A 71,838-nucleotide genomic window follows, 5' to 3' on the forward strand; every position below is an offset into this window, starting at 1 on the left:
AGATTACACTTTACTGTTATGTTCTTGTCCTTTTCTCTGACAAATTGAATGTAATGGGAGTTTGTCCATCTCACTAATGTAGAATCAGTTGTGTCATCATCTCAGTGAATTCCAGCTGCAGGAAATAACTCTGACGCACTGATTGTTTTTCTGTCTGGCTGCGATTTCTTAAATTCTTTATAAACAACACCTAATCAGGTTAAAACCCATGGTAATGCATGATGCTTAGGTTGTAACTAGTGCAATATTCCCAAAAATGTATGCGTTATATTACTGGATTACATTATAATTGTGTTACTTTTGTAACATGTTACTTCCAACACTGTCAATGATCAAGAGGCACAACCATTCAACAAGCACATACAATTCTCACTTTACACTACATATCACTATAACGTCGGCACCACTGTTTTGTTTTTTCATCTCCGCCATGTGACCGTCAATGATCTTTGTTGTTTTCATGTGTGAGTGACTCCTGTTGCTGCTGATGCAGTTAAGATCGTGAACCAGAATAACTAATTTGTTTGTACACCACAAAATTGAAATAAAGTTTATTTAAAATAAAAAAAAAAGAACCGGAGCTGGCCGCCGGAAGTGGTGATCAGCTGATGAAGGCGGAGCTGCGGGAGAGGTGAGCCATCTTCCCCCGGCTACTGATCCGCTGGAGGGAGACTGATCCTCTGAGGCAGCCTGGACAAGCGGAGCCTGCACGAAGCGGAGCCTGGACATCGTCTGGGGGATTCCAGTTGTCAGACACCAGGACAGCCGGTAACCGGAAGGACTCGAGGGGGGGGGTCCGTTCTCGTGATCTGACGGAGGAATACACCAACTTTCAGCGGCACACGGAGCCCGAGATACAAAGGACGGGGATTGTCGCTCTTTGTGAGGATTGATATTGAAAACAGAGGCGAACAGCGGGTTACTGGAGGCCAGTTTGTGGAGGAGAGGTGGGAAATAAAGCTTTCGTTCCGGGGGAGCGGATGTAAACAAACAGCTAATCGAGCTAGCTGGAGTTAGCCCACGGGGCTAGCGCTGCGGCTACAGCGGCACTGCGAGCGGCTCACAACTCCAAGAAACTCGGCTGGACTCGCTGGTCGTCGGCCTGGAAACTCAATCTATTCTGAGCCGGATGACACACGTTTGTGTAACTCGGTATGCAGCTAAAAGCCCGAACCCGAACCCCGTCCTATAGCTAAAGTCGGCTAATTCCCCCTCGCATCCCCCATAACGTAAACACAGCGAGCTGCAGTTTAGATTGAGCCCAGAGGAGGCGGAGCCTTCTGGGGGGGATAGAACCAGCCGGAAGGGATAAAGTCAGCCCGCGTGGGATAAAGTCAGCCCGGGTGGGATAGAGTCGGTCGAGGGGATAGTCAGTCTGGGGTGGGATAACTTCAGCCGGGGGGGAGTAGAGTCAACCCGGGGGATACAGAGCCTACTGTGTGGGACACAGCCATCCAGGGGGGGGACAGAGCCAGCCGGGGGACGGGGGTGCAAAGCCTTCTGGGGGGGGTAAGGGCCTTCTGGAGGGGTGGGTGGGAGGTGGGGAGACAGAGCTTTCTTGGGGGGGACAGAGTCTTCTAGGGAGGGACAGAGTCTTCTAGGGGGAGGGTAAGAGCCTCCTGGGGGAGGACAGTGTCCAGGTCCATGAAAGGGACCGGACTCTTCTCGGTGTGAGTTGCAGTCCGGCTGATTGGCTTAGCCAGGCAGGACGTGAGGATGAGAGCAAACTCTGTCATACTTTCTCTGAGATCTAATCCCATGGCGTCTTCTCCGTGGTGGCCGCGTGAAGTTAGGGGCACACTGAGGATGTGACCAGCTTTACTCTGTGTAGGTTTCCTCCTCTTGCGTAGCTTTATTGGCTGACTTTGCCCCTCTTTCAGCGGCTGCAGCATGGTCAAACAGACAGGAGACCCTCCTGTGCAAAGTGAAGGAACACTAGTAGGTTGGTTTGAACCCAAAAGAAATATCTGACAGACTTTGACTTTGTGTGCAGGCGCTTTAAAGCCGCAGTGTGTATTGTGTTGCTGTGTCGGAGGCCCAGCAGTAAGCCCCTCAGCTGTGTTTTGGTTATTGTGGCCTCCCCTCCCCCCAGTCTTCAGGCTCCCCTCCACTGTTGGACCTTGTTTTTGAAGAAAGGCCTCTGGACTTGGGATCGGCTGGAAAGTGGATGTAATGGAACTGATGTTTGCCGAGTGGGAGGACGGGGAGAGGTTCTCCTTCGAAGACTCGGACCGGTTCGAGGAGGACTCCCTGTGCTCCTTCATCTCTGAGGCCGAGAGCCTCTGTCAAAACTGGAGAGGATGGAGGAAACAGTCCGCTGGACCCAACTCCCCCACTGTCAAGATTAAAGGTGAGAAGACTTTCAAACACACGTTTCCATTCATTCCTGAAGCTTACAAAGATTCATTAGAGCCTGCAGAGCTGAAGTGATTTACAACAGGGTGGCGGACATTGTTAATACTCACTGTTGCTGGGAAATAAACACTTTCCGTGGACAATGTCCAACTGAAATGTACACTGATCAGCCTTAACAGTATATTGTTGGGAGCATTTTGTTCTTTGTCTGTTAAGGTTAATACAACCAGTTAGGACTACATAACAGAAAATGTGAAAAGGCTTCTCTGGGCACACAGGGCGCTCCGCTCTGCCTAAAATACAATCGACTCAATCAATGGGACAGAAAAGGTAAAAATGTTTTGATTTAAACAGTAGCAGTCATAATGTCGCTTTTCTTTTATGGACAATTAAAGTTCCTCTACCAGAAAAACACTTTAAAATCTTCTTCCCATGAAGGAGAGATTCTGCCCAGAGAATAAAGCCAAACCAGACCATCTCCTCTCATTTCAACCTGCAGTTTCCCAAAGTCCAGAAGTTTACAGTCAAACCAGAATCGGGATCCATCAAACTGTTGATGTTTCCTGACTCATGCCATCTTGGGAAACCTGCTGCAAGGGTTTCTGGGATATCAAAGATGGCGTAGCGGCAGCTCCAGCCAGAATATCAACATTTGACCGATTCAGGGAGAAACAAACCCTGACATTCCAGAAATGTAGTGAAGCTGATGGGTTAGCTCCCCGCCCCGCTCCCCTGATTCTGAATGTGAAGTCGCACACTTTAAAGGCAGCGTTTAGGAATCTGTATTATTTTATACTTTAAAAAAAAAATAAAAATAAGTGGGAAGCAATTTAATTATTTTCATGAAAAATTTTGAGTGAAACTTTTTACTAGTTTGCATAAAATACATGCAATAAATAATTTGTTTTCTTAAAAAGGAAACAAATTTGTTGTTAAGTGATCCGTCTTTTCTAATCAGACCCTCCAAGATTTCCCCACGTTGCGATCGCAGCTATTAACACAAATAGTTAATTTTATCGTGGCCTGCAGCGTTAATCAATCCCCGCAACATTCTCCGCAATTTTGACCAATCGTGGTGTGACTTAGACCGTGACGTTGGAAAAGAGTTCTCTATTTCTCCTTTCACAACGGCATGTCAGCGCATTTATCAACCAACATTACGGCTGAAGAAAGAGAAAAACACTTTATAAGAGTGTTACACAAAAGTGGGGAGAGACTGTTTGGTGTTTTATGCTCTTCAGTATTTGATTATAGTTTTGCACCGAGGTGTGGCTTCATGCTCCCGCAGCGGCTGCTCCCACGCTGCAGGGGGCAGTGCTACGCTGTGTCTCTCACGGTCGAACCGGCTCTTAAAAGAGAGAAAGAAGCATTAAAAATGGCAGGAACAAACAAAAGTGCCTCAGGCCGGCACACACTACAGGATCATGGGGCCGATCTTCGTCTCGATCTTTCCCCGATCATCGGGAGCTCAGGCCCGATTGTCGGATGTCTGCAGAAAAAAATCTGGTGTGGGGAGTGTTAAGAGAGAGTTTGTCTGGTCTGATCCGCTCGAGAGGTATCGGAAAGAGAGATCGGCGATAATAAACATGTTCAATATTTACGAGTAGAAATCCTGTAGAGTGTTCTGCTGAAGAGGAGCCGACCAGCAGGGGGCGTAACGTCATGAGTACCGGTATGAAAACCAACCAGGCTGAAAGCAGCACTGCTGCTGCGGCCAAAGTCAGAAAGTTCCTGACTTGTTAATGCTGACTTCATGAGATTCTATGATATTAATTCATTGGACAATATCAGCAGAGCTGCATGGCACTGTGATCACTCCATTTCACTTTATTATTCCTCACTGCTTCTTTAACTTTATATTTTCCATCAGTTTGTTGTGAGGCTGAGTTTCCTCCGTGTGAGTGTGTTTCGTGTTGGAATATTAATTCATCACCGTGACTACAGGAGTAGTTCTGCGCTCCTTAAATTCCTGTTTGTGTAGTTCTATCAGCATGAGCAGTATTATTAAGCTCATTATTCCAGATCAACCCTCGTAGAGCCAAACAGACTTGGAACAAGTCAAGAACAAGAACAAGACAACCTTCAAAGCCTCAGTGACCAGGATTTATTTTCTGTCAAAAAGAGTGTTCTAAATACTCCGTCTCCTCTCTGCTGCACTCCCAGTATACCTAGTGGGCGGGACAATCCCTGCGCCAATCAGGATATTGTAAAAATAGACAGGTCACTTTCCAAGAGATCTGATTGGTCAGTGGACGGCGCCTTCATTCTCCGCTCCAGAGTTAAACATCAGACTACCAGGGTGATGTTTCCCAGGAAGAAGTGAATCTGCTTGGCAGACCAAATATCCAGGGTTAATCCTGACGTTTCCTCCATAAAGAAAAATCGTAACATCGACCCCAGGTTGACTTGTGGCAACATGTTTGTTCACATCTACAGGCCGTGATTTACACTGAAGGCACATTTGACTATGGGAGATTTGGAATATTGAGCATGGAGAACATAGACCTATAAATATAGTTTTACAGAAGTCTATGGTGCAGAGCCTGATGCTCTGCTGAAGCATCAGTTAGTGTGTTGAGCTCCGTAGTTCACGTCTCACACCATCAGGACAGAAGAGGAAGACCTTGTGTGGTCTGTCTTTTGTGATCGTCAAGTGTGCGTCTCTTGATCGGTGAAGATTTTAAAAGATCCTGTAGCGTGTGCCAGGCTTTAGACAAGAGATACAGATGTTGTTGTTCCTTCCTGTGGCCATAAGACCCTATAACACCTGGTAAATGGTGTTTGCTGTGTTTTGGTTAAGTTAATATTTTCTGTGCTTATATTTGTCAAATTAAGTCTTGTGCACACTAATAATTAAAATTAATTATTTAATTTCCATCTTAGCCTATTTGATATTCAACTTTCTTTGTATTTATTCTTTGTGGAGCAACACTTCAAGGAATTTCCCTCTGGGATTAATAAAGTATTTTAATTCAAATATATTCTCTTCTATACTGTCAAAATTGTCTAAAAGATTCTGGAAAAGAAGGGTGAAATCACTAAAATCATGTACAAAAACATCTAAAAAATGAAATATTTAACATCATAAATTGTAGTTAAAACTTAATAAATGCATAAGAAAACTACTGTATATATGAAACAGCCTATTTGATTACATATTTGTTGTCCTGTAGTTTTTGGTTTGTCATGATAAGGTGGAACATTTTCATTGTTTTCGTTCTTCAAAGAAGTTTAGAAATAATTATAAATAAATACATAAATGATATAATAATAATAATAATAATAAATAATATTAGATTATATATCATAATAACAATATATGGTAATATATTAATATATTCTAATAATAATAATAGTATAATAAATAGTAATAATAATTAAAAAATATATTAATTAAAATAGTAATCTAAAGGAATAATTCAGAATGTCAATTACTCATTTTGAAAAACTATTGAGGTACTGTAAATAAAAAGGGAGCATTCTAAACTTCCACTTTCACACAATTTCTCCTCCTCGGAGCCTGGTTCTGTAGGTTTCTCCTCCTCCTCTGGGTCTGATTCTGTAGGTTTCTCCTCCTCTGGGTCTGGTTCTGTAGGTTTCTCCTCTGGGTCTGGTTCTCTAGATTTCTCCTCCTCTGGGTCTGGTTCTGCGGGGTTCTCCTCCTCTGGGTCTGGTTCTGCAGGTTCCTCCTCCTTTGAGCCTGGTTCTGCAGGTTTCTTCCAATGAAAGAATTGCTTCTGCTTGTCATGCAGAATTGTTGGGTTTTCTATGTAAAACTGCCTGGCAATGACTGTGTTGTTTGGCGCTATATAAATAAAGTTGAATTGAATTGAATTTCACCACAACAAACATGGACAAAAACACTGCAACTTTTATTGCAACTTTCTGGACAAGCTCATTTGATAGTTGTTTTTGCTGGGATTAAAACCCCTGGAGAGTGAAAATGGGACTTTTTCTATAAAAAACAATGAAAAACAACACTGCTTAAACCTGGTCTGCATGGGCGTCTTCCCAAAAGGAGGCTTCTAATAATGTATGATCAATTATGCAGCAGAAACCACAAACAGTTTACTAAAGACAAGCAGACTAAAGACATGGACTACTTGAACCAGGTCCCGTGGTCTGATGAGGACATGGACTACTAGAACCAGGTCCCGTGGTCTGATGAGAACGTGGTCTACTGGAACGAGGTTCTCTGGTCTTTATTATTACTAAGTTCTTTGGCATGCGCTTGTGAATCTTTTCTAAAATTGTACTTCTTAGGCCTTTTTTACATGACAACAATTAGGGCTGGGTGACATGGCCTTTTATCAATATCCCGATATTCGTAGGCCATGTCGCGATACATGATATATATCTCGATGTTCTACCATGAAATCCACACTTTTGATGCATGTATTCACATTAGTATGATTCTATGTCTACATTAAACAATCTTGTTCATACAACATTAATTTATCCTAATATTTAACTTGGATGCAATTAGGGTGAAATGACAACAATTTCAATCTTTCCAAAGCAGTTTATTTTTAATTTATTAAACGGCATCATCATGAAATTCTCATTTCTTTTCTCTTTTCTTCTCTCACTTGAATAAACAATGCAGATAGAGATTTCTCTGCAAAATACTTGCGACCAGGCAGATTATATCTTTTCTGAATCCAGACTTTTCAACCACCCTAACTGGGACCGTGTCTTCTGCTATGTGGCGGGTTACCGCCGACGTTATCTCCTTATGGTTTGGACTAATTTTGTCGTATGGTATTGATCTGGAAAGGGAAGACGCCAGACCCGGAGGGGACAGCCTGGGCCGGGCTGCCATGAACGCGTTGACGGTTTGAGTTCTGAGAGCGAACCCCCGGCATGGAGCTGGACGTGGGACCCGCACTGCGCCGTCTGCCCCCGGGCGGGACCCGTGACGAGGGAGAACGATGGGCAGGCGAGGGAGGCCGGGGGTCCTGGACCATGGCCGGAGCTGAACGAGGCCGGTGTTGTGCCAAAAAGTGATCCCTGCCAAAAAGGGATTCCCGTCCACGGGAGCGTACACTGCCTGGCTGTCGCTGGAGACGACTGTTCTGTTCCAGCAGCTTTTCAGGATTTACAGCCATAATAACGTAAAAATATATTATATATATATAGATATATATATATATCTATATATCCTGTATGCAAAAAAAAAAGAGGATTTAACGAGGATTGATTTGCAGCTCATAGCATCGCCTTGATGCCACTTACATGTCAATAATTTAGTGTTTGAGTTGCCGGTTTTTCTTGTTTACACTTGTAATCCAAACTGTAAATGAGATAAGCTACTTTACATGTGAAATGAAGAGATTATAGCTATTATAGGAATAGCTGGGAATCACTTTTTGGCACAACACCGACTGCTTCGGCTTCCGCTACCCACTAGCCCTCTGCTAAGCTAAGGTGTGTGACGTAGCGCTGGCCAGGACAGGATGTCTGTAAGAGCGCTCCATTCGTTGTAGGCGCCACAAAGTCGGCCCTGTACTCTATCTCACGGTTCAAGGCGTTATCAGGAAGTAACCTCTGGCAGATAAGGGCGTGTTTGTGGCTTCTCTGGTTTCTACATGGCCTCTTGGTGTGTGATGAGCAGGGCTATAGTACTCGAGTCTGGACTCGAGACGTTTTTTTTGTCGTCTCGGACTCCTTGGTGTTTGACTCGGCTGCTGGACTAAATATTTTAATCATCTCGACAGAGTCCAACTCTGTTTTTATTCCCAGAAATTAACCTCCTTCAAAAGAAACTTGAAATAAAAATGTTCATATTGTATCATATATCATTTCATAATGAGTTTGTCTTTTATCCCAGCAGTCAGCAGTTTTGGCTTTTATTTTGACAATCAAACCAACAGTAAAACCACGGCAGGACCACACTACACACAAAACCTTCTTTCTGTCATAAGGTTCACTCTTGATCTGATCTGGACTTGGACCTTTGTGACTCGGACTTGACTTGGACTCGACAAGCCCCGACTTGGACTTGTCCTGGACTTGATAAAGGTGGACTTGACTACAGCCCTGGTGATGAGTTTAACCATCTAAAATCCTCACTGAGTAAAAGTAGTAGAAACTGAATTAAATCACTTGCAAATAAACAAAGTCTGCTTTGGATGACTGGGTAATATTAGTGCACTTTGGGTAAATTCCATTTTCTGTGTTTACCCCTCCTGTTTGGAGGAGGCAGTGGGAGCTGATGGGGGGCTGGCGCCTCCAGTGGTGACCAGGGACAGAAAACTTTAGTATTGTGACTGTGATATGAATTGAAATTACCAAACACTTCAGTATATGATATTGTTGACTTTATGCGAATACTTTATGTAGTTCCAAATAACAGTGCTCTTTCTCTTCTTGGATCTTGAACTTTATTTTAAATTTTTAAAAATTTTCCAATATCTGTGTTCCAGAAGCGTAGCGGTTTGATGACTGTTGCTTTCTTTGATTTTCCTAACCTCTGTGCAGTTGTCACCAGGTACAATATACTGTAGTCTTGAAATAATGAAGGTAAATACAATCCATTGTCAACATGAAGTAAAGCAGTAGTGCTCCATCCAAAATGCAGAGCATGAATACCCAGTGCATGGAAACACAGTCCTGTAATCTCAATCTTTTGTCACATGCCTAATTTGCACACGTTGATATTGTGGAGAAGATACATTTTGGATATATTTTACTTTGGTGAGTAAGACTGACTGTGGCTGAAAGGAGAAGCGATTGGATAGAGTACTGCGTTTATCGGTGATAAACGCAGTACTTAGGCACGGTTTACACGCCGTTTCACTGTTTTCGCTGGGTTTTTGCTGCATGTTTACAGCGAGGGAAACTAAAGAACCAGTGAAATGTTTGTCTCATAGTACGTCTTTCAACCACAATGTTTTCAGGTCAGCTTCTCTCACTCACTCACTCACTCACTCACTCACTCACTCACTCACTCACTCCTGGGAATTGTAGCTGAGTCGCACGTCGCTATTCGGGAGTGTCAGTATCGCCCACATCCCTCTTCAAGGTGTCAATGAAAGATTTTTTTTTGGGGGCGGGGGGGTGGGGTGCTGATGAGTTATATGGCACTTACTGGTGCCATGATACTACTATCATACTTGCACTTTAAGACCTAGAGGATAAAGGAGGCTCCACCTTGGATCAACATTGGGTGATATGGCCTAAAATGTATATTGCGGTATACTTTGAAGCATGTGCGCTAACGATGTATATTGCAGTGTTTTCTTTTCTGCTGTAAATGTGTCAAAATGATTGTTTCTGAACATACTCACGTATCAGATACATTGCAGCAGAATGTACATAGGAATATTTATTGTCCAAAATAACAAAAAATTAAAAAAGAAAAGTGAGCACAATGTCCTGGCCAGTGCTCCACAGGTGTGCAGCAGTGTTCTGATGGAGGGGATGTCAGGGCTGGTGTTGGGGGGGGGAGAAGACGAGGCTGTCCGGGGCTGTAAACCAGCCTGTCGGCTTTCCCCAGTCAGCTACAAAGGAGCAGCTGTTGTTCTGGCCCCCCCCTGGTGCTGGCAGCCAATAGGCAGGCAGGTTGCTGTCATTCACCAGCAGCAGCCAATCGCAGAATGGCAGCATGAACTCTGTTACTATCCAGCTCCACTCATGTCTTCTCTCACACCATCCAAGTGTGTCTGCCATGAACGCCACACACTAACGTTGAGCCTACCTCTTCCATGTTTCATCAATAATCGAAGTGCAATTGTAGTATGTTGTGAGGTTTTACACATCTATCTGCAGCTTTTGAAAAAACCCCAAACCCTTAAAAAAACAAAACAACTTGGTAGCGCTTCACAATATATCCAAATCTGTCATTATCGCGATATCTACATGTACAATCAATATATTTCAAAAGAAGCCAGAATCACAAAAGTGAAGACAAAATTCCCCAAACAACAAAATAAATAAGCTGTTTTATGTCTGAAAGGGTTTGACTGGTGGGACCTACATAACAAACAACAATAAACAGTCCCAGTCGCCACTGGGACAAGTTAGGGCCAAAGGAAGAGTTATTGCAATACTTGACATTATACTATGTTTGAGTAATATCCCTAAAATCCTCAAGCCTCATAGCCTTTTACTTGATGACAATTCTATAAATACATCATTAAATTCTGTGAGTGAATTCTGAGATTAGAGTCCCTGCTTGTTTTTCCCCTTCTCTGGCAAGTTCGTTCCAGTAAGTCATATAAATGTGTGCAAGTGATATAATGCACAGTGGTACTCAACAGTATGAAGGTGATCATTAACAGGAATCCAGTTAGAAAGATTAGCCAATGTAAAGCAATAATTTGTGAAGTATGGGTAATCTATGGTCAGTGTGGTGTTATAAAAAACAGAAAAGAAAAGATGGTAACATATGATTGGCACATGGAGGTATTTTACACATTTTTAAGTGCTTGAATATCCTGAGATAATTCTCACCCATAAAAGATCAAGTGTAATGTTGAAAAGGCGGTGTCTTGCTGACCAAACTTAATCCTTACGTTTAGTGACATTTTTCCTTTCGTGAGTGAGAGGCTAGAAATGAATACCGACCTGCGTAACAACACATCAGGAAACAAAAAAACAGCTACCTGCAAATATATTTTACAAAAACATTGATATGGTGCTGATAAATATGGTAGTAGCTTCTGTTTCAAATCTATTCATCGTCATTCAGACATTTAGATTTTTAGGTTCAGTGTCGTTTGCATGATATTTTATTTTATGTAAAGTCCCTCCATCCACACTGGAAAATTAAAAACTTAGGCTCCAGTTGTAGTTGTTGACGTTTGTCTCTAATACGTCGCCAAAACCTTCCTGAACGAAATTCCTCTTCACACTCAGGCCCTGTTTACACGACAACGTTTCACGTGACAACACCTAATCCGTTAAAAAAAAAAGGGGTGGGGGGGGGGGTGTTTACACTGCAGCAGTGGACACAAAGACAACGGTGTAGTTAGTATGCCGGGCCACTGGAGGGCGCTGATGCTTGATTTTGTAATGGCAACTACACAGACGTGTGTGCAGAGAACAATACACTATAAATGTGAGGAAAATGGAGAGAACCCGACATCCGCATGGACTGATGACACATCGGATGCTATCAGGGGAGAGTCTCAACTATTAAACTACTGATCTGGACCATAAATCTAGAATATGGACCGCGAGTCGTACCACTATGCGGCCAGCATGTTTGTTTACAACTGAATGAACAGGAGGGAGGAGGAGATATGTGCATGCGCAGTAACAGACTCTGTAGCCGCCAGGCAAAAACCTTCAGTTTCACTACCTTCAGACTTTTCTCCAGGCTTCAGGACTCTTTCTTTGAGAAAATCTGTAGGTTTTTCTCTCTGAATCGGTCAAATGTTGATATTCTGGCTGGAGCTGCCGACACACTATCTCTGATTTCCCAGAATCCCTTGGGGCAGGTTTCCCAAGATGGCGTCAGTCAGGAAACATCAACAGTTTGATGGACCCAGATTCTGGTTTGTGAAGTGATTCCTTCTTATGGAAAGTATTATTTTAAAGATTTGTTTCTGGTTGAGTCACTGTAAAGGAGTCATATCATCCAGCATTTCAACTTTGGTCCAGAAACCTTCAGTATTCAAAGTTTCTAGCTTCTCCTTGATTTTCCTCCATTTGAATATTGGATCATAGGAGATGCATTCAGAATCTGCTGTGTCTGTGTGAGCTGGACTGGCTTCACCCACACATGCCCATCTTGGGAAGAGGAGGAAGTACTTCCTCTCGTGGTGCCATGTGCCGGAGCAGAGCGGCCTAATTGTGGGAGGAGTCAAAGAAAGGGCCTACCTTGATTGGGATTGGCTAACCCCCGATGACACTATATAGGGTTTGATTTCTGATTGGCTGGTTGGAGCAACACACTTTTTAAAACCTGAAACAAGCCATTGCGTCCATCACACAATAATTACAGAGGGGAGAAGAGTCGGAGGACGTGGGCTGGCTTTTAAATTGACGATTATTAAGATAAAAACACTGTGTACTTGTTGTTCAGGGTTTTCATGTTGAAAAAACAACTGCGACGTTACAATACAGACAGTTGAATGTTATTTTGATATATTTGTTAAAATTTATATATTGAGAAATAAATATTTTAAACTGAAACATTTTGAGATTTTATTATTAAACAAATTAATATTTACCACAAACTCACATAAAAGTACCGGAAATTGGTATGGTTGAGTACCAGTATCGATTCCCAGGTACCGAGTATCAGTTCAGAAGTGAAAGGTTCCCGTCCTTAGTCACACATACTTAAAGTGGTGAGGTAACAAACATGATTGTCAATACTTATATCAAAATCAACATTTTCTCAGCGAAGAATATTTTCTTCTTTAATGAAAACCATGATGTACAGATACATTTTACTGTCAACATTTTGGACATGAAAAATTAGATCTATTATAGGTCTATAGAATTAATTGCACCTGTGTGGATTCTGCACATACAGTTCAACATCAACAATCTCGGAAAGGAAATTCCTCTGCAGGGATTCTGCCATATGAAAGTGAGCTGGTCCAGTGGCTCTGGAGCTCAGTGCCTCGCATGTCTTGATTCCATTCTGGTTCTGCTTCAGCAAGTGGAGGCATCAAGATGAATGAGAGAAGTATGGACCAATCAGAGGTGGTAGTCATTCGATGACGGTCGTTCGGGGTGACGGCCCAGCAGCTTGAGTTGTTGAATACGTCTTTCAGTTTTTCTGCTTCCTTTGAGTTCACATCCTGGTCCAGCTGGTTCCAGACCCAGAACCTGGGTGTGGACCGGTCTTTGTCCGGGGCAGTGTGGACCAGTCTTGTCCGGGGCAGTGTGGACTGGTCTTTGTCTGAGGCAATGTGGACCGGTTTAATGATGTGACTTCTCTTCTTCGATGCCTCAGGCCTTTATGTAATGTGAAAGTCAAAATATCTTTCCATTTGATAGAAAGCGTATTCTACATTTATGGTCCAGATCAGTAGTTTAATAGTTGAGACTCTCCCCTGATAGCATCCGATGTGTCATCAGTCCATACGGATGTCAGGTTCTCTCCTTTTTCTTCACATTTATAGTGTTTTGTTCTCTACACACGTCTGTATGATTTCATTACACAATCAAGCAACGGCGCCCTCCAGTGGCCCGGCATACTAACATCGTTGTCAGTGTGTCTGCTGCTGCAGTGTAAACACACTCATTTTTTTTATCAGATTAGGAGTTGTCACGTGAACCGTTGTGGTGGAAACGGGGCCTCAGATGTGTGGAAACATCAGTTAGATGTGTGGAAACGTCACAGTAAAGCCATGCCGAGACGCACACACGTGTTCTCCTCATATACAAGAGGAAAATTATCCAAAGGGCAGTTTCTCCAGTCTGCCCTAGATTCTGGAACCCCTCCCCAGTGTCTCTCTGCTTTCAGGTTGCGAACCATTACTGCAGTTCACTAGATTTCTGTTGTCCAGTTTACAACATATCCATTGCACCATAAACATGGTCGAGATTAAAACCAGACATCATAGATAAAAAGTGATAAATACTGATAAATAGTAGTAATCACTGTTTTGTACGGAGTCTATTTTGCTGATCCCCTCCTCCCGGCGTTCCCTCTGCCTGTTCCTGCCCCGGGGCCTTAGTGCCAAGGATGGCATGAGATGAACGGAGAGCTTTCCTCCATATATGGGCAACAGCAGCACAAGTTGTGGAAATGAGGCCTGTAACCTGAGACTCATCACTTCTTCTCTCACTGTTCTCCAGAAGACTACTGCCATGCTGCGTCCATACCCTGGTAGCAGAAGACACACTTCCTCTATACTTTTCCAAGTTTTTATCTTGGGCTTTGCGCCCAGCAGCTGATCTCACATGAGCACAAATAATGGGAACGTGTCCCTGGTCTTATTGAAGAAGCGTCACGTAGACATGCTTATCAAAGGTACACTGTTTTGCCAAAAGTATTTTCTCAGCCCCCAAATCATTGAATTCAGGTGTTCCAATCACTTCCATGGCCACAGCTGTATCAGATCCATCACCTGGACATGCAGAATGTTTCTACAAACATTGGTGAAAGAATGGGTCTCTCAAGAGCTCAGTGAATTCCAGTGAGCCACTGTGATCGGAGGCCACCTGAGCATCAAGTCCAGCTGGGAAATTTCCTCACAATCAACTAGGGTTTGGTGGTAATGCAGTAATAAGGTATCTCGCGGTATGTAAAAGAGGCGACAGTGTGTTTCATTACCTCCAATAAAAATGATTAAGAATCTGCTCCTCATATAGACTTTAATGCCTAAATACTGAATGTTTGTCCAGCACTGAAGTACGTGGTTGCGATTCCATTTAATACAATTAAAATGATTTGTAGGCCAATCTGTTTCTATTAAATGCTGTCTGGGAGATAACAGCTCATAAAGTTTTGGGATGTGACGTCGTCACGTGATGCTCAGAAGTGAATCTGAATAAAAGACGAGCCTCTTGCTCTCAAACGAGACCCAGTGTGTCCACTGAGCTGCCTGGACCGAAATACCTTTCCACAACAGCCACCCAAAACCGGCTGCTAATGGCTCCAATCAGCCACAGAACTCACCAAGCAAGAGGCTATATAGGATTTTATTTAAAAAAAATTTACATTTCACTGTATTTTGCAGCAGAATGTTTCATTAAAATTGATTTTATGTTGAGATTGTAGTCATTTTTAGTCCTAATTGTGTGATCTTCATCCTGTACACTGTGGCCACAACAAAGAAACACTTTAAAGTGTAAATTCAAAGGTTATTATAGCAATAGTTTACCAGTCCAGCAACTCAAGATGAAACTAAACTGTATGTGGCTTCTGAAGTTAAATTTTTTTTAGTATTTATTTTGTATACCTCCTTGTATATATTATATTCATGTCTATATATTGTTTACATCTTTATATTGGTCTGTCCATAACATATTATTTGGTGTGTGGTTCGTTCGATATCAACTAGTCCTCACGTCACAATGTCACGCCAAACTTGGGAGAGCCTGAACCCGCTGCTGAATAAAACTCTGAGGATAATTACAGCAATAAAGTAGCATTTTTGACAATATATATGATGTCTGCAGTCATTTCTGAGTGCACTGTGTAAAAAAAAAAAAAAGTAAAATCGAATCGGAACTTGAATATTTCTTTTTTTAATTGTTGATTTTTTGGGGGGCCAAACTGCCCAGCCTTACCTCGGACTCTGACGTAATATTGTGAGAGCCTTTCACACAGTGGCAGCAGGAGCGTGAACTGCAACTCAAGCTGCATTGGGACAATCAGAGCAGATTCTCATCACAGTAAGCTGACATCAACATGTTATTGACCTACAGGCAGACCGCCAGAGTGTCATGAACGGTGTTTCTCCTTCACACCCCGACGTGTGCCACAGCTAATTGATGAATTCATTAATACATTTTTACTGTCGGAAGTACCGTTATATTATTTACCCCTGTGGAGGTTACCTACCGGGAACATGTGGGGAAGGTATAACGGTCATAACGTACACCGGGAGCATGTGCAGTGCTGCTTCACTTTCATCTGACATGTTAGGGTGGGCACTGGCGCACCTGGCTGACGCTGGCGCACCACGCTGGCGCACCTGGCTGACGCTGGCGCACCACGCTGGCGCACCACGCTGGCGCACCACGCTGGCGCACCACGCTGGCGCACCACGCTGGCGCACCTGGCTGAATCTAGCGCACCACGCTGGCGCACCTGGCTGATGCTGGCGCACCACGCTGGCGCACCTGGCTGAATCTGGCACACCTGGCTGACGCTGGTGCATCACGCTGGCGAATCACAGTGGCACACCTGGCTGACGCACCTGGCTTGCGCACTCTTCCTTGTCTTGACTAGATTTCAATAGGTTCGAACATGATGTACTGTAGAACCATATCAAAGCATCTAATTAAGGATGGATCCAATCCAGTATCTGCACAAGTGTTTCCCTGCTGCTGCTCTGCTCGCTGGCTGCAAACTGTGGACTGGATTTCCTGAAGGGAGGCGGGTCTCAATGAGACCAAGAGGAATGAGTCAGGAAATCCATTCCACAGTTTGCAGCCAGCGAGCAGGCTAGGGAAGTAGCACTGTGCTATCTAACTTTTCATGACAACATGTTGCTGTTTGGCAACACAGCAACGTGCAACGTTTGCACAGCAACGTGCAACGTTTGCAAAGCAACACAGCAAGGAGCAATGTTTGCAAAGCAACACAACAATGTGCAATGTTTGCAAAGCAACACAGCAATGTGCAACATTTGCAAAGCAACACAAGAGTAGTTTGTTCTGCTTCCTTTTCTGACCTGATACTAACCTCAAGTTGCCTTTTGAGAGATGACATGTATACGTCACTACATTTTATACTTGCCCGTAGAGAGGAGTTTATTACAGCCTCATATATAATCAACAATAATGATAATAATATTAAAGCAAACAGAGCTCTGGTATCGGAATAGTATCGGTATCGGCAGATATCCACATTCAGGTATCGGGATCGGATCGGAAGTGAAAGAACGTGGATCAGTACTTCCCTACATCTAATCGGAACTAAACTAAAAAGTTAAGGCGGAGGTTTGGCCCTCCTCAGCAGTCCTCCTATAGCAGGTTCATTCCACATCTATAACATGCATCAACAGTTGTGTTTTGCTCCAGAAGTCTACATGTCCAGAGCAGGTGTTCGCCACATGAGCTGTGCTCATCAGTACCGATGGTCATTTTCTGAAATACAAATGTGTCCTTTTTCTTTGTCTGTGACGACCCGCTGCTCCTCTGCTTTCCGTCACTCAGATGGTCAGGTGATCCCACTGGTGGAGCTCTCAGCCAAGCAGGTGGCGTTTCACATCCCCTTTGAGGTGGTGGAGAAGGTCTACCCCCCTGTCCCGGAACAGCTTCAGCTCCGCATCGCCTACTGGAGTTTCCCCGAGAACGAGGAGGACATCAGGTGAGACCCCCCCCCCCCCCACCAGGTTTTCAGTCCCAGTGCTGAAAGTCTGTTTGAGATGCTTCAGATCCTCATTACATGGCAGGCCTCTTTTTAAACGTATCAGTCGTTGAGCAATTCCATCCTCAGACGTTCTCAGATGTTCTCATCACATCTTGTTTTTTTTTTTTTACAAGAAACGCTAAAAGCATGTCTGCCCGTTGACACCAGGACCAACAGACACCTACACAAGTTCTAACAAATTGATCAGTTGTCTTTTCCAACCGTGATATTTTCTTTTTGTGTATGTGGAGGAGGATTACAGTTTGTTTTGTATCCCATTCAGTGGGTGGATCAGTCCCACAATGCTTTGTGACATGATCACATCATCCCACATGCAGTTTTAGCAGGAAGTATTGAAGACGACTTGTTAGCTACTTGTCCATCTTTACAAACCCACGTGAAGCCTCATTTGGTCGCCAGCGGATTTCCAGCACACACTGTCAGCTGTGGAAGTGAGACTTCTTCAGGAGAAACTTGGATTTTAGCAGCTGGTGTGAAAAACGTAGAGGAAATATCAATGCTACCACAAAGCGTGTGACTCTTGTTAAGGACTGTAGTGAAAAGTTGGAGTGTTTCTTAAAGGACCCCTTTCTGTTCTTCTCTGGAGTTACTGTGGATGTTTGGAGTTAAGGGGATACTCCATGAATAATCAATGGCAGGATCTCACTCCTTCCTAGGGACGGGTACCCAATTTGGTACTTTTATTGGTACCTACCAAATTCTGTCGGTCCTACAGAGTACCGATTCATGTAAAATCAAACGGTACCATGTTTGGGTACCTAAACGCCTCCTTGTGACTGAGCAAGTGGAGGAGTAGACGATTTGCACACATTGCAGCGCACGAGCATTGTGACGTCTGTCGCTGCACTTCAGTCACCAGAGCAGCCGACACAGCGAGAGAAAACGCTCCGCTTTTCAAAAAGATTAAGCTCGCTGCAATATTTGTGAGAAGTGCAAGGCCAGCGGCGGGAAAACTTGTAATCTGAGGTTAGAATGTTTGTTCAATAATATAAAACTACAAAATATCATGTTTCCAATTTTGATATAAAGGAGATATTGATAAATGTTCAAATGTGTTTTATAGAATTCTCTTTGGTCCCAGTGGTAGTTAGTTATGACTCTCCTACTGTTTTAGATCTATAGTACTAATCAAGCCTGCACTGAGACCCTGGTGTAGCCTGACGCTTGCGTTCTCCCTGCTGCAGGTTGTATTCCTGTTTGGCTAATGGAAGCCCAGACGAGTTCCAGCGAGGCGAGCAGCTCTACAGGATCCGAGCGGTCAAAGACCCCCTGCAGATCGGTTGGTTCTCCTCTTAAACTTCTACCCCAGTATGGAACAATGAGCGTCTTGTAGCACACACTATGCTTTCTGAGCTGTCGTTCCTGTATGTTTACTGTGAAGAAGTGGTTTACGCTTCAGATTCAGCAAATATCACGTGGATCGATGGGTCTTAAGGTTAGGGTTTAGGCAGTGGTGTCGTCACCTGGGGGGTGGGGGGTGAGGGGGGGCTGATTGCTCTGCTGATACAAGTGTAATGTTGTGTGTTTTTTTTTCTTCGGGTAGTGTTTTTATAAAGGGATTTTTGAAATCTGTCTGTCTGTCTGTCTCTCTGTCTGTCTGTCTTTCTCTCTCTCGCTCTCTGTCTCTCTCTGTTCCCCCCCACACCCCCCCCATCCCACCCCCAGGCTTCCACCTCAGTGCTACAGTGGTCTCCAGTCAGTCCGGTCAGTCTAAAGGAGCCTACAATGTGGCAGTCATGTTTGACCGCTGCCGCATCACATCCTGCAGCTGTACTTGTGGCGCTGGGGCCAAATGGTGCGCCCATGTGGTGGCGCTTTGCCTCTTCAGGATCCATAATGTGAGTCTATTCTATGAGAAGAATTCACTTTAGATCATTGGCGAGACAGGGGCAGCCAGTTAAAGCCACAGTAACAACCCTGAGAAAAAGAAGTGTTACTTTGTTTTTGTTGGAGTGATGAGGCGCATTCTGCTGTCCAACTGAAGGTGTTTCCTGAAAGTCTGTTGTAAGATTGTCCGTGTCAATCAGCCTGTTGAAGGGCAGTTTTTTACCCCCACCCTCCTGATTACATTGCTATGATGAGAGGGTGACACAGACAAAGCTACACAACATCCTGCTCTGCTGCTCTGCTGCTCCGCCTCAGGAGGGTGAAGTTAACGCTGCCTCATGCCTAAAGGCAAGGCACTTCAGAAGGCAGAGATCAGACGCAAACGTGGAGGACAACTCGCTATTCTATCTTCTGGTCATCTTACTGTATGTCTGTGTGTGTGTGTGTGTGCAGGCCTCAGCAGTGTGTTTGCGGGCTCCGGTCTCAGAGTCTCTGTCCAGACTGCAGAGGGACCAGCTCCAGAAGTTTGCTCAGTACCTGATCAGCGAACTTCCTCAGCAGGTAACAGCGCCACCCTGAGCCTTGGAAGAAGAACCACAGAACAAAGGTTCCATTGTTAAATGATGTGTGTCTCCAGATTTTGCCCACAGCTCAGCGCCTGCTAGACGAGCTGCTGTCGTCACAGTCCACTGCCATCAACACTGTGTGTGGAGCGCCAGGTACCGCCGCCGCCTTCTGCTCCTTTGCTCTCATGTAACACACATCTCCCGCTCATGACCTGACCATTACGTTAACTCTACTATCTTTAACCTGGCCGCGGTGCCACAAAGCTTTTCTACGGTTTGAGCAACATTCATTCATCCTCCAGAGGTGAGAAAGTCTCAGAATGACACTCATGTTACCCAGCTCAGCTCTGAGGAACCGTCCAGGTTCCTCCTCGGTTTGTTCCGCAGTGCAAACTGCAACACAAGGTGCTGTCACTGATCTAGTTAATCATTGCAGTGTTTCACAAGCAATCAACACATGCACATCATTCTGTGGATTGTTTGCAAGAGGCTGCAGAGTGTGAATGTTGCCTGGAGGGGGGGAACGTTTATTCTAGCAGACGGAGCAGAGCCTCCTGAAAAGCAAGTGAAGGAAGCGGTGGCTTCCTCTGGCTGCTTCTGTTTCTCTGGCTGCTTCACACTCGGTTGCTGAAGCCTCCTTTCTTCTGTCGCTCATCTCTGATCTTTAGCTTCAAGTCCTCTGGTTGGGAAAAACGTCTCTGGGACGAGAAGTTTAGGCTGTTGTGTCAAAAAAAAAAAGTTAAATAGGAGTCTTAACAATTATGTACTTTATATTGGATTTTGATAATCCACTTTATTTGAAAGTAAGCATAAATACAATCCTTCAGTGGAAAAGTTAAGTGTGGAAACTAATGTAGCAGTAAGGCCTACATCATGTCTGCACTTGTTTGTTCAGATTTCAATGTGAATGGGCGTCAGACGTGTTCTTCTCTACCACCACAGTATACCATGAGATAAAAACATGAAAAATCACTTCATTTCCAGGTTGAGAGTCTCAGAAATACTTTTAGCACTTTAACTGAATGAAAGAAATGTTGAGTGAAAAGCACAATATTTTTAATTCTTGAAAACAGTTTTGCAGTATTGTTTGAATAAAAATGCAATATGCGTGACTTATGAGTGCATTAACTAATTTCACATGTAAGGATGTGAATAATCGCAGACAATATTGTGACTCAAGGCGTTTCAGATGTTTTCTTCATGACTTGCACGTGTTTGAAGGTGTTGGTTCCCAGCATGAGGTCTGGCTCTCCCGTATGGAAGCTCCGTCTGCTTGAATCTGGACAAATACGAGTGTATCCACAAGACCACAAGACTCAGATTTTCTCACAAAAAAGAAATTGATTCACGATTTTTTCCAGTTTATTTTCCCCTCAACTTTTAAAAGAAACCAAAAACTCAAAACGAGTTGGATGAAATAAAATCCAAACTTGTTTTGAGACATCTGTGTCACCCCATTTCACCTCCTGGAATCGAAGTACCAGCTGTTCTTTTGTAAAAGAAAAAAAGAAACGTTTGAAAGGAGACTGAATTGTGAACATTCACGTTAATAGCTGACACCATTTTCAAAAACATGAACAAGGAATTCTGTCAATGCGTCTTAACCTGAAGACGTATTGAGGCTGGATGTCTCTGGTTTAGATGTTGGAATAAGTTGGTTGTGCTGCTGCAGACAAACCCAAACCAGATCCAGACAACTGACAATACTCTTCCTATAGCAGCCCTGTAGCAAGAAGAAAAAGGATCTAATTTCTTATTTTTTAAATCGTCCGCAACAAAAAACTTAAATTAATCTAAAAAGTCAATATACCGCCAAGACCTATTTTAGGAGTCCCTTTACAAGTTCAAACCTCTGAACCACTGCATCGTGAAGTTTTCATCCCGGCTCCCGAAGTGGAAAGATTTTTACGCGGTGGCGATTCCCTCCTGCAGAGACTGATGGAGGCGACAGAGGCCATGACTGCTCATGCTCCAGTAAACCAACATGGCCGACCCGTAGAGGTTTGACTGGCGGTCGTATTCTAGTTTTGTCATCCATGTCAGTAGTTAAATATCATCCGATTCCTCATCGGTTCCCTAGAATGACTGTTCTCTGCATTTTGTTCATGTTTATTGTGTTTTGTTCTCTGCACACACGTCTGTGTGGTTTCATTACAAAATCAAGTAACAGCGCCCTCCGGTGGCCCGGCAGACTAGCAACATGGTGTCAGTGTGTCCGCTGCTGCAGAGGAAACAACACTTTATTTAACAGATCAGGTGTTGTCACATGAAACGTTGTCGTGGAAACGGAGCCAAAAAAATAAATGATTACATTTCAAAGGAAACTGGAATAAGACACTTGTGAGAGTTGGCGTGTCCTCCAGCGGCTCTCGCAAACATACAGGAAGAGGTCTGCAGAAGTACTGGGAGAAGTGGGGTTGTTGTAAAAAGTTAAGTTGTGTATGTCTGTGTGTGTGTGTGTGCGCGCAGACCCGACAGCAGGCCCATCAGCGTCCGACCAGAGCACCTGGTATTTAGACGAATCCACCCTCAGTGACAACATCAAGAAGACCCTGCACAAGTTCTGTGGGCCCTCGCCTGTTGTCTTCAGGTACAAACCAACACTCTTCAGACCTGGAAGCTTCCAGCTGATCTCCACTCACACCAACACTCTTCAGTCCTGGAGGCTTCCAGCTGATCTCCACTCACACCAACACTCTTCAGTCCTGGAAGCTTCCAGTTGATCTCCACTCACACCAAAACTCTTCAGTCCTGGAAGCTTCTAGCTGATCTCCACTCACACCAACACTCTTCAGTCCTGGAAGCTTCCAGTTGATCTCCACTCACACCAACACTCTTCAGTCCTGGAGGCTTCCAGCTGATCTCCACTCACACCAACACTCTTCAGTCCTGGAGGCTTCCAGCTGATCTCCACTCACACCAACACTCTTCAGTCCTGGAAGCTTCTGGCTGATCTCCACTCACACCAACACTCTTCAGTCCTGGAGGCTTCCAGCTGATCTCCACTCACACCAATACTCTTCAGTCCTGGAAGCTTCTAGCTGATCTCCACTCACACCAACACTCTTCAGTCCTGGAGGCTTCCAGCTGATCTCCACTCACACCAACACTCTTCAGTCCTGGAAGCTTCTAGCTGATTTCCACTCACACCAACGCTCTTCAGTCCTGGAGGCTTCTAGCTGATCTCCACTCACACCAACACTCTTCAGTCCTGGAAGCTTCTAGCTGATCTCCACTCACACCAACACTCTTCAGTCCTGGAAGCTTCCAGCTGATCTCCACTCACACCAACGCTCTTCAGTCCTGGAAGCTTCTAGCTGATCTCCACTCACACCAAAACTCTTCAGTCCTGGAAGCTTCTAGCTGATCTCCACTCACACCAACACTCTTCAGTCCTGGAAGCTTCTAGCTGATCTCCACTCACACCAACACTCTTCAGTCCTGGAAGCTTCCAGCTGATCTCCACTCACACCAACACTCTTCAGTCCTGGAAGCTTCCAGCTGATCTCCACTCACACCAACACTCTTCAGTCCTGGAAGCTTCCAGCTGATCTCCACTCACACCAACACTCTTCAGTCCTGGAAGCTTCCAGCTGATCTCTACTCACATGAACCTCAGTGTGTTTGTTCTTGGCAGTGATGTGAACTCCATGTATCTGTCGTCCACGGAGCCGCCGGCCGCCGCAGAGTGGGCGTGTCTGCTGCGACCTCTGAGGGGCCGAGAGCCCGAAGGCATCTGGAACCTCCTGTCCATCGTCAGGGAGATGTTCAAGAGGAGAGACAGTAATGCTGCCCCACTGCTGGAGATCCTCACCGAACAGTGCCTCACCTATGAACAGGTAATCTGAGCGGGAGAAAAACATTTACAGGTCTTCGTAGCCACTTGAAACGTCTCCCTGCACACACACCAAACACACACAAATCCCATGACGGACACACAAATATCAATACGCATGCACAAATCGACATACACAACAGTCCTCATGCTCACACAAATCATTTCTAATCAAGTCTCATTATTAAATGAGACATCGAAGGAACATTTGATAACTGTGAAGAACTCTTCAAGTTAAAGTATCATTAGTAGTTAGTTACTAATCAGTGGCGGCTGGTGATACATTTCTCTTAATCCCCCCCTCAGGAAGCATTTAAACGGCTATTGAACAGAGACACTTATTAAGACTCTTTTACTAACATACTTGTAAACCAGTAGAAGCAGAAGCTTCATTAATCCCTTTGAGAAAATGAAGGTGTTTTCTTGATGGTTTACTGGAAATGACAGTTAGTCTGAGTTTAGGGAAAACAAAAGGTATATCAGGTATATACAAACAACACATCAACTCTCTTGAAGAAATCTCAAAAAAATAACTAAACTAGAGAAAGTGGAACATGGCCTGCAACTTTTCAGCCAAATTTCTTCTTTCAAACCGGTAAATTAGAAGAGAAGTGACCGAGTTAATAATCAGAGACTTACCGCTTGTTGTCTTCATCTCATCATCTCATAGAAACACCAGAACGGACTTTAAGCCAATCACTGAGCAGCTCTGGCCAGGGGCCATTTAAAAAGGCCCCAAGTCTGGACATGACATGAAGCTGATTGGTTTAATTTTCGATCAGTCGCTCTGTTGTTACTAATTATAGTAAGTTATAGTTTACTGTGTATTCAGGCCTTAATTTTGAAATGGGCGCCCTTATTTTTAAAAGATATCTAGGCAGTCCCTTCCTCTTCCCCATGTTAGACTGTTGATTCGTTGGCAGTGGTGAAGCTGATGATAAACTGCTCTGGTCCAGAGAGCATCTCGGCACATACACATCTACTGTCAGCCTCTACAGCAGTGTTCCCCAATCCAGGTCCTGGAGGACCGGTGTCCTGCATGTTTCAGGTTTCTCCCAGTTGAAACACACCTGAATGCAATAAGGCCTCGTTACTTGGCTTTTTCACAAGCTTGACGATGACATCATCATCAGATTGAGGTGTGCTGAAGCTGGGAGGAGCTAAAACATTCAGGACACCGGCCCTCAAGGCCCGGAATTGAGAACCCCTGGCGATTAGTAGCAGTCTCACCAATTACTGATTAACACCATAGTGCATCAGCATCACTTGATGTCTTTATAAATGTTTAGATATGATCATATTTATTGATGACTGAAAACCTGAGAGCTTCAAAAAAGCACCCAGTTTATTTTGTGCTTCTTTTTTTGAGGTTTTTTTCAAACAATTTTCAAACACTTTGAATGATGAATTGATGTGTTGTTTGAAAACACACCTGATATTCCTTTTGTTTTTCCTAAACTTAGACTAACTGTCATTTCAAGTAAACCAGCAAACAAAACATTCATTTTCTTAAAGGGACTAATGAAGCTTCTGCTTGTATTTGTTTACAGGTATGTTGATGAAAGAGTCGTGATAAGTGTTTGTGTTCACTAGCTGTTTAAAAGTACTATAATGTTTCACCACTATGGGGCTCTCTATTCACTAGCTGTTTAAAAGAACTACAATGTTTCACCACTAGGGCGTTCTCTGTTCACTAGCTGTTAAAGTACTATAATGTTTCACCACTAGGGGGCCCTCTGTTCACTAGCTGTTAAAGTACTATAATGTTTCACCACTAGGGGGCTCTCTATTCACTAGCTGTTTAAAAGAACTACAATGTTTCACCACTAGGGGGCTCTCTGTTCACTAGCTGTTAAAGTACTATAATGTTTCACCACTAGGGGGCTCTCTGTTCACTAGCTGTTAAAGTACTCTCAATCTAAAAAAGGCAAGACTGTTGTAATGTGGTTTATAAACACACTCTATTAAAATGTAGTTAACAGTGGCAGAACTGGAGTAATAATGAAGAGCCAACCTAAGAACTTTACCACCAGCCGCCGCTGGTTAGCAAAGTATTTAGTTCCAAGCAGTAAATGCACTTTCAGATATTTCTAGACTTGAGTCGTGCCTGAAAATCCTGCAGGTGAACGATGGTGAACCCGCGGCTGTGTTTGTTCCCGTGTGCAGATAATCAGCTGGTGGTACAGTGTCCGGACGTCGGCCTCTCACAGCAGCGCCAGCGGACACACCGGACGCAGCAACGGCCAGTCGGAAGTGGCGGCTCACGCCTGTGCGAGCATGTGCGACGAGATGGTGGTTCTGTGGCGGCTGGCGGTGCTCGACCCCACGATGAGTCCCTGCAGGTCAGAGCTTTGACTTCCTGCAACATTTGGTCCGTGGGTTTCTTCTGCTGGCACACGGTGCAGTCACTTCCCTCTGGTCCCTCTGGTTTTTAACCTAATTTATCAAACAACAACAACCTGCTAGCCACCTCCAAATCTGATTGTTAAAAAAATCCACAAATATAATTATTCAAGTCTCAAAATCTTCAGAGAATTAGCAGAACTCACTCTTCACCCTCCCGCAGTGGAGCGGGGTCGGCGCTCGTTCAGGGGCAAAAAATACCCACTTCACCTCCAACCTCATGTCGGAGCTGCAATAGGGCCTTGAGAGCTCGTAATAAAGTTTAGCATTTGAATAGTGAGCCTCTTCCAGCTCATGGCGGCGAGCGGCGGACAGCATGAGGCCGAGGGAAGCTCGCTCACACCTGCAGAAATGAGCAACCAGGAGCTTTCACTGAGGTTTGACTTCACAACCGGGGAAAGCAACCAGACCGTTTGGGACGTGCTGTCGTAGCGCTGAAGCGGAGCAGCGCATTAGCACAGCGGGGGACAAACTTCAGAAACAAAAACGGACAGAATTAGTTGAGCACGTTAGTTTTGCAAGATGCTAAACATACGTGCCTCTTTTGGTTTGTGGACGGCGCCGTACGGTCTGGGGGTCGGCCCTCCAGGGGATCCTGGGATTTCTTCTGTTGAGCTTTGCTATGTTGAGGCATTATTCTTTTTCTGAGCTTCACCTAAAGAGAATACCTGGTGAGCTGCTGCAGACCCTGTACATGAATACCATGTTAAAATTTGTCAGCTTCAATGTCGATGCTTGAAATGAGCCTGTTAACAGGAATATTCTATAGATAATCTTCAATGAAAGAGAGAGTAGGAGCCACGGGGATTTTGTTGGTTTCTCCTTTGGTGCTGGGAGTGCACGCGCTTCTGCACTGCGGTGAATGGGGGTGGCACTGTGGGAGTGGCGTTTGGTTTTTAGTGCGCACGCTCACCTGTGCCGGTGTGTTGTCAGTCCTGCATCATGGCTGTGTGGGCTGAGCTTGGAGGAGAAACTCTCTGTTGACCGCTGTCGATGAAGAAATATCTGCACTGTCTTGAGATGTATCTGCTGGTAAATCATGGAACGGCAACAAGTAAGTGGCAACTACATCTGCGATCGGAGCAATAAATCCCGGAAGCTTGTGCAGTTGTTCTGCGTGCACGTCATCAGTGCTACACCCTCCTCGTCTTAGCCCACCGTGGCGTTTGTATTGATATTTAGGTTTTACGGCACAATAGTGGGGATTTATTGATTTCTCTTTCTCTCGTAGTGTGTGTGTCTGTGTCTGTGTCTGTGTGTACAGCCTGGGCGATGATACAGCCCCCCCAAGGAGGCGGGGCTTAGTAGTGAGCTCACTGATCAATATGAGCGACTGACATTAAATCAGCATCATTTGATGTCAGAGACTTTGGGGCGTCTTTTAAACCTCCAGAGTCACATCTGGTTTGTTCTGGTGTTTCTACCAGATGTTGAGACGAAATCTCCTGTAGGGATTTCTTACCTCATAAGGATCATGAGGTAGTATTTATGTAGTGTTTTGACAGTTTGGCTATCAATAATAATTAATAATGATCAAAGATAGTTCAGTTTCAGATACCTCGGGAGCTTCACCTGTTTAACAGGAAATGATAGCCAATTCAGTTCTATCAGTCTCATAAGATATACTAAACAGTTTATTAGGAGTTTGAATTGCTAGTTCTATTAAATAGGGTTTGCCGTCACTGCTAAACATGCTACATTAAATACCTCGCTTATCTATTTATGCCACTGGGTTGCCAGGGCCAGTTCTATGTCCACCCTTTCACCAAACCCATGAACATAACTCGGACTCAAGTCGCTTGTTGCGTTGGTCTGGGCAGTGTCTTCACTCCTCTTTCCAGACCAAATCTCGAGGAGTTTCAATACTAATTGATCATGATGTTCCATTCAAACCACACGATGTGGCATCACATAACTACGGTCGGTGTGTAATTGTCTCAGGCAAATTGTACAACACTTTGGTGGTCCTGGTTAATGTACACGCCCCAAATGTGGACGATGCAAACTTTTTTCATCGGTTGTTTTCATTACTGCCGAATCTAAATGTTTAGAACGTTATTCTTGGGGGTGATCCCAACTGTTGATTAGACCCGGCCTTAGACCGGTCTTCTAATAATCCCAGCACAGCGAGTAGGTCGGCCCGTGTCATTAATGGTTTCCTCCATGATTTTGGTATGTGCGACACCTGCCGTTTTCTGCATCCAAATGTCAAGGAGTTTTCCTTCTCTTCACCAGTACACCATACATACTCAAGAATTTACTATATTTTTGGTCAGTAATCAACTTCTGTCTTTTGTTAATACTAGTGTTGTTCCGATACCAATTTTGATACCTTTTAGTGTGGTATTGGCCCCCCCCTCCCGATACGGGTATCGGTATCGACACAACACGAGTTAATACATTTAAATATCAGTCTATTGTTATATCGGCTCACATACCTGTAACACTTTCTCTGTTACTTCGTGGCTCTTCTCCTGGGTACAGGCAGTGGCGCTTTAACTCAACCTTGCTCTCAGACGCAGAGTTTAAGTTCATTTTTCTTTATTGATACAAACAATAATCCAGGTACTTCTCAGCGCACCTTATGGGATACACTCAAAGTTTCCTGCGTGGGTAGATCATTGCGTATACTGTCCGAATGAAACGCATTTCAATACAGGAACAAAATGAACTTGTTTATAAAATAGGTGAAATACACAAACAATATGCCCAGAATAAATGACCTGAATTATATTAAAAAAAGAGTCGAGCTGTAGACTAGATTGGATTTACTCACCACTGAACAGCTGCTCCTAAGGAATAAAACTATGTTTTATACCTATGGGGATAAATCTGATAAATTACGAGCCAATCAACTTAGGGGTTCTAATTTAAAGTAGGATTTTTTGAAGATACAACTCAGTAATGGTATTACTACAACTGATCCACTAAAAATCAACACAGAGTTCTACCCAGAATTCTATACTTCAGAGTCCCACACAACCACTAATGCAATTGGCTCTTTTCTTGATAACCTCAATATTCCAAAACTCACCTCGGACTCTGCTAAATGACTGGAAGAGCCATTTTCCCATTTAGAAATTATTAAGGCCATACCTTCAATGCAGTCAAATAAGTGTCCAGGCCCTGACGGACTCTCGTCAGAATTTTTGAAGTAATTCTCTCGGGTACTTTCACCACTGTTGTGCTCTGTCCTTTCAGAGTTCTGCGGGTTGGGTCAACTACCTCAGTCCTTCACAGAGGCATGTATTACTCTAATGGCAAAGGAAGGGAAAGACCCAACCAGATGTGCCTCATACAGACCAATATGCCTTCTGAATACCGATGCAAAGATTCCGGCAAAAATGTTAGCTCACCCATAAGAAAACCTTCTTCCCTTCGTCATATCAGACTTTAGACTTTGCTTTATTAATCCCTTGGGATGACTCCGTCAGGGAAATTTAAGTTCCATCAGCTTAATAGAAGAGGAGCAGCACACAGAGGAGAACAAAGATGAGTTACAGAAAAAGGTACAAAGTATAATATCAACTCTTAACTAACCTTAACCTCACTAAATATAGAAGTGGCAAAAAGAATAAGACTCCTAGCAAAATATAGTACAAAAAATAAAAAATAATATAAACTCTTAACCAACCTTAACTTAGCTGGATATAGAAATGGCAAAAAGAGTAAGTAAAACTCCTACCAAAATTTAGTACAGAAAATAATCTAAACTCTTAACTAACCTTAACTTAGCTGGATATAGAAATGACAAAAAGAATCAGACTCCTAACAGAATCTAGGAGTGAAAGTGGCCGAAGGTTAAATTCCTCTGTGGTTCCAGACAGAATTCTTAACCAGGAGGATCATTTGCAGTGAAGAGACATTAGATATTACACAGTTTTGCATTAAGGGATGTGAGATGGAGGATGGTGAGGTGGATGAGGTGGATGGAGGCCCCTGCTACTTCCCTTCTGTCCTCTGCCCCCCCCCCCCCCCCCCCCCCCCCAGTGAGGACTTGTACAGCCTGATGGCCTGAGGGACAAAGGACTTCTTAAGTCTGTTAGTCCCACATTTGGGAAGAAGCAGTGTCTCTCTGGACATGCTCCTCTGGTTGTTGATGACGGTGTGCAGAGGGTGTCTGGTATTGTCCAGAATGTCCAGCAGTGTCTTCAGTGTTCATCTTCGTTGTTGCTGACGCGCTGCTGCAACTCTGTGATTTGCCCCGTAACAGAGTTTAATGTCGTTTGAATGTCCATTAAACCTGCCTGAACTTCTCCAATCGCCTGGTCCAAGTGGGCATTGATCTCAGTAGAGACGTGATCTTTTATTTGAAGAATCGCCTCCAAAGTGGACTTCAGTGAAACCTCAGCCATGCCGCACAGCAAACAAAACGTGTCCACAACTACAGACAAAGTCCTGATTGCGGTAGAGAGCGCAGATATCTAAAGTTGAGATGTTGCTCTATCTGTAATAATGTGAAGCTCGGCCCTAGCAGTGGCTTAACAGTTTAATTTGATGAAGTAGTCAGAAGCCTCCGTCAGACACTCAAGCACCAGCCATTAAAATGAGGGCGACAGCTTCTGAATACTTGATATACCAACATAAACTGTACCTTATGTTGCGTGTAGGAAGTTTCAGTTACAGTTTAGGATGTCAGGGTTACATTTACATTGCCAGTTGTTTTTGAACCTTTAGAATTTTCAACTTTTGTCAGCATTTTATTTTAGAGAATTTGATCAGTTTACCTGTTCTAACATTGTGGCTCTTATCAGTTCTGTGCCGCCCCCCTGATCGTTTTAGGCTTTTTAAAGGTGTTTTTGGCAGCTTTTGACCACATTTCTTGTGGTTTTAGCTCTTTACCCCCAATTTAGTTGTGCCTTTGTTTATAGACCTTTTTAGCTGAGAGTTCAAAATTATTCTGAAAATGATTTTGTGTAAATATAATGAAAACAGAATAAAATGTTTATTTCTGTATCATTTTTCTGAAAAGTTCAGGGAGCCACTGTAGAGAAGCCAAAGAGCTGCAGCCAATACAAAAGGACTCAAACAGAAGTGGAGGGTTAGAAGGAGAAATTGCTCAGCTGGAGAAGCAGCTTCTACAATCCAAGTCAGTTGCTCGTGTCATGTGGACAAATCAAAGATGTGATGTACTGGGTGAGAAGAAAGCTCATGAACCGAATCCAAAAAGAAGCTGGTAACGTCACATATAACCCAAAAGACATTAATGAAACCCTTAAATAACTTTTTGTAAATGTATCTATGTAAGAACTACCCGAGGAATAAACCACAACAGATGCATTCTTATCTAATGGTGAGTCACCCAAACTAGACCAGGAGGAGCAAAATAATCGTGATCTTCTATTTACTTCTAAGCAAATTGAAAATGCTTCAACTTCTCTATCGTCCAACAAGCCACTATGGTTTCCCTCCAGAATTCTACAAAGAATTTAAGGATTTGTATGGGTGTAAGTCAGATTATAAATTGATTCTAAAGTTCTTGACAATAGACTCAGTAAATACTGAACAAATTGATCAGCCCAGACCAGCTGGTTTTTTATCCCAATTAGATCATCTGCCAGCAATTTCTGTAGCTTACTCAACTCGCATGAAGTACTCTAGTATAGCCAGTACTCTGGACCTTTGGCAGGCTGAAGTACTCTAGTATAGCCAGTACTCTGGACCTTTGGCAGGCTAAAGTACTCTAGTATAGCCAGTACTCTGGACCTTTGGCAGGCTAAAGTACTCTAGTATAGCCAGTACTCTGGACCTTTGGCAGGCTGAAGTACTCTAGTATAGCCAGTACTCTGGCCCTTTGACAGGCTGAAGTACTTTAGTGTAGCCAGTATTCTGGCCCTTTGACAGGCTGAAGTACTCTAGTATAGCCAGTACTCTGGCCCTTTGACAGGCTGAAGTACTTTAGTGTAGCCAGTATTCTGGCCCTTTGACAGGCTGAAGTACTCTAGTATAGCCAGTACTCTGGACCTTTGGCAGGCTGAAGTACTCTAGTATAGCCAGTACTCTGGCCCTTTGACAGGCTGAAGTACTCTAGTGTAGCCAGTATTCTGGCCCTTTGACAGGCTGAAGTACTCTAGTATAGCCAGTACTCTGGACCTTTGGCAGGCTGAAGTACTCTAGTATAGCCAGTACTCTGGCCCTTTGACAGGCTGAAGTACTCTAGTATAGCCAGTACTCTGGACCTTTGGCAGGCTGAAGTACTCTAGTATAGCCAGTACTCTGGACCTTTGGCAGGCTGAAGTACTCTAGTATAGCCAGTACTCTGGACCTTTGACAGGCGGAAGTACTCTAGTGTAGCCAGTATTCTGGCCCTTTGACAGGCTGAAGTACTCTAGTATAGCCAGTATTCTGGACCCGGCTGGACTGGCCTTATTTCTTCTTGGCTAAGTTCAGAGTTGGTTCTTCCTTTGTTAATTGGGTTAACACACTTTCTAGAAAACCCCAGACCAAACTAGTCACTGGTGGATCACGTCCACTGCCTATTCATAGAGTAGGTCTAGACAGGGTTTCCCACGGGTTTCTATGGAGAAACTTACCTGGGATTATAAACTGAGAGGTCTTCGACTGCCTAGTTTTAAAAAGTGTTAATTGGCTGCCCAATGTGACTTTTATCTTTTCTTTTGAGCAGCTAAATGTTCCCTCCGGGGCCTGAAGGCTTCCCCACACTGTGCGATTTAAGTCAAACTTTAGTAGTCAACAGCGTCTCGTACTGCACGAGACAAATGTAAAAAATTATGTCTGCAGACTGGAGGAATACACGGGGTGTTGTGCAGTCACGTATTGCGTGATCACCTCGACTGAACGCGGAACAATAACATGTATGAAACGCATAAACAGAGCCTCAGCATCACGGCAATAATGTGTTCGGAAAGAAATCCCTTAAGCAGATGATGAGGAGAATCTGGATGCGGTCGTGGCTCAGAGAGAGAGAGAGAGAGAGAGAGAGGCAGGCCAACCTGGAAGGTAGAGTTGCAAAAGGAGCTTGAAGTAAGTCTTGTTAACATCTTGTAGCATTTTACGTTAGCATCTATACGTGAACACACTCCATGTCGACGACAGTTTCTTTTGTGCAGGTCGCAGCAGCTACGATCGCCCTAAATATCTGACACCAACTCGACCGTCCCATGAATCTCACACACGGCGCAGCGTTACGGCCACCGATTAAGCCACGACCACAGATTTCACTAACGCTCCCGCGATTTAATCTTTCATCTCTGACGGTCAAAGATTTCTGTGTTTATGAGCCATAAATTGGAATGTCTGCTCTTAAAGAGACGGTGCCTGGTGATTTCCTTTATAAATTAACCTCGAGGACTCAAACCACAAGAACTAATCATCCAGTTTTATTAAAATGTGGGAGGTCCGCAGATGTCTTAGACTAGATACTAGTCTCTCATCCAAAACAGATCTGAGGCAACAACGTCACACACCTGTCTCTGGATAACAGGTTCTGGAAGTGTGGCTCCAGAACAGAATTCTCTATCTTAGGACTGTCATGATAACAGATCCCTGATGTGTTTCAGGACCTGAGGAGGAAGTACGGCCTGTCCGGCTAAACCTTTCTAATTATCTTCAGCTAAGATCCTTTCTAAGAACCCCTCTGGGACCTGGAATGACTCTAGCTGTGCTCAGTGGGACAGAAAAACGGCTTCATGAGGGAAATAAACCTGCTTCATCTCTAAAGTAATAATAAAAATGGCTTGGGTTTATATAGCACTTTGTTCAACACAGCTGCCTACGGCCCCTCCGACCACCACCAACATTCATACGAGGCAATGTGGGTGAAGTGCCTTGTCCAAGGTCACAACGACAATGACTTGGATATATTTGGATTTTAACCGCCAACTAACAATTATTGGACAACCGACTCTACCACTGAGCCACGAGTGTTTGTTCTGCTGATGGAAGGAACAGAATCACAGTTGCATAAATCTAGGGAGAAATGTGAGTCTGAGCTGAATCTCACAATTGATGTAGAGGTTTTTCTTAAAGTTGTGTCAAATTATTTTGTCGGTCACTACTAATGCAAGGTAAAGAATGATCCATTATGACTTCCTCCAGCAACTCTCGATCCCACACAGAGACTGTCCAGATAGAAAGCTGAGCCAGCAGACATGTTTTAGATGTGCTGCAGAGGACGGTTCCTTCTTGCACTGCAGCTGGTCATGTACGAAGCTTCACACCTTCTGGCAGGACTTTAGTGACATTATGACAGAGCTTGCAGGATTTGCCATCCCATTGGACCCACAAATTTACCTACTGGGGAATTTAACAACAGTAAAAGTACTTTTCAAGAACTCACCAAAGAAAGGTTTTGAAGCAGCCTTGTGCACTGCCACAGATTGTATAGCAGTGACATGGAAGTCTGACTCATATCCCATAGCGAGATGGTTAATGGAGATGAATTGATGCATCGCACTCAAAAAATTATGTACACCCTGAGAAACAAAGACAACACCTTTCTGAAGATTCGGCAGCCCCACTTAACTTACATTGATGCTCTGTCCACACCTTTGTCAGACTTGTTATAAAAACAGTACCATATTGATACACCATGAATCACCTGTGGCTGGGCGCTAAGTCTGCGTATGGATACGGGCACATGGATTTAATCAGGGGAGGTCTTTGATCAAACATGAAGTTTCAGGCAGATCGCAGCATGTAGAGCAGAGTCTGACATCACTTCCTGTTTCATGGCGAACCATCAGATATTCATTGGAGCGCCGTGGCCACGCACTTTGAGATTATAGTTAGATTTTGATGTGTTTTCATCAGGAAGGCCTGTTGTAGATACCGAACAGATTTCAGGTCTCTAGGACTTCCCCCAAGGAGGATTGTGTTTCATGCGTAACTCAAAATACTGGACTTCCTGTTGGGTTAGAGTCTGGGTGTCATGACTTCCTGTCGGGATAGAGTCTGGGTGTAATGACTTCCTGTTGGGTTAGAGTCTGGGTGTAACGACTTCCTGTTGGGTTAGAGTCTGGGTGTCAGTGACTTCCTGTTGGGGTAGAGTTTGGGTGTCAGTGACAATTTCGGGCGGCCTGACATGCTTCATATCTCTACTAAATTTCTTGGATGTTGCAAATGTGAAAACAATGCACGGGGCGCTATGGAGCCATTTTCCCAGACACATTCGCAGTGAAAGTAGAATTTTATGCCACTTCTGACATGTTTGCAAATTTTCATGAATGTCTGCGCTCGTTTTGGATGTGAAAGTAGTAAAATAGAAATGATAATAATAATTCCTTGCATTCCAATCGGGTCTCGCCAGCTCTGCTTGGCCTCGGACCAGAATAACTGCTCGATTTTACAGTTTGACCAGACAAATAAATGCTGGAGAAAAAAAAATCAAGTAATGTTCTGAATCACTTTTGTTTTAAATACCAGCTTGGTATCTCTGCCTGTTTTATTCACTGTAACAATGTGAATAAGTCTTAACAGTTTAACTTTCAGTTAGTTTTTCTGATTGGCTTGATGCAGGTTTCAAATAAAATGGTTGTAAATGTTTAAATTGTCTTCCAGGCGTTTGGAGCTGGCGAGTCAGCTGAAGCAGTGGCACCTGAAAGTCATAGAGATCGTGAAGCGAGGGCAACACCGCAAGTCCCTGGATAAGCTCTTCCAGGGCTTCAAGCCGGCTGTGGAGTCCTGCTATTTCAACTGGGAAGTGGCCTACCCGCTGGAGGGCATCACCTACTGCAGCGCAGACAAGAAGAGCGCCACCTTCTGCTGGTCCAGGGCGGTGCAGCACCAGAGAGGAGCCAAAGCTGCCATGGGAGCGGGGGGCGAAGCCTCTGAGTCTGGAGGAGGGGCTAGAGTTGAGGGCGGCGGCACAGGAGACTACAAAGGAAGAGGTCACCCGTCACAACAGGAAGTGGCGGTGCGACCGAAGGAGACTGTCCTGAGCAAGAGGAAGGGTCTGTCAGTGAGTGGAGGAGGAGGAGGGATGCTGGTGCGCCTGGGAGGGGGTGTTTCACTGTCCCTGGAGGACGGGGGAGGCAAGTGCATGTACAAGGGGCCGGGTCCGTCCTCGGGAGGGAAGCTCAAGCTGCCACAGGGAGGTGGGAAGGGAGCGTCTGTAGGAGGCGCCGGGGGCTGTGGGGCGATAGGGAACAGTAAGCATGCCAGCGCTAAGAGGAGAACCAGCAGCGAGGACAGCTCCCTGGAGCCCGACCTGGCCGAGCTGAGCCTGGACGACGGCTGCAGTCTGGCTCTGGGGGCAGAGGCCAGCAACACTTTTGAGTTTCTACCCCCACCACCAGAGATGCTGCCCTCTCCAAGCCCACTCCTCCGAGATTCGCGCAAATTTAATGGTAGCGGTGGAAACAAGGTTTTTGAATTGAAGCGCGTCAGCCACACTTCACCTGTCCTCGCGACTGCAGAGGCGGCTCCGCCTTGTTTCCCCTCCAAAGAGACCGTGGTGTTGGTCCTGGATGGGCCCAGCACTGCAGAAAAGGTGGGAGAGGGGGAGGTGGAGGTGGAGGTGGAGGTGGAGGTGGAGGTGGAGCCTTCCAACAACAGAGAGGACGATGGAGACTCAGCTGGCAGTAACCAGCCTCCCACCTCCACCAGATCAAACACGGGGCAAACGTCCTCTAAGCTGAGGACCCGCCGAGAGGCGGCGTCTGCTGGCGGCGCAGCTGCTCCCCCTGCAGGAGGAGCAGAGGCAGCTGCAGAAGGAGAGCCTGCCGGGGAGGATGACTACCAGGCGTACTACCTGAGCGCCGCTTCAGAGGAGGGAGCCGACAGACAGCTCACTGACAACCACCAGGAGGACGAGCCCGACATCTTTGCAGGGATCAAACCGCTGGAACAGGAGGGACGGATGGAGGTAGGCATACACCACACAGAACCTTCAGGCATCGGTTCATTCACTTAGTTTCAACTTTTTCTAGATAGCATCAAATACAACACTGCCATTTCAAGGTGCTCTTTGCAGAGAAAAAAATCAACCATTCCAGATGAGCAAGTAGAGACTGTGGAAAAGAAAAAAATTACTTTCCCAGGAAGAAACCTGCAAAACCAGACTCAGAGCTGGAGGCTTTCTACTATTCCAGTGTGGGTTAGAGGATGGAAGGAGCGTAAAAGATAGGACAGCCAGATAGATTGCGGTAGGGATTCAGACCCTGGTTAGGGTAGGATGTAGGGATTCAGACCCTGGTTCAGGTAGGATGTAGGGATTCAGACCCTGGTTCAGGTCGGATGTAGGGATTCAGACCCTGGTTCAGGTAGGATGTAGGGATTCAGACCCTGGTTCAGGTAGGATGTAGGGATTCAGACCCTGGTTCATGTAGGGTGTAGGGATTCAGACCCTGGTTCATGTATGGTGTAGGGATTCAGACCCTTGTTCAGGTAGGGTGTAGAGATTCAGACTCTGGTTCAGGTAGGGTGTAGGGATTCACACCCTGGTTCAGGTAGGGTGTAGGTATTCAGACCCTGGTTTAGGTAGGGTGTAGGGCTTCAGACCCTGGTTCATGTAGGGTGTAGGGATTCAGACCCTGGTTGAAGTAGGGTGTAGGGATTCAGACCCTGGTTCAGGTAGGGTGTAGGGATTCACACCCTGGTTCAGGTAGGGTGTAGGGCTTCAGACCCTGGTTCAGGTATGGATTCAGATCCTGGTTCAGGTAGGGTGTAGAGATTCAGATCGTGGTTCAGGTAGGGTGGAGGGCTTCAGACCCTGGTTCAGGTATGGATTCAGATCCTGGTTCAGGTAGGGTGTAGGGCTTCAGACACAGGTTCAGGTATGGATTCAGATCCTGGTTCAGGTAGGGTGTAGAGATTCAGATCGTGGTTCAGGTATGGTGTAGAGATTCAGATCGTGGTTCAGGTAGGGTGGAGGGATTCAGACCCTGGTTCAGGTAGGGTGGAGGGCTTCAGACCCTGGTTCAGGTAAGGCATTAGGCTTAAGGTTACTCTGTTCTCAAAGGTATAGCCCTACAGTGGGTTTTTAGATTTCATCTTGAATATTAGCATGAAGTGTGCAGCAGAGGTGTGAGGTCATGTGACTGTGTACAGGTGCTGTTTGCGTGTGCAGAAGCCCTCCATGCTCACGGCTATAGTAACGAGGCGTGCCGGCTCGCCGTGGAACTGGCCAGAGACCTGCTGGCCAACCCCCCAGACCTGAAAGTGGAGCAGCCGCAGACGAAGGTAGACCTGCTGCCGCCTGCACCTTCAAATATGGAACACTTGGAAAGACGAGCTTCTGCATTCTTCTGTTTGATCCTTCTGTTTGGTCGCTCCAGGGGAAGAAGAGCAAGGTGTCCACCAGCCGTCAGACACAGGTCGCCACCAACACGCTGTCCAAGGCCGCCTTTCTCCTCACCGTCCTCACTGAGCGACTGGAGCTCCACAACTTGGCCTTCAGCACTGGCATGTTCTCCCTGGAGCTCCAGAGGCCTCCGGCCTCCACCAAAGCCCTGGAGGTCTCTGACACTCACAATCGATCCTCCACCTCCACGAACCTGAAAGCATAAAACTGCATTATGAGAAAAAACATAAAGCTTTTAAAAAGACTAACCCACTACTTGTGAAGTGAGATGATAATTACTGTCAAACTGTTTTTGAATTGCATTGAATTCCCTTGAACTGACAGTCAGCTGTAGATGTTGATAGAACTACGAGGCTACTTGAATATACATCGCTGGACGCTGGAGCCAGTTCCAGTTTGTATATATATATATATCACATTAAAATGTGTATTATAAAATGTAAATGGTTAGACATTCTGATCTTCCAGGCCTTTGGCTCAAGAAAGGTTGTCAAACTGGACCTCTGAACATTTTAATTGAATACCCCTGGTGTACAAGCTGGGTTAAACTTGTTTTGTAGCTCTTAAATAATTTGGTGAAAGAAAAAAAAACAATGTCTCGATTGCTGAGACGTTCCACACCTCTGACCTATCTTCCATTTCCTACTAATTTTGGTCTGACTCACTTTAAACTCTGATAGTAGTAGCTGCTCACTGACACCGCCGTCTCACCTGAGAAAACATTCCCTCTTTCTTCTTGGACACATGATCACATAGAGCATTAGAGGTTTTCCCTGATGGGAACAGTCTGCTGTCAGTGTAGACATGTGGATGGATGGAGGAGGGATGAAGGATTGATGATTGAGGGATACTTTCTCAATCCCAGGAAGCTGAGTCAGTGCGTGTGCTCCCCAGGTGAAGCTGGCCTACCAGGAGTCGGAGGTGGTGGCTCTCTTGAAGAAGATCCCTCTGGGTCTGGTGGAGATGTCGGCCATCAGAGAGCGAGCCGAGCAGCTCAGAGATGGAAATTTCTGCGATTACCGACCGGTGCTGCCGCTCATGCTGGCCAGCTTCATCTTTGACGTGCTGTGCATCCCAGGTAAGCATCAAATATTGTTTGGACTGTTGGCCGTCACCATGGGAGCGGTCCAATCCACATTTCACTTCTGGTGTGTTCTGGTCCGAGGACCACGCAGTCCAACGCTGGTGCCACCAGTATGAGCTCAGATCACATGGTGTTTCATCAACTTGGATCATTAACATTGCTTTTACTTTTCCCAATATTGTTTGTGCAGTTGTGTCTCCAACGGGCTCCCGTCCGCCCAGCCGTAACCGTAACAACGAGATGCCTGGAGACGAGGAGCTGGGATTTGAGGCTGCTGTTGCGGCTTTGGGTAAAACATGTCTTCTGGCTCTGTTTCCGTGTGGCTTAATGTTCTCTGCGTCTCATTGCCGGTGTTCTGTCTTCAGGTATGAAGACCACGGTGAGCGAGGCCGAGCATCCTCTGTTGTGTGAGGGGACCCGACGGGTGAAGGGCGACCTGGCTCTGGCTCTCATGATCACATACAAGGACGACCAGAGCAAACTGAAGAAGGTGAGTCTGCCTCCTGCTCTCGCTGCCCTTTTCAGGCTTCGTATTTACATTGGGCATTGGAAGAACCAAAGAAACATGCAAGCAGCGCTCAACGGGTCCTCGCACACCCACGCAGCGCTCAACGGGTCCTCGCACACCCACGCAGCGCTCAACGGGTCCTCGCACACCCACGCAGCACTCAACGGGTCCTCGCACACCCACGCAGCACTCAACGGGTCCTCGCACACCCACGCATGTCAGAACGTGGTGCATGTTGAGGTTTGGTGTACGATGGAAATGGGGATTAACAAAAGTGCATCAAAATGTTAAAAAGGTCCATTTCAGTTTCAATAATGGGCTCTGGGAACAAGGACTGACTGTAAATGGACTTGGACTTCACTTATATAGCGCCTTTTCGCTGACAGCAGCCCCCAAGCGCTTCACATGATTCATCACATTCACCCATTCACACACGCGTGGCTTGACCGCGATGGAGTAAGCCGTGTTTAGCTTGAGCGCCCGTCGAACCTCTACTAAAAGCAATATTTAATGAGTATTCCTGTGTATACAGCAACTACAACTTTGTTAATATAACTCCAAAGAAGGCTTCCTCAGTGGGGACGGACAAATGGCGACAGATTTGCGTCTATAAGTAATCTGGCCCAGCCAGCATGAGGCCCGGCAACTCCTCGGACCAGAGTGTTCCCAAGAGTCCAGGTGAGAAGACCCCACCCCCAGCGGATACCAGAGAGATGGAAATCGCGAGCTTAAAGTCAGAAATCCTTCTTTCACTTAAAGCGGATATTTCAGCGGTGATAAAGTCCTCACTGAAGATTTAGATTTTCTTAAGAGCGAGCTGAAAGCAGTGAAAATGGAGATAATTAACAACACCGCTGCGCTGAAATCTGAGATCGACCACATGACGGTGAACATCGGAGAGGTTGAGGGGGTACTTTCAACATGGTCGGACGAAGTCGCCACTCTCCAGAATACAGTGAGTGATATGAAGATAGAGATGGCAAAACTTCGAGATAAATGTGAGGACATGGAAGGGAGAATGAGGAGGTGCAATATAAGAATCATCGGCATCCCGGAAATACCCGACTCCAGCGCCACAGCGATGGTGTCGAAGCTGCTAATGGAGGTGCTGCAGCTGGACAAAGAGCCGCTCACACCGGACCCCGGGCCCTCGGAGATCGGATGGAAAACCGCCCGCCATCGTCGCTAAACTTCACTACTACCAAAACGGCGCCGAGATCCTGCGCCGCGCTCGCACCCGCACCCGCGGGCCATTGTGTTTTAAAGGAGAACTGATCACCATCTTCCCCGACTACACTCCGGCGGTGGCCAAGGCTCGGGCCGGGTTCACAGAGGTGAGAAAGCTCCTCCGCGACCGCCAGGGAGTCTGGTACGGGATAATGTTTCCAGCGTGCCTCAGAATCACTTACAAAGGAGAAGCCGTGGAGTTTACGGATCCGAGCAAGGCTATGACATATGTGAAGGCGAGCATAATTCCAGGTATGGAGGCTGGACAGTGCCCCTGAGGTTTAAAATGTTTGAGTGCCTGTTCTGACTTGTTCTGTGATGCCGAGTGAGTCTCAACTCCTGAAACGTTATTTCAAACATGTATAGCTTCTCATTTTCTTTTCTTTTTCTCCTACAAGAAAACTTAAATTCATATTTACATTGGTATATTAATGTTTCTATGTAATTACAAGCTGGGGAACATCCTGATTTGCACGTCCATAAATATTTATAGCTTATCTTATGATTGTTAAAGGTTGTAACACCAATGTTTGTTTAGTTGCTCAGTATTCTCTTTCATAATTATGACTGTGATACACTGTACAATATAGTACTACAGCCTTTATGGCGGGTGAAGCATTGAGCTTTCTAGTTCCCCAAGACAAGCACAATATGAGTGGATTTTTGTTCAAGGGATGTTGTAATCACCTTGTCCGTGTAGGTGAGGGTGGGTGGGAGTTAACCGGACCATTGTACAAACCGAAATTATACCATTGCACCTTTTTCTTTAAATATATTTGTAACTGTACTTTACAGTCCTTGGGTTTCATGTGTGACACATATTTCCTTGCACACACACTATGGCCAACATGAGTAACTTAAGAGGATACAGCCGCCCTGTTAACTTTGTAAGTTGGAACGTCAAATCCATGAATCATCCAGTAAAGAGGAAAAAAGTCCTTTCACACCTAAAACAGCTGGACACAGACATAGCCTCTCTGCAGGAGACGCATATAAGCTCAGGAGACAGTACTCGGCTTCTTAGAGGATGTGCCGGTCGAGTGTGCCAATCCAATTTCCACTCAAAGATTTGAGGTGTTGCTATTTTGATTAATAAAACTACTCAATTCACAGTTTCAGATGTACAGAAAGATAGCTGTGGGCGATACATCATTGTTGTGGGACAACTCTACACACTTTCAGTTATTTTAGTATGCATCTATGCCCCAAACTGGGATGATCCCAAATTCTTTGCAAAACTTTTCTCGAGCTTACCAGATATGACAACACACTACCTCATACTTGGTGGTGACACCAACTGTACACTTTCTTCCAATATGGATCAGAGTGTTTCTAGGAGGGCATCCCTGTCAAAATCGGCTCACTCTATTCAGCACTTCCTAAAAAACTATGGCGTGGCAGATCTCTGGCGATGTCGCAATCCCACTACCAGAGCATATTCCTACTTTTCTTCTGTCCATAGGACATATTCACGTATCGACTACTTCTTCGTAGACAAAAGGATCCTTCATACTATAAAAGACTGCCAATATAGCTATCTCTGATCACGGCCCAGTAATTATGAAAATGCAGATTCCGAATACACAAATCACTTGTCGTCTGTGGCGACTTAACCCTTCTTTCCGACCAAGAGTTCACCACTTTTTTATCAGCTGAAATTTAAATGTTTCTCGACATTAATCAAACACCAGGAATGTCCCCCTCTATTGTATGGGAATCACTAAAGGCATATCTCAGGGGCCAAATAATCTCATCCTGCTCAAATAAAAAAGAGTAAACACTGAACGTCTTAAAGAAATTAACAGATGAAATATTAGAATTGGACACGCTGCACAGTCACTCCCCCTCGGCAGACACTATCAAAAAACGTCTGTCACTTCAAACGGAGTTTAATATCTTACCTACGCGACAGGCTGAATATCTTCTCCCAAAAACCAAACACACGAACACGGGCAAAAGGCTGGACGATCGCTTGCACATCAGCTACGCCAAAGAACTGCTCACCAAACGATCCCTGCAATTAATGACGAAAATGGTCTAAAACATACCGACAATGAAAAAATTAATTCATGTTTTAAAATTTTTTATCAGTCATTATATACTTCAGATTCGTCTGCCAGCCCCTTTGCTTTGAATGACTTCTTTACATCCCTGAATATGCCCCGTGTAGACCCAATACTGTCTACTGAATTAGAAAAAGATTTTTCAGCCATGGACATAGCCTCAACAATTAGTGCTGTGCATCTGAGACAGAGCACTTGTGGATGGATGCACATCAAGGGCATCCATTGGGCGGGTTCAGAGCATAAAGTCTCACTTTATGCAGATGACATGTTATTGTTTACCACGAACCCTCTATCAAGCTTTCCTAAATTATTAGCTCTACTCTCAAAATTTGGAAAAATATCGGGCTACAAAATAAACCTCAGTAAAAGTGAACTTATGCCCATTACTAAAGTGGAGGAACAGCATTTTGTGTCAGTCCCCTTTAAAATAAGCCCCCACAAGTTCAGATATTTAGGCATATGGGTTACTTCAGACTACAAAGATCTGTTTAAGGCCAATTACCAACCTCTGCTATTAAATATGAAGCAAGACCTCGAACGGTGGGACCCTCTACCCCTCTCCCTCAGGGGCAGGATCAACACAATTAAGATGAATGTATTCCCTAGGTTTATTTATTTATTTCAGTTTCTCCCCATCTTCCTGACAAAGTCTTTCTTCCACAACTTAAACAGCCAGATACCATCTTTCATATGGCATAAAAAAACCACCAAGAAACAACATGAATATATTGCGGCGGCCAACTGGAGGTATGGCACTTCCAAACTTTATATACTACTACTGGGCTGCCAATATAAGAGCTTTGTTATATTGGGTGAAGAATGATGGCATTGATGTCAATGGCCCTGAATGGGCGGTGCTAGAGAAAACTTCCATTGGTTCTACTTCATCAGTAGCTTTATTATGTTCCAAGTTACCACTAAATCAGCCTATCTCATCCTTTACCTCAAATCCAGTTGTCATTCATTCGCTCAGAATCTGGTATCAGTTTGGGCGGCCTTTTGACCTCGTTGACCTTTCATGTTCAGCACCAATATTAAGAAACCCTATTGTTTGCCCCATCAATGATGGATGAGGCATTTGATATCTGGTCAAGAAGAGGAATAAGAGCAATCACTAAGCTCTACATTGAGAACAGGTTTGCCTCATTTAAACAACTATCACAGAAATTTTATCTCCCCAAGTCCCATTTCTTCAGGTACCTACAAACCAGAGATTTTGAGGCCTCTAACTTTGCTCAGTTTCCATCACGTCCACCTGAAACTACTAGAAACAATTTTCAAATGTAATCTCAACACAAAACCGATAATAAGTAGAATGTACATATTACTAAATACATCTAATGTGTATAATCTGGACTCTCCAACGCAGATGGGGAAAAAGATTTGGATGAAAAAATGATGTACAGTTTTTGGCAATCTATTTTTGAGACGTTCTCTATAATATGTGGATTAACAGTAGACCCTTCTCCAATGATCTCACTGTTTGGTGTGGCCCCGGGGGCCACTCCTCACCCTGGGCGCTTTAGAAATATGATGGCCTTTTGCACCCTGCTAGCCAGGAGACTTATTCTACTTAAATGGAAGGATGCCCGGCCTCCAACATATGGCCAATGGATAAGAGAAGTCATGCGTCATATTCATTTAGAAAAAAATAGATATACCATTAGGGGGTCCACCAGAAAATTCTATATTACCTGGCAGCCATTTATCTCTTTAGTAGAAAACATGGCAGCTGCCAATATCGAAATTATTGAGAAATTGATGTAAAGGTTCTGTGTTTATATTGTTTTGGTATACTTGAAAATAAAAAGACGTTCAAAAAATAAATAAATCGTGAAGTGGTGTGCCTATGACTCCGACTTTACGCCAAATATCCATGACAATAGATAAAAAAAATGGATTTCAAAAGGTTTAACTGAATACTATTCTTTTGTCCACAAGGGGGCAGTCCAGAGTTTTGAAACTGTAAAAGCTAAACATGGCTTGGGCCCAGAAGATTTCTATAGGTACCTGCAGGTCAGACACTACTTCAACCAAAATCTTAAAGAAGCTTTGGGGGAATGGGAATCTGGATTTTTGCAGGTATTTATATCTCTATTAAAGAATGGGAGGTGCAACAAAATACTATCTAATCTGTAGAAGGGCATCCATCGATCTAAACATGACAACACGGAGTATATCAAGAGAAAATGGGACATTGATCTCAGGCGAGAGTTGGGGGAATATATGTCGACTACAATGGACCTCAACTGGTCTAACTCATGGCCGGAGTTCTGTTGGAAAATTATAATAAGGTTTTTTGTTACACCATCTCAGAAAAAAACATTCCAACCAAGGTTCTACTGACGGTTGTTGGAGACTTTGTGGGAATAATGAAGCTAAACACTTTCATGTATTCTGGGATTGCCAGGTCATCAGAAACTATTGAGAACAGGTTCATGACCATTTAAATGATGTATTTGGTGGAAACATCCCTCTTCGGTGTGAAACCATTTATTTGGGCGACATATTGCAGGAAAATTGGAACAAACAATGACAAAAACCTACTTGCCGCACTACTGGCAACAAGTAAAAAAACTATCCGGAGGAAATGGTTGAAAGTAGAACCACCACCATTGAGCAATGGATCCACACAATACACGAGGCGTACGTAATGGAAAAGCTGTCTTTCTCCCGCAGGGGAAAAAAGGAAAAATTTGATCAGATTTGGACTAAATGGACTGAGTATGTTAATCCTGTACGGTCAGACTTTAATTGATACCACCTGTAAGTGTAATCAAGTCTCTTTCACTGCATTCTATAATGAAGCTAGAACAAATGTTAAGCTCCCTTCATTCTCTTCTTCTTAAATTAGTGACTTATGTTGAAATACTCAAAAGGCAAGAGAGAAAAGGATTTGACGACAGTACTGTTTATATTTTATACATGTAGTATCTTTGTTGTAAAAAAGAGAAGCAATGAAAGTTATGATGTCCTGCTTTTCAAATAAAAAGAAAATTGGAAAAAAAAGAAATGTGGCTGCTAGATTCTAGGGTTTACCAGCCGCATTATCCTTGAACACACACACACACACACACACACTGTTCTCCTTTGTCCTTCATACTCTCCTCAGTGGTTCTTTAACTCCCGCCATGTAATGCCGCATTTTAATTTACTTTCTAAAAATTTGCTCCCACCTGCCTTTATTCCTGCACCACAGGGAAGATTCCCAACTTAGAGTTGTTGGTTGCCAAGCAACAGGGTGTCTGGCGTCATAGACACCCGGAACGCAGGGCAACAATGATCATCAGCGACGAGTCCGACTGACACTCTGGTCCAATCAAAAACTTGTGTGTGTGCGCGCGCGCGTGTACCAATGACGCTCTCCGTTTCATTTCAGCGTGCGGCTTGTTAGGTTGAAGTGAAGTCAAAGGGTTAGGGTAACGTCTCTGCACTTTATCAGCTCTGATATACAGTTCAGACTTTGTCATTCTGTGTGTAATATAAGGACATTCCAGGTGCTCCACCCTCTGTTGACGGAGGTGTAACGGCTCCACCCTCTCTGTGTTCAGATTCTAGATAAGCTGCTGGACCGGGAGAGTCAGACTCACAAGCCTCAGACTCTCAGCTCCTTCTACTCCAGTAAACCTGCAGCGGGGAGTCAGCGCAGTCCGTCCAAGCACACCTCCAACACCTCCACCACCAACAGCAGCAGCAGCCACAGCGGGCTGGGTGGGGCCGCAGGCGGTGTCTCCAAGCACGCACCTTCCTCTTCCTCCGCCGCCCCCCCGGCGGCCTCGTCATCAGCCGGCGGCGGTGACGAGGCGGCTCCCCGGGCCGAAGTGAGCGCGGTGCCAAGCAGTGCGACGGGTGACGGAGCTGCAGAGCACGGTGAGACCCCCACCCTCAGCTCTGGAGTGTCGTCCTGAGATTTCTCCACCTGAACTCAATGTCTCTTAGTATCTGGAAAACAGAAAACTAAATGTCTAGCTACTGCTGCCTGGCCAAACCTGTGTTTACCAGAAAATCTCTTTAGATCGAAGTTACAGTTGCTGTGCAGTGATTTAATTCATGTGGTCGTAGCAGCCGGTCAGAGTGGGTTTGAGGTTTGTCACTGCCGGGTTCCTCCTGTTGACTCTGTGGGATGCAGTTTCAGACGGGCCTCCGCCGTCTGGCGAGCAGCAGACTGAAGCCCCTCCCTTCAAGTCGGAGGCCACGGTGCCCAGCCGGCTGGCCCTGGGGGGGCGCTGTGGCTACAGCCAGCGCTGCTGGGGTTCGCCCGTCCGCCAGAAGAAGAAGCACACCGGTACGCATCCACCTTCTACACCTTCATCTGGTTCAGGGAGAGCTTTCCTCACAGAAAGAGCTAGACGGCAATGTGATGTACGATTTGAGCAAACACCGTCTCCATTCGTAGAACGATCCGGAGTGAGAGAAGCTCAAAGCATGGCTCAAAATGATGTCTTCAGTCAGCTTCTGTAAAAGTTACTTACAATTACTAATACTGGAAAAGGAATTCTTATATTACTGATAATTATTTTAACGATACACAGAGACCGGTATTATTGTAGTGTAGCTAAACTGGCAGAAGTTGCTCTGTAATCTGGATTAGAGGAGGAAGTTGCTCTTTAATCAGGGTGGTAACAGTGGAGATAAGCCTCCATGATGAAAAGGAACACTACAGTGTTTTTAATGTATCCCTGTGGACACTGGCTAAAATGAGTTTAGTGAAATCGTAGCCACCGACGACCGCCTCATCAAAGCTAAAGTTAGCATTGTTGCCCCTTCATTGCTACTAGCAGCCTCTTGGTCTCAGAAGCTGTTTCTAATCCCGCGTCTGAACAGGCATGGCCAGTATCGACAGCAGCGCTCCAGAGACCACCTCAGACAGCTCCCCCACCCTCAGCCGGCGGCCGCTGCGTGGCGGGTGGGCGGCGGCATCCTGGGGGCGGGGCCAGGACAGCGACAGCATCAGCAGTTCATCATCCGATTCGCTGGGCTCGTCATCCTCCAGCGGCTCTCGCAGGGCGGGAGGCGGAGCCAGGGCCAAGAGCACCGACACCAGCAGGTGAACACACACTCCGGTCATGTCATGGAAATAAACGTGAAAAAACAATAACACACACTCCTTTCTGAGCACCGACTGCAGCCCAGGCCTCATTTGTTCATTCAGAAACTCTTATAACATACAAAGATCACACTGAAAAGTTGAATAGAATCTGTTTCTAGTTGTCCACCTGTCTGTGAACCCCCCAGTGACCTAGCCCAGTAGTAGAAGAAAATAAAATAAGAATTCCATTAAGGTCACTCCCAGCTCTGCTCGGACCCTGATAAAACCATGATTAAAAAAAGTGGCAGCAGGGTTTTGGCCGCTTAGTCACGCCGGCGCTCCATGCTCCTCTGCATCGCAGCTCTGTAACGCCGCCACTCCATGCTGCTCTGCGCCGCCGCTCCATCATGCTGTTGCTTTAAAAGTGCATGCCTAATAAGTGGATGGATGCGGTGCCCCCAGCGCCCCGGGGGATTTTAAGGGTCTTACTAAGAGCAGGTCAGCCACCAGGGTTGATTGTGAAGTCAAATTTAGAAAGTCCTCCTTTACACAGAAGATGAAAAGTTGCACAGACTGGAATACTTTGCCTCCAGCTGTCAGAGGAATCAACATTTCACTTCCTCATCCAGTCGTTTTCACAACAAACCTTTGATCTCACAAACCACACCCAGACAGTAACTACAGGAAGAGTGGCGGCCTGAACTCGTGGTTCCTCAGTCAACTGTTATCCTGAAGGGTTCTGAAGACTTGATGGCCGTGTCAGACCTTTCTTTCTGTGTTCAGGTACAAAGGTCGACGCCCAGAGTGCCACGCCCCCCACGTACCCAACCAACCGTCGGAGGCAGCAGCTCATTTTTACTTTGAGCTGGCCAAGACGGTGCTGATCAAAGCCGGAGGAAACTCCTCCACCTCCATTTTCACCCAACCCTCAGCCAGTGGAGGTCACCAGGGACCCCACAGGAACCTGCACCTCTGTGCCTTTGAGATCGGCTTGTATGCGCTCGGCCTCCACAACTTTGTCTCGCCCAACTGGCTGTCCAGGACTTACTCTTCCCATGTGTCCTGGATTACTGGTAAGTGTTTGTGTGGTCCAGGAATCAGGAGTGAAACCCAGTATTTGCTTGGTTTTGTGACACAACGTACCTCTTTCTCTCTCTGATTTCTCAGGTCAAGCCATGGAAATCGGCAGCGCCGCCCTGAACATCCTGGTGGAGTGCTGGGACGGCCACCTCACCCCTCCGGAGGTGGCCTCCCTGGCCGACCGAGCATCGCGGGCCAGAGACCTCAACATGGTCCGGGCGGCGGCGGAGTTGGCCCTGAGCTGTCTGCCTCATGCTCACGCGCTCAATCCCAACGAGATCCAGAGAGCGCTGGTTCAGTGCAAAGAACAGGTACTGTGCTCGACGTCCTCCACAATCATCCATCAAACAGGCTGATGTGCATTCAGAGCTACTGCTGTTGTAATGGTGCCACTTCCTGCAGGACTGGGTTTATTATCCTCTGAAAGCTTGGTTAGCCACCTGCTCCCCTCCATTCCCCTTCACCCTGAGGAACTCCGTCGTTCACTTTAGTCTGAGCTGTACAGGAACAGAGGACTATGACTGAACCCAGTTTTTACTGCAGTTTAATCCCAAGAAGGGGGAGTCAGCAGCTCTTCAGACAGGAAGTCAGAGGAGGGATACCCTTTGTCCTCTGTCACTTGGACTTGAGGCCTTCACTTTGTGCAGGAGAGTACACAGGCTGGTTATCTAAAACCTCTTCAAGAAGCAGATTTGATTTGTTTTGTCATTTCTATGACACATTGATTAGAACTCACAGACACGACAGACAAGAAATGAAGCAGTTGATTGTTTTGGTGTAACTCAGTGTGCAAACCAGCGCACGCACGCACGCACGCACACACACACACACACACACACCAGTTCAGGATTTGTGATAAAGTGTAGTTTTTTTACTCCCCTGGAACATGACAGGTTCCAAAGGAACAAATACATATTACATATACACACATACTTGTGATCTCATCCGTTTTGTTAGTTTGAAAGTGAGCTAATAAAAGTGTCCATGATAATGAGCTCTGTCACACCGGGACACTGCTGCTTTGGTTCCTTCCAGTCCAGTGAATCCTCCTTCCAGCGGTGACAGGACAATTTCCAAAATGTTTGTTTAGTCATGAATCAAGTAATTAACAATGACTTTGATGCTCTGAAGCTGAAAGTTGAAGTGGGTTCTCAGCAGACCTGAATGTGGTGTTCCACTGTTCCATGTCCACCTCTAGGACAACGTCATGTTGGAGAAGGCCTGTATGGCGGTGGAGGAGGCCGCGAAAGGTGGAGGCGTGTACCCCGAGGTTCTGTTCGAAGTGGCTCACCAGTGGTACTGGCTGTATGAGCAGTCGGTGGGCGGGGGCTCGGCCCAGCAGCGGGAGACCTCCGGGCGCTGCGGAGCCAACGGGGGCTCGGGCAGGAGACCCCCAGAGTCCAGTTGCGGTGTTCTAGACGTCGGGTCCGGCATGGAGTCTGCGGGCGTGGCGGCGGTCACGGCGGCGGTCACAGCGGCGGCCGTGGTGCCTGTCATCTCCGTGGGCTCCACCATCTACCAGTCCCACGCCCTGCCCGGCCAGGCCATGGCTCACCCCCACAGCCAGGGGCTCCACCCCTACACCACCATCCAGGCTCACCTGCCCACCGTCTGCACCCCGCAGTACCTGGGACACCCCCTGCAGCACGTCCCCCGGCCCGCCGTCTTCCCCGTGTCGGGGGCTGCGTATCCACAGGTCAGTGGGGGGGCCGACTCCGTAGAGCTGGTTCTCTGGAACCATTCTGTGTTTTCAAATAGATTGTAAGCAGTTGATTTCCAAAAAGTCTCTGGTTGGACACGTTGCTCTGTTAATGTCAGTGGTAAAGACGTACATATCCCAACATCGTATACTTGAGTTTCTCACAGTTTGAGTGCTGATTGTGATACTCTGATACGCCCCGATTGAACATTCCATAGTTGTTGATGTGACGCTGCAGCTCCCTCTGTCTGTTCTCTCAGGGAATGCACCCAGCGTTCATCGGTGCACAGTTTCCCTTCTCAGTGACCGCCGGCCCTCAGCCTCCAATGGCAGCCACGGCCGTCACCTTCCCCGGTGTCCCCGTCCCATCCATGACTCAGATCGCCGTCCACCCTTACCACGCCGAGACTGGCCTGCCCCTCAGCACCACCGTAGCAGGTCAGGACGCCGCCCTGCCCAAGGGCACCGGGGCAGCCGTGTGGGCTCAGTTCGTGACCGCTGACCGCTGTCCGTCTTGCTCATTAGTAGGCAGCGTCCATTCGGGTCCCACCATCCAGGCCATCCAGGGAGCGCCTTTGCCCACCCTCTCCTCGCCGCCCGCCCCGCTGGTCAGCACTGCTTTCCCTGCCGAGGACGAGCAGCACAACCAACCAATCAGCCAGCAGGGCTTGCACTACCTGCACTCCGCCTACAGAGTCGGTGAGCAGCCTGTGACCTGCTAGTTGTAACCTTTGACCTCTGGCCTGTGAGCTGTGACCAGAGTAATCAGTGTGTTAACCGTGTGTGTGTCTCATTGTGTGAAGGCATGCTGGCGCTGGAGATGCTGGGCAGGAGAGCTCACAACGACCACCCCAACAACTTCTCCAGGAGCCCCCCCTACACCGAGGACGTCAAGTGGCTGCTGGGACTGGCTGCGAGGCTAGGTGAGCTAGGTGAGCCATCAGCGAGGTTAGCCTTGAGCTAGGTGAGCCATGAGCTAAGTTAGCCTTGAGCTCGTGAGCCGTCAGCTTGGTAAGCTAGGTGAGCTAGGTGAGCCATGAGCTAGTTGAGCCATAAGCTAGGTTAGCCCTGAGCAAGGTGAGCTAGGTGAGCCTTGAACAAGGTGAGCTAGGTGAGCCATGACCTAGATTAGCCATGAACAAGGTGAGTGCAATGTGATCTGGGTGACAGTGCTCAGATCCGGAAACGGATAAGCGGGAGAAAATGGCTGGAAGGATGAATGGATGGATGAATAGAGATGATGACGACATGAATTCAGCAGCCTGGTGGCAATGTGGGGGAGCAGCGCCGCCTGGTGGCAATGTGGGGGAGCAGCCTGGCAGCTTACTGCGTGGTTAAAACAAAGCAAGACGGTAGAACAAAAAGTAAAGAAGTATGAAGCTGAGTCCAGCGTCATCTGGCCATTATAATATACAGGTAGAGGCCCAGACTGACAGACAGAGAGTTGCAGTGGGAGGAGTCAGGAGCCGCCATACGAGCGGCTCTACAGCCACACAGATGATGAACAGAAAGCTTGAAGAACAAGAGTAGCGGCAGTACAAGGAAGTAAACCTCGAATACTATGAAGAGATCCCAATGAGCCAGCTCTGAGGAGAGCAGCAACACACTGAGTGGAGAGCAGCAACACACCGAGAGGAGAGCAGCATCACACTGAGAGGAGAGCAGCATCACCCCGAGAGGAGAGCAGCATCACACCTAGAGGAGAGCAGCAACACACCAAGAAGAGAGCAGCAACACACCGAGAGGAGAGCAGCAACACACCGAGAGGAGAGCAGCATCACACTGAGAGGAGAGCAGCATCACACTGAGAGGAGAGTAGCAACACACCAAGAGGAGAGCAGCATCACACCGAGAGGAGAGCAGCATCACACTGAGAGGAGAGTAGCATCACACTGAGAGGAGAGTAGCAACACACCAAGAGGAGAGCAGCAACACACCGAGAGGAGAGCAGCAACACACCGAGAGGAGAGCAGCATCACACCGAGAGGAGAGTAGCAACACACCAAGAGGAGAGCAGCATCACACCGAGAGGAGAGCAGCATCACACTGAGAGGAGAGTAGCAACACACCAAGAGGAGAGCAGCATCACACCGAGAGGAGAGCAGCATCACACGGAGAGGAGAGCAGCAACACACCGAGAGGAGAGCAGCATCACACCCCTTGCATGAGGTCTTGCAGGCAGATTTCTGAGAGTCGGACATGCATGAATTTAATATTGTGACAAATGAAGATGTGTGTTGGGTGAAATCCCAACAGCTAAACCAGCAAACACGTCCTCAACACTTAAAACGTCTTAAACTGTTGAAATAAGCTCAAATCACTACAAGCAGCTTGAGACGGTAAAACCGCTGAAGTGGCTCAAACCACAAGAAAAATGTTTCAAAGAATAAAAAGGAAAAATCAGCTAAAGTAAGTGTTTGATAAGACCAAATAAATTAACGAAATTAATCCATTGAAAATATCAAATGAATCAATAAAAACACAGGAAAACAATTTTTTGACTTTTAAAAACTTTATTTTGAATGTTCAACATGTTTTGTGGCTCCTGAAAAATTGCTTGGATTTAAAAAAAAAAAAAAAGAATCTGTCTCTCTACTGTCTCACCCCTCATTTACCACGGTCTCACCCCTCATTCACCCCTGTCTCTCTTGTCTCACCCCTCATTCACCCCTGAGTCTCTGTTGTATAGGCCCTCAATCACCCCGTCTCACTCCTCATTGACCCCTCATTCACCCTTGTGTCTCTCGTCTAGCCCCTCATTCACCCCATCTCACTCCTCATTCACCCCTCATTCACCCTGTCTCACACCTCATTCACTCCTGTCTCACTCTTCTTGCCCCCTGCCGTGCAGGAGTGAACTACGTGTACCAGTTCTGCGTGGGAGCAGCTAAAGGCGTCCTGAGTCCCTTCGTGCTGCAGGAGATCATCATGGAGGCTCTGCAGAGGTTAAACCCCGCCCACATCCACGCCCACCTCCGAACGCCGGCCTTCCACCAGCTGGTGCAGCGCTGCCAACAGGCCTACCTGCAGGTATCAGTCCAGACCAGGACACCCTGAGACCAGGACACTCTGAGACCAGAGGCCTGAACCAAAAACCTTGATTAGCATACCAGAATCTCTGTTACCTGGATTAACATACATACATGATATCTCTGTTACCTGGATTGACATACCAGGATAGCTCTGTTTCCTGGATTAACATACCAGGATATCTCTGTTACCTAGATTGACATACCAGGATATCTCTGTTACCTGAATTAACATGGCTGAATATCTCTGTTACCTGGATTAACATACCAGGATATCTCTGTTACTTGGATTAACATACCAGGATATCTCTGTTACTTGGATTAACATACCAGGATATCCCTGTTACTTGGATTAACATAGCAGGATATCTCTGTTACCTGGATTAACACATGATATCTCTGTTACCTGGATTAACATAGCAGGATATATGTTACCTGGATTAACATAGCAGGATATCTCCGTTACCTGGATTAACATACATGATATCTCTGTTACCTGGATTATCTAACCAGGATATCTGTTACCTGGATTAACATATCAGGATATTTCTGTTACTTGGATTAACATACAGGATATCTCCGTTACTTGGACTAACATACCAGGATATCTCCGTTACCTGGATTAATTTACCCAGACCTTCTGGATCCTGATCAGCATTAACAGGAAGCAGGTTATCAACTCACTGGTTCCCTCCAGGATCAGAGCGTTCACATGAAAGGGGCGGAGCTTGCAGCGTGTGACCAATCACAGAGGGAGAAACCCTGACTCTACCATAGAGGAGCAGTTATTCTCTGAGATTATGAAGAATTCAAACACATCCAGCAGCTAAAAGCAACACTACTGCTGCAGCCAAAGCCAGAACCTTCCTGACTTGTTAATGCTGACTTGGTGAGATTAGAGCAGATTAATTCATGGGACATTAGAAACGAACTCACTTTCACTTTATTCCAGCAGAAAGGTTTCAGGCAGAGCTTCCTTAATCTTCAATAGAAAACCAGATTTAATCAGGAAGAGAAAACCAGAATTAATCTTCAACAAAAAAAGTTAATCCTCAACAGAAAACCAGAGTTAATCCTCAACAGAAAATCAGAGTTAATCCTCAACAGAAAACCAGAGTTAATCCTCAACAGAAAACCAGAGTTAATCCTTAACAGAGTTAACCCTTAACAGAAAGCCAGAGTTAATCCAGAAGAGAAAGCCAGAGTTAATCCTCAACAGAAAGCCAGAGTTAAAACCCAACAGAAAACCAGAGTTGATCCTCAACAGAAAACCAGAGTTAATCCAGAAGAGAAAAATCAGTTAATCCTCGACAGAAAACCAGAGTTAATCCTCAACAGAAAACGGGAGTTAATCCAGAAGAGAAAACGGGAGTTAATCCTCGACAGAAAACCAGAGTTAATCCTCGACAGAAAACCAGAATTAATCCTTTGCAGAGTTAACCCTTAACAGAAAACCAGAGTTAATCCAGAAGAGAAAACGGGAGTTAATCCTCACAGAAAATCAGAGTTAATCCTCACAGAAAATCAGAGTTAATCCTCACAGAAAATCAGAGTTAATCTAGAAGAGAAAATCAGAGTTAATCCAGAAGAGAAAACGGGAGTTAATCCAGAAGAGAAAACGGGAGTTAATCCAGAAGAGAAAACGGGAGTTAATCCTCACAGAGAACCACAGTTAATCCTCACAGAGAACCACAGTTGATCCTCACAGAAAACCAGAGTTGATCCTCACAGAAAACCAGAGTTGATCCTCACAGAAAACCAGAGTTGATCCTCACAGAAAACCAGAGTTGATCCTCACAGAAAACCAAAGTTGATCCTCACAGAAAACCAGAGTTGATCCTCACAGAAAACCAGAGTTGATCCTCACAGAAAACCAGAGTTGATCCTCACAGAAAACCAGAGTTGATCCTCACAGAAAACCAGAGTTGATCCTCACAGAAAACCAGAGTTGATCCTCACAGAAAACCAGAGTTGATCCTCACAGAAAACCAGAGTTGATCCTCACAGAAAACCAGAGTTGATCCTCAACAGAAAACCAGAGTTGATCCAGAAGAGAATACAGAGTTAATCAAGAAGAGAATACAGAGTTAATCCTCAACAGAAAACCAGAGTTAATCCTCAACAGAAAACCAGAATTAATCCAGAAGAGAAAGCCAGAGTTGATCCTCACAGAAAACCAGAGTTGATCCTCACAGAAAACCAGAGTTGATCCTCACAGAAAACCAGAGTTGATCCTCACAGAAAACCAGAGTTGATCCTCACAGAAAACCAGAGTTGATCCTCACAGAAAACCAGAGTTGATCCTCAACAGAAAACCAGAGTTAATCCTAAACAGAAAACTACAGTTAATCCAGAAGAGAAAGCCAGAGTTAATCCAGAAGAGAAAGCCAGAGTTAATCCTCAACAGAAAACCAGAGTTAATCCTCAACAGAAAACTACAGTTAATCCTCAACAGAAAACCAGAGTTAATCCTCAACAGAAAACTACAGTTAATCCTCAACAGAAAACCAGAGTTAATCCTCAACAGAAAGCCAGAGTTAATCCTCAACAGAAAACCAGAGTTAATCCAGAAGAGAAATACCAGAGTAAATCTTCAACAGAAAAACAGACTTAATCTAGAAGAGAAAACCAGAGTTAATCTGGAAGAGAAAACCAGAGTTAATCCAGAAGGGGGATAAAGCAGATTTATTGCTCAACAGAAAACCAGAGTTAATCTCCAACAACGAAGAAAGAGTTAATCCAGAAGAGAGAACCAGAGTTAATCCTCAACAGAAAACCAGACTTAATCCAGAAGTCAGGCCAGAAGAGAAAACCAGAGTTATTCCAGAAGTTTGTCCAGATGAGAAAACCAGAGTTAATCCTCAACAGAAAACCAGAGTTACTCCAGAAGTCACCTGGATAATAGAAACCACAGTTGTAGTTTATGCCTCAGGTGCAAGAAAATCAAACAAGGTCACTCTTGAATCTTGTGTTTTCTTGAAGTAATGTGTGATTGTGTGTGTGCAGTACATCCATCACCGGCTCATCCACCTCACGCCGGCCGACTACGACGACTTCGTCAACATCATCCGCAGCGCTCGCGGCGCCTTCTGCCTCACGCCGGTGGGCATGATGCAGTTCAACGACGTTCTGCAGAACCTGAAGAGAGGCAAGCAGACCAAGGAGCTGTGGCAGCGTATCTCCCTGGAGATGGCCACCTTCTCCCCCTGAGGACCTCCACCTTCTTTCTGAGGACCTCCACCTTCTCCCTGGAGATGGCCACCTTCTCCCCCTGAGGACCTCCACCTTCCCCCTGAGGACCTCCACCTTCTCCCTGGAGATGGTCACCTTCTCCCTCTGAGGACCTCCCCCTTCTCCCTGAGGACCTCCCCCTTCTCCCTGAGGACCTCCACCTTCCCCCTGAGGACTTCCACCTTCTCCCCCTAAGGGCCTCCACCTTCCCCCTGAGGACCTCCATCATCTCCCTGAGGACCTCCATCATCTCCCTGACGACCTCCACCTTCTCCCCATGAGGACCTCCACCTTCTCCCTGGAGATGGCCACCTTCACCCCCTGAGGACCTCCACCTTCTCCCCCTGAGGACCTCCACTATCTCCCTGGAGATGGCCACCTTCACCCCCTGAGGACCTCCACCTTCTCCCCCTGATAACCTCCACCATCTCCCTGGAAATGGCCACCTTCCCCCCCTGAGGACCTCCACCTTCTCCCTCGAAATGGCCACCTTCACCCCATAAGAACCTCCACCGTCTCCCCCTGAGGACCTTCATCTTCTCTCTGAAGACCTCTACCTTCTTCCAGAGGACCTCCACCTTTTCCCTGGAGATGGCCACCTTCACCCCCTGAGGACCTCCACCTTCTCCCTGAGGACCTCCACCTTCTCCCCCTGAGGACCTCCACCTTCTCCCTTGAGATGGCCACCTTCTCCCTGAGGACCTCCACCTTCTGCCCCTGAGGACCTTCATCTTCTCTCTGAAGACCTCTACCTTCTTCCAGAGGACCTCCACCTTTTCCCTGGAGATGGCCACCTTCACCCCCTGAGGACCTCCACCTTCTCCCTGAGGACCTCCACCTTCTCCCCCTGAGGACCTCCACCTTCTCCCTGGAGATGGTCACCTTCTCCCCCTGAGGACCTCCACCTTCTTGCAGCCTCATTCTGCCACATTCCTGAGGGTGGAAACGTCACGGCAACACGACTTCTCAGCGTTTTCTTTCATGTTTTCCAGACTTTGTATTGACTCCAATCAGAGGACGAAGCTGAAGCTGTTGTTGTTCTTGTTGTTGTTCTTGTTGTTGTTCTTGTTGTGGTGTGGGATCCACATGTCCCCCCCCCGAGGGGTGGCATGCACTTTGCTCCACATCCAAAGCAGAAGTCAGTGTGGGGGGGGGGGGGGGGGGGGGGGGTTCAGTAGAGGTCATAATGTCACACCGGGGGGGTGGGGTGGGGGGGCAGTGGCAGTGGCAGCTACCTGTGAACCAGTGAGAACCTGCAGCAGCCTGAAGTTCTTCTAAACTTCTCACAATTTATAGGGTTAAATGTAAAGTTTCACAATTGTGTATCAGGTTTGTTCACACACACACACACACACACACACACACACACACACACACACACACACACACACACACACACACACACACACACACACACACACACACACACACACCTTCCTTGTAGAATTCACTCCACATTGATTTGACAGGGAAAAGAGTATTTTTCCTATAATTTAATTGAGAGTGATGCTTCCATATATTTTACATTTATGACAGTAATAAAAAGTGAAAGATTTGAAGCTTTTTTTGTTTATTCATTACAATTCTAGTTTATAAGTCTTGAAAATACTGGATAGTTAGTTTACCTGAATTAAAATGTTCAAAAAGCTTTTCCACGCTGACATGTTGTGTTCTTCATTGTTCTGCTGGTTTTCCTTCCAGATCTCTTCCTGCTCCACCAGGTCACATTTCAAGGTGGAGCTGACGGGAACAAACCTGTAAAAACAAGTCAGATAAAGAGCTAAACCATCCTCTGCTTTTTCTCCTTTCGCTCATTCAGCAGAGCTGAAGTAAATCACTTGCTGCAGAGCTCAATCTTAGTTTTAGAAGCACAATTTTGTATAATTTTTGTCTGAAAACTCAAACGACATTGCAAGTAAATGTGATTTTCAGAGCAGAACTTTTGAATGTGGTTTGTCCGTTAACAACCTGAACTAATATCAGAATGTTCAGTGGACGATTCAAGAGTGTGAAACGGAGAAAACGTAACGTCTGACAAAAGTCAGTCATCAGAAATACGTGATTTTATCATCATGTAAGAAAAATAAAAACAAGGTGATTTAATTTAGTTTGAAAACCAAACAAAGCAATTATTTAACTTCCAATAGATGAACTGCGTTACTCAAAACCTAGGATTAACATACCAGGATATCTCTGTTACCTGGACTAACATACCAGGATATCTCTGTTACCTGTTTTGAGTTTCCTCCGTGTGAGTGTGTTTCCTGTTGGAATATTAATTCATCACCGTGACGACAGGAGTAGTTCTGGTTCCATACATTCCCGTTTGTGGAGTTCTGTCAGCGTGAGCATTATTATTAAGCTCAATATTCCAGCTCAACCCTCGTGGAGCCAAACAGACTTGGAACAAGTCAAGAACAAGAACATCCTTCAAAGCTCCGTGAGCAGGATTTATTGGATTCTGTCAAAAAGATTGTTCTAAATAATTTCTCCTCTCCTCTCCGCTGCAGCTCAGCGCTGAACCCGCCCACCAATCACCATCATTTAAGAATGGGCGGGGCATTTCCCAAGAGATCTTATTGGTCAGGAGGCGGAGCTTTACACTCACTGTGATGTTATCCAGAACGTATCCTGCTCCGGAGCAGTTTAGACATTCAGAGTCAGTTACCATGGTGATTTATCCTGGGAAGAAGTGAACCAGCGTCATAGTATGGAAAACCAGAGTTTATCCTGAAGTTACCTCCATGAGAGAAAACCAGGGTTAATCCTGAAGTTACCTAGATAAGAGAACACCAGAGTTAATCCTGAAGCTATCTGGATAAGAGAAAACCAGAGTTAATCCTGAAGTTATCTGGATAAGAGAAAACCAGAGTTTATCCTAAAGTTACCTCCATGAGAGAAAACCAGAATTAATCCTGAAGTTACCTAGATAGATAAAACCAGAGTTAATCCTGAAGTTATCTGGATAAGAGAAAACCAGAGTTAATCCTGCAGTGTCCTCCATAAGAGAAAACCAGAGTTTATCCAGAAGTCACCTGGAAGTTCTCAGTAAGAGAAAATCCAGCATCATGGGACAGACCCCAGGTGTTTACTTCCTGTTCCAGGCCGGGTACTGAAATAAACTTTCCAGGGTGGGTGGTAGCTGTGACAGGTTCCAGCGTTGGTTGAAGTCCAGAGCCCAGTTAACTAGCCAAACACTAATCAGCCAAACGGTCCTCACCTGAGGGGTTTTGCCCAAAACCAGGATGAGGGATTAAGCCTGGGAATCTTGGTTATCCTGGATAAACTTATCCTCCAGTGGGTTCATGAAAGCAGGCCAAGTTTATCCAGGACCAGTAACCATGGTGACTGATCCTCTGCAGCTGGCCTGCTCCAGACCAGGATCACATCCAGGATAAGTTCCTCCTGTGGTGGATCTGCTGTCAGGACGGTGAGAAATGTTACATCATCCAGATATTAGGACTGGAGTATTTCATCTGCTGGTTGACTTTTAGTTTTAGTAGTATTTATTAGCACAGTAGAAAGCCAGATGGCATATTTGAAATGATTTCCTTATTAACACAACACCAACACTGAAAGGTTTCAAAACATACAAAACAATCTGACCTCACTCACATAGGTACAATACAAGAGAGATATTTAAAAGAAATCCTACATGATGATGAAAGAGGAGAAAAAAGGAAAAATTAATAGATGTCTCTTAAAAATACGCAGAGTAAATTAAGACTACTGTTTTATCTGAAGGGTTCCACATTATTCTGACTTTACTTTTTAACTTCAACAATCTTTCTATTCATTCATTCTTGTGCCTGCCTCTGGCAGGGGCAAAGATTACTATTCCCAAGATCCCGTTTATTATTGTGCCTGCCTCTTTAAGAGGCGAGGCGCAAAGATTACTATTCCCAGGATCCTGTTTATTATTGTGCCTGCCTCTTTAAGAGGCGAGGCGCAAAGATTACTATTCCAAGGATCCCGTTTATTATTGTGCCTGCCTCTTTAAGAGGCGAGGTGTAAATATTCCTATTCACAGGATCCCGTTTATTAATGTGCCTGCCTCTTTAAGAGGTAAGGCGCAAATATTACTATCCTAGGCAGGCATTGAATTTTATTATTCCTCTGGCACTGTAAGTTCGGCGCGTAACTAGTCCCACACCGTCTGGAGCAGGTACACAAAAAGCACATCAAAACGTGCAGAAAGTTTAGGACAGGTGTACTTATATTTGGGTAAGCGTCACGGCTAACGGTTTTGGAAAAAAACGTAAAAAATAGCGAATAACTTTACAGTCATAGTGGATAGGAGCCGAGGGAAAAAAATAAATCCTCATTTTTCAACGCCAGGTCATGTCGTCATACTTACTACGTCAGCTCGAGACTTGATTTAAATTTTAAAACATCTTGTCCTCTATTCAGAAGTCAAAACATATTTTTTAGATATCCGCCCAATTTTAATCTGTGAGTCATTAAGTTTGATAAAGTTTTCAGCGGTTTTTGGAGTTTAACATGGGTGTGTATTGGAAAAGTTAGAGTGGGGAGATTTTCGTTAGAATGGGAGAGGCTGTCGATTTTCCCCTCAAAAAATGTCTCTCTCTCGTTGCCATGGCCACATTTCTTCCTCTTTCTCATCATATTATACATCAAAACGTAACTACAGGCCTTGTGCTTCTAACAGGGGGCCCCGTTTGTCTGGGAAATAAATGGTTCTCTCTAAAAAAGACTTAATTGGCAGCTAGTGCACATTTTCCTCCCGTCCACGCTAATGTATTTTGGTGAGACATTTTCTCGCTCAAACCCAAAATCTGAGACATTTGTCTCAACTCCTCACGGGGAGACGGAATGTTTTTAAAACACGAGAAGCTCACTATTACTCCTTCAACTTCTTCTGACGCTGACGGAGAAGAAATTTTTCAACCAAGTGTCATGGTTCTCAAACAATAATCAGTTGTTCAGGAGGTGCGCATAACATTTGGTGACTGTATGTGAGCCAGCCTCTGCTACTCAGTGACACGTTCTGAGCCACTGTCAGGAGCTCCGTCTCCATGGCAACAGACACTGCTGCACTTAATCTGCCTGGTAACAAACTGCACTTTTGATAAAGTGGACATGTGATGTGTTGGTTTACCAGCCAGTGCTCACACACACACACACACACACACACACACACACACACACACACACACACACACACACACACACACACACACACACACACACACACACACACACACACACAGTATCCTCGGTACCATGCTTTTTAATGCTATTTAATGCTAATGCTAGGCTAGTTAGCTTAGCTGGTTAGCATGTGAGATGAGACCATGGGGACATCTGAAAAGTCCCTCCTATCTCCTCATCTATGGACTTCACCTTAACCCCTAGATGACGTCACGGGGTTAAGGAAAGGTGTTAGGAGGCTTCCTAAAGGAGTTAGTAAAGGTGTTAGGAGGCTTTCTAATGGAGTTGGTAAAGGTGTTAGAAGGCTTCCTAAAGGAGTTAGTGAAAGGTGTTAGGAGGCTTCCTAAAGGAGTTAAGGAAAGGTGTTAGGAGGCTTCTTAAAGGAGTTAGTGAAAGGTGATCACGGTGGTGTGGCAGTTGGACAGTAATTTTACTTAGTGATGTCATAATAATGTGACGGCGGCGCAAGTTAGTGACGTTCTGCCATGGTGGGGAAAGAACTACAAGTTTGTGAAAATGGACTACAAAAAGTAAATTTGGGTTTTAGATGATTTAAAGTTGTTCTAGGCAGATTATTGCTTTGGTAACTTACATGATCTGCTCCTTATTCTGACATCCTGAGTTTCCCTGAACACTCCGATGAGCGGGTCCCTTTAAATGTTGTCGCCGCAAGGAATTGTGGGGCAGCATGAGCTGGTCTCCTTTGATAAAGGAAGCATCAGTGGTTCCTAGGCTAAAGGAGGCTCTAAAGGAAGCATCAGTGGTTCCTAAGCTAAAGGAGGTTCTGAAGGAAGCATCAGTGGTTCCTAAGCTAAAGGAGGTTCTAAAGGAAGCATCTGTGGTTCCTAAGCTAAAGGAGGTTCTAAAGGAAGCATCAGTGGTTCCTAAGCTAAAGGAGGTTCTAAAGGAAGCATCTGTGGTTCCTAAGCTAAAGGAGGTTCTGAAGGAAGCATCAGTGGTTCCTAAGCTAAAGGAGGTTCTAAAGGAAGCATCAGTGGTTCCTAAGCTAAAGGAGGTTCTAAAGGAAGCATCTGTGGTTCCTATGCTAAAATAGGTTCTAAAGGAAGCAACAAGCCTCCTTTCCTTACCTTATTGAGAATTCCGACAGTCTTTATCATGGCCGCTACTTAAACACCTCCGGGGTGAAGGAAAAGTGGATAGAGAAGGAGATAGGAGGGACAATTCGGACGTACTCCAGATTCCAGGTCAGGGGCCCCTGGGGAGTAACCTGTGTAACTTTCAGGTGGGGGGGGGGGATTACGACATTTTTAGAATATCCCCACTCTGGGACCGTGACAAAACCTGTTTTCGTGCTTCTAAAACGCCTGGTGTGTTTTCTCTCCCAACTCATAGTATTTTGGTTTAGCTTTCAAAATATCTCTTTTGGTTTTGTAAGTGTTTAATGTGTTGTATTCGAGTTTTTCTCAACTAAAGATTTGTAAATTTCATTTGAACCATTTCTTTGAAACTTTTCGATATCTTCTATATATTTCCTTTTTAGGCCCTTTGTATAAGAAATTATTTGTCCCCTTAAATAGGCTTTCAAAGTATCCCTTAAGATAAAACAATTGGGAGAGGAAGCACAATTTGTTTCACAGAAAAACTTAATCTGATCTCATATAAATGTAGAAAATTCAGCTCTTTGGAGAAGGGTGGGGTTTAAGCCCCACCTATAGGGTCTTCTGGGCATATCAGGGAACATGATGGACGTTGTTAATGGTGAATGGTCAGACAAAATCCTGGACAGATATTCAGATTCCAATACCGTATGAAATAATTGAGCAGATAATATAAATAAACCACTTCTGGTGTCACAGTTATGAGGACATGAATAGAAGGAGGAATCCTGAGTGGAACTGCCTCCAAATGTCCATCAAGTTCAAGTCTTTCATAAAGGTTTGACTTGTCTCAGCTGCTTTGGATCTGGTGATTGTTTTGGAAGATTTATCCAGAACAGGATCTAAAGAAAAGTTGAAGTCGCCCCCTAATAATACACTGTGTTGTCCACCTGCAATTTTTAGAAAAAGAACTTGCATGAACTTTTCATCATCATAGTCAGGTGCGTATACATTTAGGAGTGACCATTTTTCTGAGAATATTCTACAATTAACAAAGACATATCGTCCCCAAGGGTCAATAGTAGAATCCATAACTTCCAAAGGTATGTTTTTGTTCACTAGAATGGCCACGCCTCTGGCTTTTGAATTGAAAGAAGAAGACATCGCCTGTCCTTCCCATTCCCTTTTTAACTTCTTATGTTCTTGCGCGGTGAGGTGAGTTTCTTGTAGGAAAGCTATGTCAACCTTTAACTTTTTAGAATATATTAAAATTCTTTTTCTTTCACGGTTTTTCTGGATTGATAAGACACTGAATTCCATTCGCTGCACACATTTCTCAATCACAGGAGTCATGGTTTGCACACAGTTTCCAAAACTCTTGCACTCTTTTTGCAAAACACTGAACACCTTGTTTGCTCACTCTTTTCAATCATAGCACACATTTTTCAAAAAGTGAACACTCGGAAGCAGAATTCGGACACTGTTCCAACACAGTGGTCACCATTCAGACACAACAGGTCAAAGCTGAAAACACTTTAGCCAATGAACAGCAACTATAAAACCTACTGGAAAGCTGCATTAGCTGTTAGTTTTTTCCCATTGCTGAAACACAATTTTGCATACTAGTGTGGTTTTATCAAAACACTTAACACAATTCACAAAGCCACACACCCAAACTGCTAAATACCTCCTATAGCCTTCAAAATGAAGCACTGCAACCAAAACTGCATATAGCCTTGTCAAAATCAAACGTTTGCACCAAGTGGCCCACACCTCATGCATATTACCAGATGTTTGTCGAACCAACTACACACTGTTGGGCAGAATGTAAAGCCCTCTCATCTTGAGTATGCTTGCCATAATACTAAAATAGTTCAACTTGTAGAAAATTCCTCGGATTGTTCGCATGCACAGAAATATTTGCAGATACACTCATGCTGTTGAAACATTTTATTTTCCCCCAAACAGGACAGTGCAACATATTCACAGCAGATATATTTACATTGGAATGAACAAATATATGCTCACAAAAGACAAACAGTAAACTGAAAAAGAAAATTGCAGAAAAAAGCCAAGGCAACAAAAATAATTAGGCAGCATCTTGCCGCACAGCTAGTTCTGGCCACATCACAGGCTATGTCTTCCCTCGCCAGACGTCAAGGGAAGAAGCACCTTGAGTGCCTTTTCCATCCCTCAATCGCACCACATCAACTTCATCACGTGTCTCCTCCATAGCCTGCACTAAAGGAATGTCCACACGGGGCTGCTGGTCATATACCTTCCACCGCCATGCCGAAAAGAACTCTTCTATAGGATCAGAAATGGTGAGTATGGTGGAGGTATTGCACAAGAACGGGTGGGTGGTCAGCAAACCAAGTTTGGACTGGGTCTGCACCATGAACGCTCATGTTGTCCCATACTACAAGGTACCAGTTTCTTTGATGGTCTGCATCGTTCATACGCTCTGGTGGGAGGAGAATGTTGTGGAGTCTGTCCAGAAAGGTGAGAATGTGGGCTGTGTTGTATGGTCCAAGGTTGGCCTGACGGTGGAGGACAGCACGCGAAAACATGCTGCGTGTAGTGTACTGCAGTCAATACTGTACTTACATCCACATATGCACATCTGAGCTCTTTGTTTCTTTGAGAGTTCCTCTCTAAAGGAACCTTATAAAGTGGTTTCAGTCTGATTCAGCTTGGCTGGACAATGTGAGCCCATGTGGACAGACTGACTCGTCGAATGTTGTTGGATGTGATGTTGTCTTGGATGATGTGGCTTTGAATTTCATGTAATCTGATTTCATTATTTTGTAAAACCAAATTTAAAATGGCGGTTTCCTGTACCCCGGTGAACAGTTGGCCCCTTCCTCCACCATGGTTGCGTCTCTCAGTCCTTTAAAAAAACCAATCTATAGGGCTTGGACAATGCAGCTAAAGACAGTAGAGTACACTGTACAGGAAAGTTGTACAGTTAGTGTATAACATCAACCATCCATGAAGTAAAGAGGTGTCACACAACTGATCCACTAATACATGGGGTGTGAACGAACCTTTGGTTCCATACCTGTGCTCCAGTCTAAATGTCTGGACGACAGAGGCGACGGTGAAACGGCTCAGGTTGAGCTTCACTCTCCGTCCAGCTTCTGGCATCGTCAGCCCCTGGTTGATGACAGGATCAACTCAGGTTGCTCTGGTTTCATTTGAGTTGTTGTCTTCTTTGGCCATGAACTCCTCTACCAGCTCTACCCCTACCTCTCACTCTTCCTCCCCCTCTCATTCTCACCCTCCCTCTTCCTCTTCCTCTTCCTCTCTCTGCAAAGTCTTCCATTGTTGTTGTGAAAGAAAGAGGTGCTCACCTGTGGTCTTTTTATCAAGTTTATTTCCTGATTGAAGTATGAACGAGGAAGCCTTCAGGTGTTTGGCCAGGTGGGACACATATGGACCTTTTTCACGACAACCGGAAGTAGCGCCTCGTGGAGCTCGATCACTTCCTGTTTGTGCCGGTCTCATTGAAAATGGACCTAATCTTTTCACCCATGCTCCTGAACTTGCCAGCTTTTTCATTTGCTGATGCGAAGGCCATCGCAGCGGGTAATACACAAACAAATACACTTGAAGAAGAGTATAAGTTCATCCATGAAGAATATCTCCACAGCTATCAAGGTAAGGAAAGACGTAGTTCAGTGAGCTAACCGCTAGCTACAACATATGATGAAGATAAACGTGGTGAGAAGCCTCATCTAGTCTGCTTAATTATTAGAGGTATTTATTAGAGGCATGATCTAGACTTTTAAATGATATTTTATATTCTGATATGTGTTTGCTATTATAATATGGGAGAGTTATGATGATGATGCCAGATGTTAACCTTAACCCTGCTTTGCTTCTGCAAGCTTCTAGTATCAGATAGTATCAGCTGTCATAGATGAGAGCTGAAGAACTTTCATGTACGATGGACACTCCTTTATGACGGAGAGCTTACTATTCCTCTTCTGCTGCTCTGGATTCTGGTACTTGATTAAAGCTAATTATGTTTTAACAAGAATTAATTTCTATATATGTGCTAAAAACACTTCTCTGTTTTAGACCTCACTGGGTGTTGACAAGCTGAGTTGTTGGTTTATTCTTGTAGTTGTGCAGCTGGTAAAGGCTTTTTCAACCATGTAGTTGAACTCCTGGATCAGACTGCTCACTCCTCCCAGCTCCAGCTGCCAACGCTTCCTCCTGCACTGACCTGCACAAGTGATCTGCACAGATGGAACAGACCAAGAACACAGGTAAAAAAAAGTGGAACCATTGTTTTCCTTTTGTAATATCATTTAGTATGTGACAATCTCCTTAGTAGTTTTAGCAATTTAAGTAAAAATCTTAGCTCTCACAAATCTATCCCTCCATGTCCGACCAAATTGCTCACCTGTCCCTTTATTTATTTGTCATATTTGTTTATTTCTTGTATAGGATCCATCCTGAACCTGCCAGTGAGGTGGTGGTGGAAACAGATGTGTGCAGTCCAGCTGTGCAGAGCTTACACAGGTATCATTTATTGGTTATTAATGTTTTTATGCTTGTAATGTTTCCTTTGTCTTAACTTACTGTGATTATGTCACTCATGTGTTTGTAGGACCACTTCCTGATCCCCACATCCTGACATCAGGAGGAAAACTATGCCAACTGGAGTCCCAACCACTCAGAGCTCTCCTTTTAGATTTCCTCTCAACTCTGGAGTTGGTCCCAAACAAATGATGTGTCCCAGGTTGCTGAGCTCAAGGTTCAGGATGAGCACACAGGTCTGAGGCGTTCACACACATACTACTGGCAGGGACAGGGTCAGCTGGTAATCACCAGGATGGAATGGTGCCACTTTGTCACTGACACATTTAGAACCATAACTGGTGAGTGAGTGTGGCCTGATGAATCGTTCATTTACCAGATGAAATCAAAACTGGACATGTTTTACTTCAACACCATTAATGTGTTTATTTCAATGCAGTAATGATCATATTAAAATGTATAAATGACCTTTTGTCACTTTGTGTTTTGAACATTAAATCTCAAGTTGTGTGAATCACTGTAAATAGTGTAAATAGTGTAAATAGTGTCTAACACGTCAGCAATAAGCTGCTCCTTCCTGCCCACAGCCACCCTGAAGGAGAACATTAAAACTCAAGGCATTCTGGGGCAGCGCTGGGTTCAGGCATCATCTTCAACTGTCTGTGCTCGGGTCCAGTATATGAGGCGGGATGCAGATGGAGCAATGGACTCCCAGAAGATCCGGAACACTCTCAGATGGGAATTTCATCTAGTGCACCTGTGAAACCAAAAAATAAAATGATGATCACACAATAAAATACATTACTATATAAATAAGGTCTAACTATAAAATAACTCACAATGTTATAAACGTTTTAGTATTCATTTTTTTCTAATCATTTCATTACTTTATTTTTTAAATGTAAAATTAAATTGAAACCGTTTTGTTTTCATTTTCACTGACTAGCACGATTGGTTTAATTATTGACCTCCTGTGACATTATTTCCTTGTGGATCAACACATTGTGTGAGTCCAGGTACAAGTATACAGTATACGTATCCGTCATTGATTTGATCTCTAGATGGTCTAGATCTACACACTGGTGCTGCAACGCGTCCTGCAATTGTATTATTCGTTATATTTGATCTTATATGACAAACTTATGCAATTTATCATCTTAGATATTTACCTGTGGGTGGATGAGCCACATGATGGTGGTCTGCAGTAGCAGCTTCAGCCTGCAGAGCTGTGAGAGGACAAGCTGCCGTTTCTGAGCCAGAGACAGAATCCCTCCGAGGTGGTGCAATAAAGTCATTCCAGGGAAAGAGACATGGAACAGTTCCACTTCTAAGGTGACTGATAGTGGATCCGCTGACAACATCCTCCTGGTGAAGTACTGGCTGCATACAAAAGTGCTCCCTGGCTTTATGCAGAATTTCAGACCCTCATCCCTCCTAATAGCTTAGATTCACTGCCTCCTTTAGCCCGGGTCCGTGGGAAAAGCGTTGTAAGAGAGGTATGGTTGTTTTCTTGCCCCACAAGAGCAACATGGAACACAACAAAAACAACCACGTCGAGACTGAGCCATTATCGTCACTGTCCAACGCTAAAGCGATAGCCACCGGAAGTAAATGAGCACCACATCCGGTTTAAAATGCGGAAGTGTGAAAAAGGTCCATTGGCCAACAGCTCATGTAGTGTCATTTTGAATGGCAGTCTTTTGAAATTGCAAACATGTGACTTTATGTCAGATTGTTGTATCTTATGCAGAGAGCCGTGTTCAGTTCATTTAAAAAGTGCCATTTTAAACTGCAAAATGTGTGTAAAGCAGAAAATGTGTTTGGCCTTTTGGAGACTTGAGAGGAGGTTTTGCTCTGTGTGTGTCACTTCAAATAGTTCTGCAATGGATGCTATTTTAGTGTGTTAGTAATTAGAAAAAACTGTAAGAATGGATGCCAGAGGAGTAAGAGGTCATGATGGAGAAGAGGAAGTGGATGTGGATGTGGATGTGGACGTGGACGTGGACGTGGACGTGGACGTGGACGTGGATGTGGACAACCTAGACCATGGCCAGAACCAGAAGCTGGATTTTCCCATGCACCTTGTCCAGAACCTGACCCGGCCTGTGCACCTGGTCCTGGACCACGACCCAGACAAAGATCTCGACGAAGACCCACGCAAAGGAATACAATTCCAGATGAGGTTTGTGCCGCTGTCATTGACAATGTGCTGAGTCATGGAATGCCAATGAAAGAAGCAGGACAAAGAGTGACACCCAACCTGAGCAGGTACACAGTGGGATCTGATTTTCTGCCGCCATATTCTCCCTTTCTGAGTCCTATAGAGGAATTCTTCTCTACATGGAGGTCGAAGGTATATGAGCGGCAGCCATATATTCAGAAAAAATCTCTCGCAGTCATGGTCTTGGCCTGTGATGATGTTTCTGTTGATGCATATCAGGATGGATCAGACACACTAGTCTTTCTTTCCACGTTGCCTGGCCAAAGAAAACATAGCTTGTGATGGTGATGAGGTCCTGTGGCCTGACCAGGCTGAAAGAATTGATGCAGACGTGGTGTAAATATTTGCATACTGTACTGTGTACAATACAGTGATGTATTTATTCGTCTAACATTATTTTTAATTTTAATGTACAGTCAGGCACTGCAATGGCCCCCTGAATCATTTATAGGATGCATTTGTGTTTAAGTGGTCATTTTTTTTAGGACTGTGTATATTTTTATACTTCATGTGAAAACACAGTGAGAGAAGAGTGTTTTTTATTTAGCAGTGCAGTGTCCTACTTTTGCTTTGTGTGCTGATTTTGAAAACAAAGTTCAAATTTTTACAATAAAGTGCACTTTTGACACAACCGTGCAGTGTTTTGCAAATTGTGTCCTAATAAAGGAAATAAGGTGCATTGTTTTGGGCAATGTGTGCGATTTTTCAGGACTAGTGTCTTATCAATAGAGAAAAACTGTGACTGACCCATTCAAACCATTGACATTAAAACTAACAAACTTCAATATCCTATCCATCTAATTCAGCTTGTTTTATAACTTTTATAATTGATACAGTAAACAAAACCAAGGCGTGGCACATCAGTGGAGCATCCGAACAAAACAAAACAAGAGAGAAAAAAAAAAGAGAATAGGGTGAGCAGAAAACCCAACAGTGCCAATCCCAACCATACGGCACACCTCCCTTTACCTGAACGGGCTTGTAGTTTAATTAACTTTCAAACACTACTGCCCCCTAGGGGCTCTCCATGCCACTACAGCATGACAGATTTGTAAGCACTCTCTCCTTAGAAACATATTGGAGGAAAAAAATTAAATTAAATGAAAAAAAAACCCACCTGTTACAAATAAACAAGAATGTGGATAATAAATGTCTTAAACACCAGGGTTTAGAAAACTGGTTAATGGTAGGAAGTGAGTCTGTTCAAAGTGTAGCCACAGTTTAGATTTTAACTCTTCATTTTCCCAGTGTGTCCACAAACGCTGTCGCTTCCTTCGTTGTTTTGAAGAATTCCCCTTTCCCGTCTGGGAGCCTTACCCTCAGTGTCGCCGGGTACAGAAGAGAATACTCGATGCCCATTGATCGCAGCCTCTTCTTCACCTGGTCGTCATTGCTGCGCTTCACGAGGCTGGCGCTGAAAACCACTACCGGCTCATCCTCCAACATGATGGGGCCTTTGTTTGCTTAGGACTGCTTGGCAGAAATGCGGAGCATCTTCTCCCGGTCCTGGTAGTTCAGCAGGCGTATCAGTACAGCCCTTGGTCTCTCGTTAGCGGAGGGTCTCTGTGCGAGTGTCCGGCGTGCTCGCTCTACCATCAGCGGCTCAGTGAAGTGCTCGGGTCCCAATATAT

The 71,838-nt window shown here is 45.1% G+C and overlaps 1 protein-coding gene across 4 annotated transcripts; it reads left to right on the top strand.

Annotated features, from left to right (window-relative positions):
- Positions 1-1,633: 1,633 nt before the first annotated feature.
- Positions 1,634-58,340, top strand: zswim8 (zinc finger, SWIM-type containing 8). Of its 4 annotated transcripts, none has more exons than XM_080482200.1 (26): positions 1,634-2,350; positions 17,146-17,299; positions 18,547-18,641; positions 19,028-19,200; positions 19,643-19,750; positions 19,827-19,908; positions 22,225-22,345; positions 23,375-23,594; positions 25,757-25,932; positions 35,513-36,818; positions 38,003-38,134; positions 38,230-38,409; positions 39,150-39,332; positions 39,520-39,628; positions 39,705-39,829; positions 46,692-47,010; positions 47,270-47,425; positions 47,965-48,187; positions 48,953-49,242; positions 49,337-49,560; positions 50,448-50,945; positions 51,209-51,386; positions 51,474-51,647; positions 51,752-51,880; positions 53,800-53,978; positions 56,984-58,340. In XM_080482200.1, exons 1-26 carry the CDS (start codon positions 2,173-2,175, stop codon positions 57,185-57,187), a joined length of 5,916 nt encoding a protein of 1,971 aa, XP_080338326.1. In that variant the 5' UTR covers positions 1,634-2,172; the 3' UTR covers positions 57,188-58,340. The 4 variants fall into 4 exon arrangements, with proteins under 4 accessions (XP_080338326.1, XP_080338323.1, XP_080338324.1 ...); XM_080482197.1 differs by having other exon boundaries at positions 51,752-51,871; XM_080482198.1 differs by having other exon boundaries at positions 23,393-23,594.
- The last annotated feature ends 13,498 nt before the right edge of the window (positions 58,341-71,838 follow it).

This window comes from Lipophrys pholis, assembly GCF_963383615.2.
Source record: "Lipophrys pholis genome assembly, chromosome: 15".
Lineage (NCBI taxonomy): Eukaryota > Metazoa > Chordata > Actinopteri > Blenniiformes > Blenniidae > Lipophrys > Lipophrys pholis.

What these genes read in the sequence shown, in the direction of transcription:
- zswim8 (XM_080482200.1), top strand. Translation starts at nt 2,173, where the DNA reads ATGGAACTGATGTTTGCCGAGTGGGAGGACGGGGAGAGGTTCTCCTTC. An exon ending in CCCCACTGTCAAGATTAAAG is followed by an intron (nt 2,351 to 17,145) that starts GTGAGAAGACTT and finishes TCCGTCACTCAG; the next exon opens with ATGGTCAGGTGATCCCACTG. An exon ending in CCTCCACCAAAGCCCTGGAG is followed by an intron (nt 38,410 to 39,149) that starts GTCTCTGACACT and finishes TGTGCTCCCCAG; the next exon opens with GTGAAGCTGGCCTACCAGGA.